General features: G+C 45.8%; 3 protein-coding genes across 4 annotated transcripts; 2 read left to right on the forward strand and 1 right to left on the reverse strand.

The window, feature by feature from the left end:
- Positions 1-211: 211 nt before the first annotated feature.
- CEP95 (centrosomal protein 95) lies at positions 212-37,542 on the reverse strand. Its single transcript, XM_058676173.1, has 20 exons — positions 37,384-37,542; positions 36,033-36,161; positions 34,870-34,977; positions 31,661-31,771; positions 27,802-27,907; positions 25,272-25,384; positions 20,538-20,666; positions 18,214-18,407; positions 12,497-12,609; positions 12,253-12,382; positions 11,308-11,458; positions 6,330-6,466; positions 4,823-4,918; positions 4,027-4,156; positions 3,298-3,467; positions 3,119-3,193; positions 2,185-2,337; positions 1,113-1,259; positions 761-832; positions 212-502 (listed from the first exon to the last, which is right to left on the reverse strand). Exons 1-20 carry the CDS (start codon positions 37,400-37,402, stop codon positions 326-328), a joined length of 2,460 nt encoding a protein of 819 aa, XP_058532156.1. The 5' UTR covers positions 37,403-37,542; the 3' UTR covers positions 212-325.
- Positions 37,543-38,120: 578 nt separating this feature from the next.
- DDX5 (DEAD-box helicase 5) lies at positions 38,121-44,343 on the forward strand. Its single transcript, XM_004592978.4, has 13 exons — positions 38,121-38,388; positions 39,381-39,546; positions 39,734-39,830; positions 39,928-40,061; positions 40,180-40,245; positions 40,447-40,588; positions 40,670-40,830; positions 40,916-41,088; positions 41,424-41,534; positions 41,734-41,795; positions 41,883-41,942; positions 43,196-43,420; positions 43,633-44,343. Exons 1-13 carry the CDS (start codon positions 38,345-38,347, stop codon positions 44,037-44,039), a joined length of 1,848 nt encoding a protein of 615 aa, XP_004593035.1. The 5' UTR covers positions 38,121-38,344; the 3' UTR covers positions 44,040-44,343.
- Positions 44,344-46,011: 1,668 nt separating this feature from the next.
- Positions 46,012-59,486, forward strand: POLG2 (DNA polymerase gamma 2, accessory subunit). 2 transcript variants are annotated; one of them, XM_004592979.3, is made up of 8 exons: positions 46,012-46,575; positions 48,730-48,856; positions 49,319-49,424; positions 50,135-50,308; positions 53,429-53,569; positions 55,101-55,181; positions 56,556-56,656; positions 59,275-59,482. In XM_004592979.3, the coding sequence occupies exons 1-8, from the start codon at positions 46,035-46,037 to the stop codon at positions 59,438-59,440; spliced, it is 1,437 nt and encodes a 478-aa protein (XP_004593036.2). In that variant the 5' UTR covers positions 46,012-46,034; the 3' UTR covers positions 59,441-59,482. The 2 variants fall into 2 exon arrangements, with proteins under 2 accessions (XP_004593036.2, XP_058532153.1); XM_058676170.1 differs by lacking the exon at positions 50,135-50,308 and having other exon boundaries at positions 59,275-59,486.
- The last annotated feature ends 3,919 nt before the right edge of the window (positions 59,487-63,405 follow it).

A 63,405-nucleotide genomic window follows, 5' to 3' on the forward strand; every position in this document is an offset into this window, starting at 1 on the left:
TAACGGCCAGCCTATACAGTGCTAGTTCTTTGGAATGAAGGAGAATTCTTGACCACAGACAGGGTTTTCTCTACTCTGTTGCTCTTACTAGTAGGCTCTGGGAACTGGCTCTTTGTCAACTACTCTGGCACAAACCTCATTAATAAAAACTGGGTACCATGAGTCTCGGTTTAGGTCAGGAATTCAAATCCAGTAGGCTTTAAGAAAAGAATTTTTATTTTAAAAAGGTCATTTTTAAAAAGTAATTGAATACATAAAACTTTTAAAAATGATTCTTCGGGTAGAGACTGTTGAACTTGGTTCTAGCTCTGTCCTGGTGAAGGTCTCAAGGGAAGGGACTCTTACTGTACTGAAAGGAAGCCAGCTGCAGCCGCGATCGGAAGCGCTCAGCTTCCAGTTCCCGGAAGAAGGCGTCATCGTCATCCTGTGTTATCCTGTGCTGCAGTTGCTGGATCTCCCGCTCCATCTTCGCTCTCAGCTCCCTCTTTGCATTATGCAGCATCTGCAAGACAGTGCCCGTGGGCCTGTGGCTCTGAGCCGACGTGCGGGCCCTCGCCTCCGCTGCCCGCTCCACCCTCCAGCACGGGCAGGCTCCTGTACGTTTCCTAACTGAACAGCACCTCTTACAGAGACCTCAACAGGTGACTACAGTGTCTTGAATCACAGGTGCAATTTTTCATTAATAATCTCTTAAAAGGCATAACACATCATTTCTATACCCTAAAACCAAATGAATTATTTCCATCTGATTCAATGTTACCTGGGCCTGGGATTTCTCTCTGGCTTTAAGTTCCTGACGTTCCTGCGATATGGCTTCTGCCAGTAATGAAAACTGTTCATAAAGAAAAAAAATACAGCAGTTTGTAGCTCAAACTTAACAAATCTTACAGCAAATATTCACAGGTTTAAAATCTTTACTTCAGCGAAAATGAGACAATATCCACAATGTGCTATGGCCAAGCACTAGCTTGATTTCAAACCTGAAAAAGGGATCGGTCTAACTTGTCAGTGCCAAGTTGTAAGTTGGTATGTTGGTATGTGGGGGTGAGCTGTGGCACTGGTGTGTCCGGGAACACGCACACGCTGGCAGCAGCACGCAGCACTGAGCCCACCTGGTCCCTGTAGTAGTTCTCCAGCGAGTCCAGTTCATTCTGGTGCTCTCTCTTCTCTTCATCCCGCTTTTCTTTAGCATAGTTTCTTAGGTCTCGTAATCTTTGCTTCTGAATTTGTAAACCTTCTTCAAACAGTTTCTTAAAGATCTGTTATTTAATCACAAAAATAAAATGCTGAATTTTCATTGAGTAATATAGTAATACAGCTAGAGCTGTATATTTCATAGATGCTTTAAAAAACTTCCGTGAGATATTATTCCCATTATAAAACTAGCCCTTTCAAAATGCACACATTTAGTAGGCTATGCCTAGAGTTGTGCGACTATCATTTCTGAATGTCTTAATTACCCCAAAATTACCTCCTTTTGTAGTCACACCTTCTCCCCTCCCTTCCTTTTAGCCCCAGCCCACTAATCCACTTTCTGCCTATTCTGTGCATTTCTATAAACAGGATCACATGGTATGTGGCCCAATGCATCTGGCTTCTTAATACTTTCATTTTTTACTGCCACATAGTGTTTGGATGTATGCAACTATGCAATACCTTATGCAGTAGCTTTTTAAGGGTCTGCCCAAAGCAGTTGGGCCATTTCCTGTGTCCATTTGCCCTCCCTTAGTAAGAATTCTTGATCAAGAACTGGACCCAATTTGTATTACCTTAGCTCTTTCTAAAGATACTACTGAGTACTTAATCCAGGCAGCTAGTATTACTGCTTCACCCTGGAGCTGAGATGTACCATTAGTTTGGGATTACAGAGATTTCATTTCCGCTTCATTTGCAGGGAAGAGCTCGCAGTCCAGCTGCCTCACCCACTGCCTTCAGGTGGATTCTGCTCTTCACCAAGCCCCAAGCCCTGGGGCAGTTGTACTGCAGAGGTCCCTATGCGTGCAAGGACAGGCGGGAATGAGCTCACACGTAGACGACTGCCGTGGAGGCCGAGCACAGACGGGAACGCACATGGACACGTGTGCACTCAGGGCCTGCCTCAGGGTTTACAGGTGCTCTGCATTCCAACTGCGACACAAGTTAGACACATCTCTCGTTAGACCTGAATACAAAAGCTCTGTTTACCATTTCTTCCCGGGTCCTCATTCTCATCATTTTTGCACGCAACTGAACTCTGTAATCATCATAATATTTCCGGGCACGAACAATTTGCTGGCGGTTTTCTTTAATCTTTGATTGTGTCAACCTTTGTCTGTGAATGCGGTCCTTGAACTCTTGCTTAAAAGACAAAGGGATAAAGTTAGGAGGAAAGCAAACCCATGCTTTAATTCCTATGACATCCCCTTCCTGTCTGCAGCCTACTAATGGGTAGAGGGGCTGCTGACCCCCCCAAACTCCGAGGCCTTTGGATGCTCCATCATGCCAACGGCAGCAGTGACAGGCCTTGTGCGGCAGAGGGCAGCCGTGAGCCTGAGCACGCCTGTGGTTAACGGGGAGGTCTCCTTCCACCAAGGGGCTGCTAAGCTAAACTCAGATGCTACTTTAAAAATGCAGTGGGGGGGCCCAGCGGCATGGCCTAGCGCCTAGCAGCTACAGTCCTCGCCTAGAACGCGCCGGGATCCCATATGGGCACCGATTCTAATCCTGGCAGCTCCACTTCCCATCCAGTTCCCTGCTTGTGGCCTGGGAAAGCAGTCGAGGACGGCCCAATGCATTGGGACACTGCACCCACATGGGAGACCTGGAAGAGGTTCCTGGTTCCCGGCTTCGGTTCAGCGTGCAGTGGCCCGTTGCGGCTCACTTGGGGAGTGAATCATCGGACGGAAGATCTTCCTGTCTCTCCTCCTCTCTATATATCCGACTTTGTAATAAAATAAATCTTAAAAAAAAAAAATGCAGGACAGTGGCATACTGTGACTTCAAGCTTAAGCCAAGAATATTTACGTAGGCTCAAACTAAGAAAATGAGACAATATCTAACAAAGTGGTGAGTATGAAATGAAATCACGTGCATAAAGCCTTCAACTTCGGTTCACATCAATTCAAACTTCTAGACATACCAGTCTCTTGTTGTGTTCATATTCTTTCTTGACAAGCGCAGTGAGGAGGTCATGCCTTCTCAGGGCTGCTTCTATCTTAAGGGGACACAAAGGCAAGGAGACTATAAATGTTTGCAGGATTCTCAGAAGAGCTCTTTTTCTGGTTTATATTCCTCCCTTTAATAATGACGGTGACTTACCTCATCCTGGAGTTTCTTCTTCGATCGGTTTTCTCTGCATACATCTTTTCTGAGCTGTTCAACCTGTGTGATTTGTTGCTTCCACATTTTGCTTAGTGTAGGGCCAGACACACAGAGGAATGGGAACTGCTCCAGCATAAGGGGCAGGAGACTGCACTCATTCACCTTCACTGCAAGGCAGAATGAGACGCTTCTTATCTGAGGATCTGCCAACAGGACTCACCCCACTGTCCCAGCAGTCAACACTTGTTTAAGTGATACGGTTCGGATTCGGCAAAGAGCATATCTCAATATGTAGCCCTCGCGGTAGAAGTCTGTTGAACGGGATGTGGCAAGAAGGCCCAAAGGCCTTTGGGGAATGATCACAGTCTGTCATTCTTGACTTGCTTCCTACAGCAAGGTTCTGAGTGCTCATTGGCCCAACTGTCAACACACAGAAGCTAGACAAGCCTTCTGCCTACGCTACAGCATCTCCCCCAGAAACACAAGGCCACTGGGGGAGTGACCACCGAGCAGAGCGCAGGCTGCTGCAAGCAAGTAGTAGCCCAATGTTGCGCTGCTGACCATCAGCAAGTCTCCAAGGGTCCTTTATACATGTAGCTCTCCACACAGAACCAGCCATACGGCAGTGAGCAAAGGAACGCTCTGAAGCTACCTAGGACACATTTTCAGTGTGTGTCCTTTCAAAGGCCATTAGTTTTCCCTAAAGTACAGGTTTGTGGTTCTTACTTGGAACAACTTTATTTGGCTTTGGGAAGCCACCTCTTGGACTTGGAGCTGTGGTTTTTCCGGAGTAAGTCTTCCAGGGCTGAGTATGTTTTAGAGTTCCTTTATGAACAGCTTCTCTGGGTGTTTCTTCCTTAGAAGCAGATGAAAACAGAACAGAAACGAGAGGTCTAACAGCTCTTTCATGTATCATTTTATAGCTTACATATTGACAAAAACAGCTAGCTAATTCCTATCCACATCCCCTGACCTGGATTTCTACATCCTGGTGGTAGTCACGTATTCCACAAGGCATCTTTTGCCTTCTGTCATCTCCTGGAATTTAAAAAAGACCTAAAGGAAAATTTTTTCTCAAGTTTCAGTCACCACAGTGCTAGACCCTAAGCACAACATCATGAACAACCTGATCCACCTGTGACACCTTCATCCAGATGAATATTCTCCAGCAGCGCTGCAGTACATCTAGCAGAAACCCCTCATCTTTCCTAATGTCTTAACCCAGGGCAGCAGGGTTCTTGGTCTTCTCGCTCTCTGTAACTCTGTCAGCTAGGGGATTTTCTTAAACCCTGACTAGGTGAGCTACTCAATAAAAACCCTGAAAACGTGATTTTTTTTTTTTTTTGGTACCTATCTCTTGCCATATTTTAGTAACTTGTAAGATAAGGCCTTACAACATGAAATGAACTCTTGTCTAACGATTAAGTTCCTATTAGTCCTGTTTTCTTTTAAAAAAAACCAACATTGTATTTACTGCTGATCTGATCAAGTGGCATTTAATACAGTAGAGACTTTTACCCACTGTTTCCTCCTCCTCCTCCTCATTTATCCTTAGAGATCCAACATTCTCTTGAACTTTATTTCTTCTCAGTTCCCTTTCAAATGCTTCACTTAGTGCCTACAAGGGAAAAGAATATATTAAACACATGTACAAATGAAAATGAGAAAAAAATTCACTGAGGATACTGCTTCCCTCCTAAAATAAGAAACTAATTCATTTAAAAATCCATTCAGACTGTAATTCATATACATTGCTCTAACACAATTGTAACTGGCACACTAAAAATACATTATGTAAAATTTCATTTAAGTTTTGATAATTATCCTAATACTCAGACTCTTAGTCCTTTTCCAGCTTCCTTCTAATGTGCCCAGGAAAACAATGGAGTGCTTGGGTCCCTGGACTCACATGGGACATGGCAGAAGCTCCTGACTTCAGCCTGGCCACAGACAATGCAACCATTCAGGACATAACTAGTGGATGAAGATTTGTCTTTCCTCTTCTGTGTAACTATGCCTTTTAAAGAAATTTTTAAAAAAATTCTAAGAAAAAAATATGAAATTGTTGTCACCATTATAAATCCTATGTTATAAAGCATAGAGCAAGCAATTTAAAAAAAAAAAAAAAAAGGTTTATGTAATTTGAAAGGCAGAGAGATTAATCCTCCATCCAGTAGTTCACTCTCGAAACGGCTGCAACAGCCAGCACTGACCTAGGCTGGAACCAGGATCCTGGGAACTCCCGTACTCATGGGCCTTCTGCCGTTCTAGGCGCATTAGTAGGAAGCTGGATCAGAAGGAGAACAGCTGGGGACAGCAGCCACACCTCTGAGATGGGTTTCCACAGTGCACGTGGCAGCTTAACCCCAGCAAGTAAGGTGTTCCAAACCGGTATTTTAAATTTCTGCTCCTCAGGTCAGTCTTCATAACCACACCAGCCCCTTGCTGAATCCTACCACCTCCTCTTGCTCTTAGCTTAGGCACTCTCTTCATCTTCTAACTTTAGTGGCCTGTCATGTTTAATTTTTCTTAAAATCTCTTCATCTTTGAAGCTACTGGAAATACCAACTCACTGGAACCTGACCAGGTAATTTTCTTACGCATTTCCAGAGTATAACTTTGTGCTCCCTAACAGGAACATAAGCTGTAGCACACAGTTATCACCCACTCAGCTCAAGGGTATTAAATGCATCTTAAGCCTTTAAACAGCATCTTGGTTTTAATCCAACAGTGAAAATGCCTGTGTCCTACATTCGAGTAGCTGTTTGCTTCCAGCTTCCTCTACTGCAAACCCTGGGAAGTAGCAATGATGAGAAATAATTTGGTTTCTACCACCCTTGGGGAATGTATTTCTGCCCCTGAACCAGTCCTGGCCACTGTGGGCATCTGGGGATGATTCAGGGGATGGGAACTTCTGCTGTTTCTGCCCCTCAAAAATTTCAAGTAAATAAACAACATGTTCAATGTGGCATCTAGCTAAGGGAAACAGAAGTGCCTGCCACCCAACAGCACTGAAGACATGGGGATACCTTGGCTCGTGTTTGGCAGACCGCTGTTTCTTTCGGCTTGTGCTTTCTCCTCTCTAAATGGAGCTGCTTGTGCTTATTCACTGGGGACGGAGAGAGTGAGTGGGATCTGTGAGGAGGCTTCCTGTGCGCAGATGGCCCTGTAATGCAGAGGTGCACCATTAGCTCCTGATGGCTAGAAAGGTTAAAATGGAAGCCAGATAGTCGGTCTGAAACAAATTCAAGGATCCTGATGAGAGTGTGGCAGCTATGCTTACTTTTATAACCATTTGTATTCGTTTAGTCATACTCCCTGCGAAAATACAGGGAAGTGTGTGCAGTCTCAAGTGCAGCCCAACTCCTTGGAGTCTGTGTCCGTCTTGAGACTGACACAGGCAGCGCCTGTTGTCCACCACACCTTGTGGGAAATGCACTGGTGATGGGGAGACTGCAGAGCCTCAAGTCATGCAGCAACCACCTAGGTTCCGAGGAACAGCAGCCATCTAGCCCTCTCAATTCACACTGCCAAAGACTGCAGTCATTTCTCTGACTAATCTTTCCATGTTCCGTCCTTATAGACACGCATGGGTGCCTGCTAGCTGTGAGCAGAGGGAGCCCATGCCTCCGCGGGTAACTCAGTGCCACCGCAGGGGTAGGAAGCTGGATTGATAGCTTCATAAATACAACTTCTCAGACAGTGCAGATCTCTCTGAGCTTCCCTTCTTGTTCCGTTCTCTTTTAATTCAAATCTTTCTTCATTTAAATTGTAAGAAAATATTTTACAAAACTGAGTTGTGCAATGTTGCAAGTGAGAGGTGCCATAATGGGGTCTCTCGAAGTTGAAGACCCAATCAAAACAATATTTTAACTTACAATGTTTTTCTGTAACAGGATAATTCAAGTATACAATAAGCAGTTGCTTAGCAATGGGGTTGGTTTCCCATCTAACCCACTGGCAACTGATTGTCTGCTGGAGTCTCAGATATTCCTCCTTTTCATGAAAAAGGCAGATCAGATTCACAGAGAGAAGGGAAGACAGAGAAAGATACTCCATTTGCTGGTTCACTCCCTAAGTAGCTGCAGTGGCTAGAGCTGAGCCAATCCGAAGGTAGGAACCGGGAGCTTCTTCTGGGTCTTCCATGCGAGTACAGGGTCCCAAGGCTTGGGGCCATGCTCTATTGCCTTCCCAGGACTCTAGCAGGGAAAGGGAGCTGGATGGGAAGTGAGGCAGCCAGAACATGAACCAATGTCCCAATGCTTGCAAGGTGAGATTTAGCCATGGAGCCATTGCATTGGGCCCAGGATGCTTCACTTTTTTTTTTTTTTTTTTTTTTTAATATTTTATTGTTATTGGAAAGCCGGATATACAGAGAGGAGGAGAGACAGAGAGGAAGATCTTCCACCCGATGTTTCACTCCCCAAGTGAGCTGCAACGGGCCGGTACTGCGCCAATCCGATGCCGGGAACCTGGAACCTCTTCCGGGTCTCCCACGCGGGTGCAGGGTCCCAAAGCTTTGGGCCGTCCTCTCCTGCTTTTCCCAGGCCACAAGCAGGGAGCTGGATGGGAAGTGGAGCTGCCGGGATTAGAACCGGTGCCCATATGGGATCCCGGGGCTTTCAAGGCGAGGACTTTAGCCGCTAGGCCACACTGCCGGGCCTGTCACGCCGCCGGGCCCAGGATGCTTCACTTTTGACCCAGCTCCCTGCTAATGTACCTAGGAAAGCAGTGGAAGATGGCCCAAATGCTTGGGCCCCTGCCCCCACCCATGTGAGGCCGGATAGAGTTCCTAGCTCCTGGCTTTGGCCCAGCCTAGCCTTGGCTTCTTGTGGCTATCTGGGTAGTGAACCAGCAAACTGAGTATTTCTCTGCCTTTGAAATACATAAATCATGTTTTTTTTAAACTGGAAAGGCAGATATGCACAGAGAAAGGACTGCTGGTTCCCTCGCCAAATGGCCACAACAGCAGGAGCTGAGTCAATCTGAAGCCTCCTCCAGATGTTTTATGTGGATACAGGGTCCCAAGGCTTTGGACTGTCCTCCACTGCTTTCCTAGGCCATAAGCAGGGAGTTGGATGGGAAATGGAGCAGCTGGGACATGAGCTGACATTGATATGGGATGCCAGCATTTTGAGGTAGAGGATTAGCCAGCTGAAACATTTCCCTGGCCCCATAAGTAATTAAATCTTACACCACAGCACTGACCCCTAATTTTTGTAACAGGTAAAATTGCTGCCTAGAGCGCTAGCATTCCATAAAGACACCAGTTCAAGTCCTGGCTGTTCTACTTCCAATCTCGCTCCCACTAATGCTTCTGGGAAAGCAGTGACAGCCCAAGTGCTTTGGCCCCTGCCACTCACATGGAAGAGAAAGAAGTTCCTGGCCTCTGGGTGGCCCACCATCAGCCATGTGGGGAGTAACCAATGGGTTGAAGATTCTGTCTCTCCCGAACTTCGCATTTCAAATAAATCAATCTTTAGAAGTTATTACTTAAAGCTGCAGAGAGCAGTCAACTAGTTAAGGGAGAGGAGATGAAACAGGCATTTTTGAAGAAGTAAAGTTAAATTTGGATGAGAAAAAAACAGTTTATAAAGAAAAAAAAATGAGTGACCAAAGTTGATGAAACTAAATGCAAAACAGAATTGTAGTTGGTGGACAACAGGACAGCCGCTCGGATGTGAACAAAGAAAGATGTAGTACATGCAAGGACGTGGCCAGCCACGTGCTAACCGGAATACAGGGCTACAGTCACTTGGTGGCAAACAGGCAAACATGAAAAAGTCCCATGATCCACTAGTTCTACCAGATGTAAATCCTAAGGAAGCTTTTGGAAACTGGAAGCAATCTACCTGCCCAACAGTGGAAAATGGGATAACCAGTGAAAACACATTCAGAATCTTTATAGATACAAGAAAGCTACTTAATAGCTTATGTGGTATCTGTCTAAACATGCTATCAAGTATAAAATTGGTTAGGTATGGTGCCACAGTTCAGTCCTAGTTTGAGGCATGGACTCTTACTGGTTTGAGGACAGGGAAATGCCAATGGAGGAGAGGAGAACAGAGGGAACAGCTTTTTTTTTTTTTTTTTTTTTTTTTTTTTTTAGGATCTACTGACAGAGTGACAGATATCCATCCGCCAGTCCACTCCCTAAACAGGCAGGTTTGGGCCATACCCAGACCAGGAACTCTATCCCAGTTAGGCCACCTTCTGCTGCCTTCTCAAGGATGTGCATAGGATGCTGGGCAGGAAGCAGTGCAGTCAGGCCTTGAACTAATGTTCTGACATGAGTTACAGCTTAGCCTGCGGCATCAAGACTGACCCTTCTGTCCCCTCGCCGGACAGCTACTCCCACTGGAGAGCGTGGGCTGGGATAGAGACAGACCCGACTAAGCAAGGCTACAACACCTGTGCGCTGCATGTGGACTAGATCAAGGCCACAGCATCAGCTGGCAGAAGCTGGCACTGGGGACTAATTCTGTCGAGTCAAATCACAGGACCACCTAAAGAGTGCATAAACCGGGACAGAGAGACCTGGGAGGGAAAAGTGGGTTCCCTCTTCTTGGGTCACTATTCCCGTGGGAGGGCATGAAAACTAGGACGGGGGCTGGGATGGCTAGATAGAGAGGTACTTCAACAACATCTGTGAGGGCTGGATGGTTGAGTTGGTTAGATAGAACTAAGCTTTAATACCCATTGACAAGTACCAGAGCCAAATGCGATGGGGGACAGACTGGTCTTCTGCTACACATACTGGCAAACCAGGGTAGGGGGCGGGCCTGGTGGGGGTTATTGTGGGTCGCCCCGACTAGGCTGCAGCTCCCACTGGTTGATGTAAGGGCTGAGCCAGACTGGACTGCAACACCCTTTGGTTCCAGTGCAACTCGGGACCGAAAACAGAACCAACACAGCAATTGCAACCACCAGATCGGGGTGATGGACTGTGCCGGGCCCTGTGCTTGCTAGAACATATAAGAAACTAATCTGGGAATACCTCAAAGTATCTTTGGAGATCTCCCCAATCGAACTGCTGGACTCAGAATTCTAACCAAGAAAAGACAGAAGACAGAACAGGACAATCATTCATCTCAGCTATATGTTGGCAGCGAAATATGGGGCAAACGGAGACTTTATGATGGACCATATCAATCAGTGGACGACCTCATCGAGCGAAACTGGCAGCAATTCATAACTGGAGAACTATTAACACCACTTGAGCACATATCTCATTGCATGCCCCACATCCAGGACTTGGGGTGGGGCGGGAAACCGGGTGGGGCTTCTCCCTCAATACCCCCCTTTATCTCAGATACATGATGGAAACAATATTAACATAATAGCATTACCCACTTCCCTATCCCCCTGAACCTTTTTTTTTCTTTTTTTTTCTTCTTTTTCCTTTAACTGTAATTAACTATGTAAAGATTGTCAACAACAATACAATAAAATAGATTAAAAAAAAAAAAAAAGACTGACCCTTCTGTTTTAGTAAACACAAAAGGGCTAAAGCAACTATAAATGTGAACACTTATAGATGGCAAAGATAAAGGTGTCTGATACTACTTTTAATCCATCTTTTTGAAATATTTAAAGTGAGGAAGTCATTAGAAGTGGATGGAACTGGGGATAGCGTGATGGCTCAACTGGCTAACCCTCTGGCATCCTATGTGGGCATTGGTTTGTGTCCTGGCTGCTCCACTTCCCATCCAGCTCCCTGCTTGTGGCCTGGAAAAGCAGTGGAGGACGGCTCAAAGCCCTGGGACTCAGCACCTGCATGGGAGACCCAGAAGAAGCCCCTGGCTCCTGGCTTTGGATCAGCTCAGTTCTGACTGTTGTACATTTGGGAAGTAAACCAACAGAGACAGAGAGACCTTTCTGTCTCTCCTTCTCTCTGTAAATCTGCATTTCCTATAAACAAATCTTAAAAAAAAAAAAAAAGGATGGGACTGGTAGTTCCCTTGGGCCTTCCCATGGGCCCGCCCTGTGGGTCCCTGCAGCAGGTACCTGGCCTCCGCTTCCTGGGTCCATACTCCATGACGCTGTCACTGTGCCGGGACAGGGTCTCCTCTCTGCCGCTCTCTGCTGTTTCACTTCCACTGTCTTCTTCTTGAGTTGCTTTTCCTTTAATTCGATCACCCAAGGCACTTTTTAACATCTGTGGAACAAATTTTTCACATCTTTCACTGACTTAGGGTATGTAAACTGGTAGCAGACAGCATCTTTAAGGAGCTTCAGCTGACAGTTTTCAGCTACTCAGGCATATGTATCATGTGAAGGATTTATAGAGAGCTAGAGACTAAGTCACACAAACAAGGATTTAATATCCATCAGCCCATGCCCCCAAACTATAAAATTCCTTTTGAGAATAAATCATTCATACAGTATTTTACCTAGTAACAAGAAGAGAAACTACACAGAAATATTTAAAGACAGTTCTCACGTCTTCATTTATCATAAATGATTTTCACCAGAATTTACTACAATTAGGAGTATCAGTACCATCCTGGGTTCCATCATGCAAAGCAGACATCACTGCTCATGGCCTACCTGCTCGACTGAGGTGTTCTCATAGTACCTAGAGACAGTCGTTTGGAGCTGGTACTGTGGCATAGTGGGTCTGGCAGCACCGGCATTTTATGTGGGAGCCATTTTGAGTTCCAGCTGCTCCACTTCCAAGCCAGCTCCCTGCTAATGCGCCTGGGAAAGCAGTGGAAGATGGCCCAAGTGCTTGGGCCCCTGCTACCCACATGGGAAAACCCTGGTTCCTGGCTTTGACCTCATCCAGTACCAGCCATTACAGCCACCCAAGGATGATCTTTTTCGATTTCTAATAAATCAATCTTATTTTTCTCCCCCATATCGAAGTCTAGCTTTCACCTTAACTAGGAAATCACCTCAATGATTACTAATCCACAGCGATCTCAATATAAATGAAAAAACAAGGCTTACCCAGTCTAGTTCAGCGAGCCGCTGAGAGAGCTTCTTGGATACTTCATGTAATTCTTGCTCTGTTAACCTCTGTCTAGGCCTGTGGGAGAACGACGAATCCCTGGGAGAGGCTGCAGCTCTGTCTTCACTTCTGTAACAACAATGACCATGTGACAGTTAAGTAGCCAGGTACACATTACTTCAAAATAACCACAGTACCTCACTTTCCAGCTCCCTCCGGAAACAGACTACAACACTGCATTACCTTTTTCCTTTGGGAAGCTTCCTTGTCCTCGGGTCCTGGACCTGAGTCGGGTGCATTTCCTGTGTGCCATCTTCAGGCAACTGGGAAGTTATCAAAACTCTATCGTCTGGATCCTGTTTAAAATTTAAGCAAGAAAAGCTTGACTTGAAAAAGCTAGAGAAAACACACAGAACCTTTCTGGGTATGCACGCAGAAGGATCTGTGACACAAAACCAAGTCCTTTTAATCTCCACGTTTGTTTTTGAAACAAATCTATCAAAGGGCTGGAGCAATGTCTGTAGACCTTGTACTTAGAGAAAAAGTATGGTTCAGGATGCCATTCAGGTAAGATGGTAGGGGAGGTGTTCTCACACATGGAATGTCAGGGCCCAGAGCTGTGGCACAGCAGCCTGTGTTGCTATCTGCAACACCAGGATCCCAAGTCACAGTGCTGGTCCGAGTCCTAGCTGCTCTGCTTCTGATCCAGCTCCCTGAAGATACGCTTGGCAAAGCAGTGAAGAATGGACCATATACATGGGCATATGCAAACATACATGGGAGACCCATACGGAACTCCGGGTTTCTGGCTATGGTCTGCTGCGGTATCAAACAGAGGAGTGAATCAACAGATGATCTCTAATTCTGCCTTTCAAATAAAAATCTTTAAAAACCAGACAGTAGGGCAAAACGTGGTGGCCTAGTGCTTAAAGTCCTTGCCTTGCATATGCCAGGATCCCATATGGACGCCAGGTCGTATTCCGGCAGCCCTGCTTGTGGCCTGGGAAAGCAGTCAAGGACGGCCCAAAATCTTGGGACCCTGCACCCGCGTGGGAAACCTGGAGGAGGTTCCTGGCTCCTAGCTTCAGATCGGCTCAGTTGTGACCATTATGGTCACTTGGGGAGCAAATCAGCAGATGGAAGATCTTCCTTTCTCTCTCTTTCTCTGTATATCTAACTTTCTAATAAAAAAATTTTAAAAAATTTTTTAAACCCAGACAGTAAACAAAAATAAATTTCCAGAGTTCCAGCTATACCTGGACAATGAAAAAATTGATCAAGGAGTCAATATAGATACAAATGATGAAACTTCCCAAAACAAGATATTTCTTTTTTTTTTTTTAAAGATTTATTTATTTTATTACAAAGTCAGATATACAGAGAGGAGGAGAGACAGAGAGGAAGATCTTCCGTCCAATGATTCACTCCCCAAGTGAGCCGCAACAGCCAGTGATGCGCGCCGATCCGAAACCGGGAACCAGGGACCTCCTCCGGGTTTCCCACGCGGGTGCAGGGTCCCAGTGCATTGAGCCGTCCTCAACTGCCTTCCCAGGCCACAAGCAGGAGCTGGATGGGAAGTGGAGCTGCCGGGATTAGAATCGGCGCCCATATGGGATCCCGGGGCCTTCAAGGCGAGGGCTTTAGCCGCTAGGCCACGCCAGGCCCAAAACAAGATATTTCTTAAAGTGTATGTCTCCTAACTGATTTAACTTGGAGAAAATCTTAGAAAACATTTTCTCTGAAGAAACATTTGACGTTTGAAGGCACAGTATCTTCAATTTCACTTCAGTAGCTTTGCCTTCTATTAAAGTAAAACAAAATGTAATATTTTTCAATAAACAACTATAATACAATCACATTTTTTTATTTTAAAAGATTTATTTATTTATTTTTAAGATTTATTTTATTTTTATTACAAAGTCAGATATACTGAGAGGAAGAGAGATAGAGAGGAAGTGGAGCTGCCAGGATTAGAACCAGCGGCCATATGGGATCAAGGCGAGGACCTTAGCCACTAGGCCACGCTGCCGAGCCCTACAATCACATTTTAAAAACTTCATGAGTCCAGTTCATTACTTCAAAATTGTCACCCAGGCCAAAACCTTTAGACCTAGCCAGCCTGCCCGACTTCTTAAGCCTTCCTCAAAGGTAACCATTCTCCTAGGACTGTTTCTCTCTCCAGCCTTGTGTCTGAATAAATAGAACATTTAAAAGATGGTTACCTAATGGAGTGCCTTCGGAGACCAAGAACTCTGAGGTCACCCACCCCCATTTGGATCTACCACATGGGATGGAAGAAGCCCAAATCCTGCCTTGCAGGATCCAAGGTCATTGGAACAACAACCAGGATCCCTGAGCAGTCCGCAGAAACAGAACAGTCAACTTCCTTCGGGACTAGGGAGTGGAGCTTTCTCTGGTCCTTGTCTGCTTCCAATTTTGGGTCCCCACCCCCTCTCGTAATAACCATCAGGAGTGCTCCAGAAACCCCTCAAAACAAACAAAACTAGAATAGATAGACAGAGAACAAGGAAAGCTCAGAACCAGACAAGAAACGGTCAGTGGGGATGCACTTATAACTCACTGGGTGGGACACAAAGATTAGTTACTCCTCACTGGGGTATGGAAGATTTCTCTGCACACCCCTCCTAAACATGCTCACCTAAACTGTTGACATATATCCTGTTAGAATTATAGAGTTAAACCACCTGAAAAACAGCCAGGTTCAACGAAAACATGCTTCAATGCTATAAACTGCTGAAGACTAAAATTAAAATAGGCATGAGACAGCTGAATAGCAATCTATAGCCATTTTAAGGTATATACAACACGGCTGAATATAAACCAAAATTGAAATGTCTATGAAGAAGTCACAGGTTGTGGTTCAGAACCTGCATTTTCTTAGTAACATATTAGTTAATCAATACCATGTCAATTAACGTCACAATGTTGTAAATGGTTGGAAATACTATCTTGGGGCTTTTAATTGATTGGGATGATACTCTGCCGGCTCTACCTTCAGACCAGAGATGGTCTCACCAACAAACCACTGAACTTACCAGGACAATAAGATGCTGGACTTTATGCTTGGTAAATACCTCCAATGAAAGAATGTCAACTGAATTATGGAAATGCAACAAGGTGGAGCAATCCGCCGTGGGGGGAGGGTGTGAGGAGGGGCGGGGGGAATCCCAGTGCATAAAAAAATGTATCACATAATGCAACGTAATTAATTTAAAAAAATGAAATGCAATAAAAATATGTTTTAAAAAAAAGAAAAAAACAACATACCACAAAGATTAAAAAAAAAAAAAATGTTTTATTGACAGAGAAAAGGAATATCACTATCGCTTCTCGGCCTTTTGGCTAAGATCCAGTGTAGAAAAGGAATATCACCTACCAAAACTAAACGCAAATCTGGAGAATATCCAAAAGAAACAAACAAAAAAAGAAGACTAATTCAAACGATGAACAGCCCATTGCTAAAATGACAGGACCAAATTACTGCCTCTTGATTTAACCCTGAATGTAAATGACTTAAACTCGTCAATCAAACATCATAGATTAGCAGACTGGATCAAAAAATAAAACCCATCTATCTGTTGCCTACATAAGACTCGTCTCATCAAAAAAGATGTGTGGAAACTGAAAGTGAACGGATGGAAAAAGATATTCCAGTCTAATGGAGAGGAAAAACAAGCCATTTTTATATCAGATAATAGACTTTGATGTGAAACATATTAAAAGCAATGAAGATGGACACCACATAATGGTAAAGGATCCATTAAGCAGGAAGAGATCACCTTACTAGTTTTTAGGATGTTTTCTTTCTCAGCTCTAATTTTGCTTGATTTTTCTCTCTTGCTTTTCTTTGCTAGTCTGGTTGAAAGTTTGTTTTGTTCTTCCTCTTTAATGGTTCTTTCTTGTTGCAATTTGTAGTTTTTAATTTCAGTTTCATTTATTTTTGTTGTGATTTTTGTCATTTATTGCTTGCTACTCATTTTTCTTTTCTAATAAGTCCTTGAGATGCATTATTAGATCCTTTATTTGAGATATTTCTGTTTGTAAGCACCTGATATTACAATATCCGTTTTGTTTTTGCTATATCTCATAGGTTTTGATATTTTTGTTTTTATTTTCAATTTCTTCAAAGAAGTGATTTGCTTATTAACTTTCTCAGTAACACATAGGTCATGCAGTGGCACTGTTTTCTTCAGGAAGTTTTTTTATTTTTAGTTCTTCAGTGACACATTGGTCATTTAGTAGCATGTTATTTAACTTCACGTTGTTGTAAATTTTCTGTTTTTCTTCCTGTTGTTGATTTTGTTGTATGGCTTTTTAAGGGGATGTATAATAACTGTGTAATAGAGACTGTCATATACAGATGTGAAGATATAATGCAGCGTGCGCATTTACTTCCAAATCAAAGATGGATTCTCAATGAAATTGACACCTTCACAACAGGATGCTGAACCTTTTGCCATTGTCCATACCTACAATGTCAGGATACACTTAAATAGCAGAATGATGAACTTATGACTGCTTATGAAGAACTATACTATTGTAATGATATGGGTGAAATCAGTGTGGGGGAGGGGATTTGAGGAGGGGTAGAGGGAAAGCCCAGAGCCTACGGAATTATATTAAAATAAAATAAAATACTGCTTATCACCACAGGTGAGCTCACTTTTTGAACTTTCAAAAAAAAGATGGTTACCTAACAATGCTGATTTGATCTTTGTACTTATAAACTGATGAAAATTTTTGTTAAGAATACATCATTTTGCTGTTGTTTTAAATTGAGAGGCAGAGAAACGTTAAGAGACTATATTCTTTACCCACTGGCTCACACCACCCCTGCACAGTGATGGGCTACGCCCAGGCTGAAGCCATGATCCAGTTCCTCAACCAGGTCTCCCATGGGTGGCAGGCACTCAGTGTCTGAGCCATCACTACTGTGCGCCAGGGACCACACTGGGAAGCTGGAATCGGGAGCCAGAGATGGCAATCAAACCCAAACGCTCTGATATGGGATTCAGGCATCTTAGTTGAGATGAGGCGACTCCACATGCTGTACCACGATGTATCAATTCACCCTGTGCATGGGCCTGCACGTTCTTAGGAAGCGAGAACAGGATGACTGCGTAAGAAAGATTTTTTTTTTTTTTTTTCAAAGAAAAAAAGGGTCAAGATAGTAACATTGGTTCATGATGGATAAAGAGCATTGGAATGAATTTTTCTCACACTTTCTTCTTTAAAAAGGTAAATAATTAAGGAGATAAAACATGGAATCTGAAGTCAGACGATTTAAGATCAAATCCTGATGATACAATTGCTGTGCAACTTCAGACAAGTTGCTTGATCCTTCTATAGCAGTTTCTCCAAGGAAAAGAAAGATCCACTTCAGAGTTGTTTTTGAGAATATATTAATACCTGTAAAGCACCCAGAACTATAACTTGCACAAAATAAAAATTTCGCATGTGTTGGCCTTTATAGCTCTTAAAGCTCTTGTGCCGCCTTCAAAGAATAAGAACACGCAAGCACACACAAAAGTACATTTAAGAGGCACAATGCATGTGGCCAAGAAGGTGGCACAGCTGGCTAATTCTCCACCCTATAGTGCCAGTATCCCTGATGGGCCTCAGTTCATGTTCTGGCTGCTCAACTTCCAATCCAATTCTCTACATGTGGCCTGGGAAAACAGCAGAGGATGGTCCAAGTTCTTGGGACACCTGCATCCATGTGGAAGACCCAGCTCAAGGCTTCAATAGACTCAGCTCCAGCCATTGTGGCCATTTGGGAAGTGAACCAGTGGATGGAAGGTTCCCCTGACCGCATAACTCTCCAAACAAATGTCTTAAACAGAGTACACTGCTTTGCTTGTGGCAATACACTTAACCAGTCTAGCAAAGACCTCTTCAAACCATATGGGTTTCCACCCACTGGCAGCTTTTCCACCTACCACAGAGGACGCCGCGTGCTCCCCTGCAGAGGTGGCAGCAGGGGAGCAGTGACTTGATCTCCAGTAGTCTCTCCCGATAGGGCAGGGTGCTCGAGGCTCTGAAGGGTGGTAGGGTGCTTGTAAGGGAATAGCTGCTCGGATTGGTTCCCCCAGCTTCCTAGCACTTGGAGCCACACTCACAGAAGGGGATTCTGCTGGAAGACAAATATTAGTGGATGTAACCGAGTTCTAAGAACAAATCACAGACCTGTATCAACACATACATACTGGAATGCCATATGGGCACTGGTTCGACTCCTGGTTGCTGGTGTGCCTCGGAAACCAGGGAAGGATGGCCCAAGTGCTTGGGCCCCGACACTCACATGGGAGGCCAGCAGAAACTCCTGGCTTCGGTTTAAAGGCCCCAGCTATTGTAGCTCTTTAGGGAGTAAAGCAGTAGGTGGAAGATCTATCTGTGTAACTCTGCCTTTCAAATAAAAATCTTTGGGGAAATAAACAATAAACTTGATTAAAACAACACACACAAAAATAATAAAACTATGGACACATCCCTAGCGCACATGTAGGAATCCAATGAAAACAAATGTAACTTTACTACTATTATCGAGGGAATGCCACTTTTATTTAAAAATAATGAAAAATTGTGAGCAATTAAAGTTACTTTGAAAAAAGCAATGTGGGGCCCGGCATGGTGGCCTAACAGGCAAAGTCCTCACCTTGCACGCACTTGGATCCCACTAGGGTGCTGGTTTTAATCCCGGCAGCCCTGCTTCCCATCCAGCTCCCTGCTTGTGGCCTGGGAAAGAAGTCCAGGACAGCCCAATGTCTTGGGACCCTGAACCCTTGTGGGAGACCCGGAAGAGGCTCTGAGCTCCTGGATTCAGATCAGCACAGCACTGGCCATTGCAGCCATCTGGGGAGTGATTCAGCAGACAGAAGATCTTCCTCTCTGTTTATCTGCCTTTTCAATAAAAATAAACCTTAAAAAAACTACTCAAGAAGATTGAAATAACAAAGTAACAAAGTAGTGGGTTGTAAAAACATAATGTCAAAGATAATTTTTTGTAATTGGAAAGGTCAGGTTTATGAAGAAAAAAAAAATCTCATCCGTTGGTTAGTTCGCAAGTGGCTCCAACAACCCAGAGCTTAGCCAATTTGAAGCCACAAGCCAGGAGCTTCTTCCAGGTCTTCCACCTGGGTGCAGGGTCCCAACATTTTGGGCCACTCTCTACTGCTTTCCCTGGAAGGGAAAGTGGAACATCCAGGAATCGAACTGGTGACCATATGGGATCCCAGCACTTGCAAGGTAAGGATTTAGCAATTGAGCTAATGCACCAGGCCGAAAAGACAATTTTTCAATCGTGGTAATTCACTTGTTCCTAACCAAGATTTCATTCCATAAAGCAGAGTAAGTGTTCCATGAGAACATCAGTACAAAAGTGATTGACTGTTGCAAAGTTACTTCCTTGCAAGGTAGGGGAAGGCTAGGAGACAAAATAGAAAAAACAAGCTAATTGCTAACTTAAGGCTGCTTCAAGTTCCCCTTTTGGGTCTCAGCATTCAGGCAGTCAGTGGGATCCAGAGCGATCCTGACATGAGCAGGGACTATGGGAAGGTTCAATGGCCTGTCTCCTGCACTGGGGTGGCAAAGGCAGAAAGACAGCAGGTTGAGGCCCTCCCCTAACGGGCAGCTGGCACGGCCGGGCAACTGTCCTGGCCCACACAACTCAAGCCCCAGGGCTTCACCATTTGCTCAGGCAACCACTCAGGCATGTGCAGCTCTGGCCTAGTTGGGGACATAACCCCCTTAGGAATCCCAGCCCACACAGCATGGCTTAAAAGCCCTAGGCCTTCTCCCTGGTGGCCCGGGCAACCACCCCAAGCTGCGCAGCACTGGCTTCAGGCCCCTTCCAAGAATCCCTGTCTCTGTGTGTGGCACGGCTCAGGACCAGGTTCTCTTCCTGGTCAGGCGACTACCCTGGCCCAAAGGGTTCTAGCCTTAAGCTCCCTCAAAGCACCCTATCTCCCATCTCCCAAACAGGCTGAGCAGCCACCTTGACAAAGGGGAGGGCAGGGCAGAACTGAGCAAGATCATTAAAAAAAAAAAGCAGAAGTATGGGCAGGGAGGAGAAAGGGAGGAAAAACAAAAATTCTAAATAAATATGTGAACTCATAATAGCAACATTTACAATAAGGTTACACAAAACCAAAGAAGAATCGCCAAGTATAAGGAAAGCGGAAAGGCTAAGAGCAGTAACAATTACCACAGAACTGCTGCCTCCAACACAGCTGCAGAGTCAAGAACTGACTCCACGGCAACTCACCGCCTGCAACAAAAGACGGCCTGTTCTTCAACAGAAAACGAGATGAGGGAGGATCCAAGATGTCATCAAGTGATTTTGAAGTTGGTGTTGAGGCCTTTTTAGACGGAATTTCATTGGGCCGTTGGTTCCCTAGGAAAGAAAATGCTAGAGGTAAAATGTTAAACTCTGAGGGGACTGATACAGCACAGCAAATTAAGCTGCGACCTGACATCCCACAGGAGCACCACTTTGAGCCCCAGCTACACCACCTGCAATCCCTGCTAACGCGCCTGGGAAAGCAGTATATAACACTCATGTGGGAGACCACTCATGTGGGAGACCATGACAAAGCTCCTAGGTACTGGCTTCAGCCTGGCCCAGCCCTTGCTGCTGCAGACAACTGGGAAATGAACCAAAATACTGAAGATCTCTCTCTTCCTCCATCACCTTCCCTAACTCTTTCACATAAATAAAATTCTTTTCTTAAAACGTAAACTATCAAGGGTCTGGCGTGATAGCCTAGCGGCTAAAGTCCCTTGCCTTGAATGTGCCAGGGTCCCATACGGGTGCCGGTTCATGTCCTGGCTGAACTACTTCCCACTCGTTCTGTGCTAGTGGCCTGGGAAAGAAGTCAAGAACGGCCCAAAGTTGTGGGACCCTGCACTTGCGTGAGAGACCCAGAAAAAGCTCCTGGTTCCTGGCTTTGGATCGGCTCATTTGCGACCACAGCGGTCATTTGGGGAGCGAATCAGCAGATGGAAGATATCCACCTCATTTTCTCTTCCTCTGTATATCTGACTTTCCAATAAAAATAAATGTTTCAAAAAAATTTAAACTATTGAAATAATTCACCCAAGTGGGGGACCTGGAAGAAGTTCCTGGTTCCTGGCTTTGGACAGGCTCAGCTTTGGCCGTTGCAGACACTTGGGGAGTGTACCAGAGGATGAAAGATCTGTCTGTCTCTCCTTCTCTCTGTAAATCTAACTTTCCAATAAAAATGTATCTATAAAAAACAAACAAACAAAAAACTGGGAGCCTGGAGCCATAGCCTAATAGCTGAAGTCCTTGCCTTGCATGTGCCGGGACCCCATATGGGCACCTGTTTGTATCCTGGTGGCCCCACTTCCCATCCAGCTCCCTGCTTGTGGCCTGGGAAAGCAGTTGAGGACGGCCCAAAGCCTTGGGACCCTGCACCCACATGGGAGACCCAGAGGAGGCTCCTGGCTCCTGGTTTTGGATCAGCGCAGCACCGGCCATTGTGGTCACTTGGGGAGTGAATCATGGGATGGAAGATCTTCCTCTCTGTCTCTCCTCTCTGTATATCTGCTTTTCCAAAAACAAAACAAAACAAACAAAAACTTCAAAAAACAATTCAAAGAAATTCGAAAAACTACAACAGAAAAATTACTTGATATATTAAATTTTTTTCAATTATCAAAGTGATAATTAAAGTTTTATTTTCTCATGAACCAAACAAAAAATAATAATAATAAAATTTAAAAAGTAGGGCCCGGCGGCGCGGCCTAGCGGCTAAAGTCCTCGCCTTGAATGCCCCGGGATCCCGTATGGTCGCCGGTTCTAATCCCAGCAGCTCCACTTCCCATCCAGCTCCCTGCTTGTAGCCTGGGAAAGCAGTTGAGGACGGCCCAAGGTTTTGGGATCCTGCACCCGCGTGGGAGACCCGGAAGAGGTTCCTGGTTCCCAGCATCGGATCGGCGCGCACCGGCCCGTTGCGGCTCACTTGGGGAGTGAATCATCGGATGGAAGATCTTTCTCTCTGTCTCTCCTCCTCTCAGTATATCCGGCTTTCCAATAATAATAAATCTTTAAAAAAAAAAAAAAAAAAAAGTAAGGGACTGGCAGGATGGTGCAGTGAAAGCACTACCTGCAATTCCACCATCCCATATGGACATAAGTTCGATTCCTGGCTGCTCCTGTTAATGAGCTTGGGAAACACCAGCAGAAAATGGCACAAGTACTTGGGCCCCCACTCCCCCCCCCACCGGCGGAGAACCTGAAGCAGTGCCTGGCTCCTGGGTTTCAGCCTGGCTGAGCACTGGCTACTGCAGGCATTTGTCCAGTACACCATGGACCTGGCCAAAGTCAAGAAACAAGAACTCCAGCTCACTTGGAGAGTGAAACATCGGATGGAAGATCTTCCTCTCCGTCTCTCCTCCTCTCTGTATATCTGGCTTTCCAATAGTAAATCTTTAAAAAAAAAAAAAAGAAAGAAAGAAACAAGAACTCAATGGGCCTGGTGCGATAGCTCAACTGACAATCCTCCACCTCCAAGTGCCAGGATCCCATTTGGGTGACAGTTTGTGTTCTGGCAGCTCCACTTCCCATCCACTTCCCTGCCTGTGGCCTGGGAAGGCAGTCAAGGATGGCCCAAAGCCTTGGGAATCTGCACCCGCGTGGGAGACCCAGAAGAAGCCCCTGGCTCCTGGCTAGAAATCAGCTCAGCTTCAGTCATTTGGGGAGTGAACCAGCAATGGACAATATCTGTTTCCTCCCTGTAAACCTTTCCAACATTTTTTTTTTTTTTTTTAGTGAACCCTATCCACATCTCCCATTTGAACTAACACTATCTCTGACTGCCTCCCACAGTCCACATCAGCAGGAAGCTATAATAGGGAACAGAACCTGGACTTGAACCCAAATGCTCGGATCTGGGATGCAGGTGCTCTGACCTGCAACCTTGACTTCTGGGATAAACACCTGCATTGATTCCCATCTTAATGTGCCTAATCCACTCTGATATGCTCATCCTTCTATTTAAAACGTATTGTTGCTTGGTGTTATAAAACACCGAATAATTTTACTACATATTTTTCTATTTGCCTCAGTTATTAGCAGCCTCTACAAGGAAGAGATCTATGTCTTACATCCCAGTAAATGACCAATTCTTAACATGGGGAAGACACTGAATAAATAACAAATAAAAGGAGAGTGTGGCGGCACATTTGGTGCTGTAGTAGAACAGAACTAACTGGACAACTACCCCAAACGATGACAACAAAAAATCTCAGAGAATGGAACCAAAGGACGTTGGGAGGGTGACATCATCCTAGGATGGGTGAAGTCAGCAGCATTTCAGAACCATCCAGGCCACTTGGACAGAACCCTCGGAATAAGTACACATTGAGACTCTGGGTTGATATGAGGTGGCGGTTCCTCATCCCTGGGTACTGGTCGTGTGGCAAGTCCATGAATGGTTTTCCCCTTTGTTTTTCTCCCAGGAACAACAAGAAGAAATAGCAAATTTGGAAGCAATGAATTCACCCAATTTTCCCTAAACCTCGATCCTTCCTATCCTGATCAACCATGTACTCATTTAAAATAAAAAAAAAAAAAGTAACAATAATAAATGAACGTCACGGCTAATATTCTTAGAACTCATAATTTACCCACTAGATAAAGTAAGCTATCACTCAGTGTGAATGGCGTTATAAAAATAACAGAGGCCACATCTCAGAAACAGCTTCAGAGTCGGAGGAAGGTGAAGAAGCCACCCCTGGAGGGTGAGTATGCCAGAACAGAGAACAGCATCACAGCACAAGAACACCATGTCAGAGAAGAGCCTGGCGAGCACATGAGGCAGGACAGGGACAGGCAGTTGGAGGGAGCAAAGTGGGAGGCTTCAAACTGGAGCTGCAAGATACGCAAGATTACTGCGTATAAGCAGTGACTGATACTGTGCAAAATGCGACCTAAACCGGAGAGAAACTGCCATGGGGAGCACACTGTTAGTTGAAATGTTGAAAAAAAATTGGTCACCACACCCACTTGGGAGACCCAGAAGGAGCTCTTGGCTCCTGGCTCCGGATAAGTTCAGCTCCAGCCATTGCAGCCACTTGGGGAGTGAACCAGCAGACAGAAGATCTTTCTCTTTGTCTCTCCTTCTCTCTGAAAATATGCCTTTCCAGTAAAAATAAATCTTTCAAAAATATTAAAAAGTCACGCCACAAATGATCTGGCAACCTTTCGGTCATCTATTTGTTTTGGACTTACTGTTATGTCAATGACTTCTATTTGCTACTTTCTATCTAATGGACAATTTCTTTTTCCTTTTTTAAGATATTTGAGGAAACAGGGGGAGATAATTTTTCATCCATTAATTCACTCTCCAAATGCCTACAACAGCCAGAACCCAGTCAGAATAAAGCCAGGAGTCTGGAACTCTGTCCGGGTCTCCCACGCAGTGGGCAGGGGACCCAAGCATTTGAGCTATCTTCCACCTCCTGGGATGAACACTGGTTAGCGGAGCAGGGGACTGCATGATGGCTCAATGGCTAAATCTAAACCCCAAGTGTTGGGATCCCACATGGGCACAACTAGTGTCCCAGCTGCTCCGCTTTCCATCCAGCTCCCTGCATTTGGCCTGGGAAAGCAGTAGATGCTGAAGCCCGGGTACCCTGCACCCGTGTGGGAGACCTGGAAGAAGCTCCTGGCTCCTAGCTTGGGACTGGCTCAGCTCCATCTCTGCTTCTCGCCTCCTTTCTGTAAATCTGCCTTTCAATAAAAAGTGGAAGCGGAGTAGCTGGAACTTAAACTAGGCACTTCAATATGGGATGTGGGTATTCCAAGTGGAAGCTTAACTGGTTGTGCCACAATGACCAGCCCTGGAATTTCAATTCCAATATGCTGGTAGCGCACTCTGGCTCTTTTGCTCAATCTTGAATATTACTGAGTTCAACGGTTCACTCTAATACTTGTGCTCTGAATTACAGTAATTGATATTTGAGGTTTACTCACCATTACTTCTTAGAGAAAAGGTGTGTGCTGTGTCTCCAAGTCTAATTATTTCACCCGTGGACTCTGCTTCATCTTCATCCCAAGAGGGGCCCCGTGCCTCAGATGACGAGCACCTGGAAGAGGAAGAGTGTCTCTCAGCATTTGGCCTGGGCACAGACGGCCGTCCTGTGAGCCAGCCTGATGTGTCCAGACCGCTCAATGCCTGCAGCAGATACTGGGAGACGCTCCCTTTCACTGCTCCTCCATTTTGTTTCCAGTGAGACAGGACTTGCGTGAGAAGCAGTGTATGACGTATTAGGGTTAAATAAGAAAATACAGAGAAGGGCAGATACTGCTGACTCCAGCAGTGTGGGAAAGGGGAGACCCCACGCTGTGCATTCATTTTGCAATATCACTAAATTGTTCCACCTCTGTATTTATTTAAATGTAATAATGAAAAAGCAAATATTTTCACCTTTTAATAATTTTTCTCTAAGGCACATTTTTCAGTGTACTAAACCTGCAAAAGGCACCATCTATCCTTTTAAACCATAAGAAACTGTAAGAAACTGAAAATTGAGGGTTCCAGTGTGGAAGCCTGGTGGCTGAAGTCCTTGCCATGCATGTGCCGGGATCCCATATTGGCACTGGTTATGTTGGCTACTCCACCTCTCATCCAGCTCCCTACTCGTGGCGTGTGAAAGCTGTCGAGGACGGCCCAAAGCCTTGGGACCCTGCACCCACGTGGGAGAGCCGAAACCAGCTTCTGGCTCCTGGTATTAGATTTGTTCAGCTCTGGCTGTTGTGACTACTTGGGGAGCAAACCAGTGCATGGAAGATCTCTCTCTGTCTCTCTCTCTCTAAATCTGCCTTTTCAATAAAAACACATAAATCTTAAAAAAAAAAAAAAAAGACATTGAAAACTGAGTATTTAAGGGAAAGTCATATCATGGCAAAATGGCAACCTTTAGCTAGCAGGTAGTACAACTAAACTGTAACTACATTCATTCTATTTCAGCACAAATTTTTAAGTGCTAATACTAGTCAGGAATATTGGTACATGATTTTTGTAATAACCTGGCTTTTTTGTGCTAATGTAAGACACAGTTGTGGCCTTTCTGGAAAACATTTTGGCAACTTTTATTAACAGCCTTAAACAATTCATCTTGTTTGAATCTAGCTTAAAAACATGAGGAAGAAAAATAGACGAATGTATCATTTCTATTTTTTTTTTTTCATTTTTAAAATCTTATTTAAAGAATAACTTCCATTTAAGGTGGTTTGGCACGTTAGTAAGCATCCGAAGGAATAAGTTATACTGGTTAAAGATCATCATGAAGGGGGAGGGCTGGCCTTGTGCTATAGCAGGTTCAGCCACCACCTGCAATTGTGACGTCCCGTAATGGGGCAGCTCCTTGCTAATGCCGCCAAGCAAGCAGAGGAAGATGACCCAAGTGCTGAAATACCAAGACCCACAAGACATGAAGCTCTTTCCTAGCCTTGGTCTGTCCAACCCTAGCTTTTGTAGCCATTTTGGAAGTAAACCAGTAGATGGAAAATCTTTCCCTCTCTCTGTAGCTCCACCTTTCAAACAAATCTTAAAAAAATGATGATGGGCGGTGGGCATGTGGCCTGAAGCCCCATTAAGAGCCCCCTCCCACACTGGCAGGTCTGACTTTGGTCCTGGCTTCACTTGCGACACTAGCCTCCAGCTCGTCCTGACCCAGCAGACAGAAATGAAAGCTCAGCTGCCTGCATTCTTGCTACACAGACAGAGCCTGGTCCAGTGCCTGGCTTCACGTCGTCCCACTCTGCTCACAGCAGGCATCTGAGGAGTGAATCAACCAGCAGATGACATGAATCTACCTCTGGATATCCACTGCCGACTCTCTCTCCCTATCAAATAAGCTAAAATACATATCATTTTTTTGGTATAAGTTTTTCTTCAAGGAAGATGAACTCTGATGATCAAAAGAAAAATAAAAAAATGAATAGGTAATTAAAAGTTGAGAATTGGGGCCCGGCGCGATGGCGTAGTGGTTAAGATCCCTGCCTTGCTAATACCCTAGTGGCTCAAGTCCTCACCTTGGTCGTGCCGGGATACCATATGGGCGCCAGTTCTAATCCCGGCAGCCCCACTTCCCATCCAGCTCCCTGCTTGTGGCCTGGGAAAGCAGTCGAGGACAGCCCAAAGCCTTGGGACCCTGCATCCGCATGGGAGACCCGGAAGAGCTCCTGGTTACTGGCTTCGGATTGGCTCAGCTCCAGCCGTTGCGGCCGCTTGGGGAGTGACCCATTGGAAGGAAGATCTTCCTCTCTGTCTCTCCTCCTCTCTGTATATCTGACTTTGCAATAAAATAAATAAATCTTTGAAAAAAAAAAAGTTGAGAATTGGTATTCATAACTCTAGGTTCCTAGAATCCCTTCAATGAAAGTCTACGAGAAGTTACTAAGGTGTTCACATCATGTTCTAAGGGTGCTGTGGTAGCAGAGGCTGTATTTTTCACTTTTAGAATACGTAAGTTGTTTAACGATACTCATAGAGAGCTACCTTTCAAAAGAGACTTTCTTTGATGATGATTTGGATTCCTTAGAACTTTCTAGATCTTCCAAAGGCTGTCCTTGATGGGATTCTTTAAAATACTGCTCAGTTTCACCTGTTAATTTAAAACAAAAAAAAGTGATACCAAAAACACCAATCCCTTACCAAGTTAATTCTATACTTATTCTATCCAAGAGGCTGCCGGAAGAAAGATAAGTGAGGCAAGGGCCAACCTGTCCTGGGGTAAACTAATGAAATTTTTAAAAAGCCAAGTCACCACCTGTACTAAGTTACTTAAAGTACACTTTAAAAGTGAGGTGTAGACCTGGCACAGTAGCCTAGTGGCTAAAGTTCTCACTTCGCTTGCACCGGAATTCCGTATGGGTGCCTGTTCTAATCCCGGCTGCTCTGCTTCCCATCCAGCACCCTGCGTGTGGCCTGGGAAAGCAGTCAAGCACGGCCCAAAACCTTCGGACCCTGTGCCCACATGGGAGACCCAGAAGAAACTCCTGGCTTCAGATCAGCGTAACTCCAGTCACAGTGGAGTAAATCAGTGGATGGAAGATCTTTCTCTGTCTCTCCTCCTCTCTGTATATCTGACTTTCCAATAAAAATAAATTTTTTCCGTCTGATGATTCACTCCCCAAGTGAGTGCAACGGCCGGTGCTGTGCCAATCCGAAGCCGGGTACCAGGAACCTCTTCCGGGTCTCCCACGCAGGTGCAGTGTCCCAATGCATTGGGCTGTCCTCAACACTTTCCCAGGCGACAAGTAGGAAGCTGGATGGGAAGTGGAGCCGCCAGGATTAGAACCGGCGCCCATATGGGATCCTGGCGTGTTCAAGGCGAGGATTTTAGCTGCTAGGCCACGGCGCTGGGCCCAAAAATAAATAAATCTTAAAAAAAAAAATTGGGGTGTCTACAGGGCCTAGTGTAATGGATCAATTGGTTAATCCTCCCCTTCCAAGCACTGAAATCTCATGTGGGGCAAAAATGTAGCACCGAACCTGGCATGCATCTCTACATCCTCACTCTTGTGTAGTAAGAATGTTAAGTCAAGTCCAAGGCAGATGCTACCCTGCGCAGGGGGGCACGATTAGTCAACCTCTATTACCCACTATTAATAACTGGCATTTTGAAGACAGAACCAGCACTAAGTGATACTGCCAAGTGATTACAATCTACCCCTGCAAAGGCTGAGAATCAAGTAAGAAATGCTGTCCAGCCAATGGCATAGCAAGCTTCAACCCGTCAAACCCACTACGCACTACTGGTCTCCCGGAGTATCCCTCAGCCTTTACTGCACAAACACATACAACCAGGAATCTCTCAGTTTCACCTTCCTCCTGCCAACCCCACTACCAGGCCATCGGCTTCACACTATTATCCCTTCTCAACTAGCACTCAAGCCTTAAATTATGAGAACTATTCATGTAGGGCCAGCACTGTGGTGCAATGGGTTATGTTTCCACCTATATGCCAGCATCTTATCTAAGCGCAGGTTTGAGCATGTGCTGCTCCACTTCGATCCGGTTCCCTGCTAATGTGCCCCAAAAGCAGCAGTAGATGGCCTAGGAGCCTGGGCCCGTTACCACATGGGAGATCCGGATGCAGTTCCAGGTTCCTGGCCTTGGCCTGAACCAGTCTTGGCTAGCACAGACATTTGAGGAACAAACTAGAAGATGCAGCATCTTTTTCACTTTCAAATTTTTTAAAAAAATCTTAAAAAGAAAACAGCTATTCTTCTTAACGGCTTTACTTGGAGGTAATTTTCTACCTCAATTATGTTGCCAAAAAAAAAAAAAATTAAAGGGGGCCAGTGCAGTTGCATATCAGGTTAACCCTTCACTTGCAGCGCTGGTATCCTAGCATCCCACACAGGGACTAGTTCATGTTCTGGCTGCACTTCCCTTCCAGCTCCCTGCTAACGGCCTGGGAAAGCAGTGAAGGCTAGTAGTCCAAGCCTTGGGGCCCTGGCTGTGGATTGGCTCGGCTGTGGCCATGTGGGAATTGAACCAGTGAATGGAGGATCTCTCTCCTCTCTTTTGGTAACTCTCTCCAATAAAAAAATAAGTAAATCTTTTTTAAAAATTAAAAGTCAGAGTATCCAAATACCTACTGAGCCATGAATTAGGAAAGTGCCACGTGTCATTAATTTTTTTTAATTGGAAAGGCAGATCAGAGTTATGGAAACAAGGAAAGACAAAGATCTTACATTTGTTCGTTAGCTCCACAAATGACCAAGACGGTCAGAGCTGAGCCAATCCTAAGCCAGGAGCTTCTCTTGGGTCTCCCATGTGGGCAAAATCCCAAGGCTTTAGGCTGTCCTCTACTGCTTTCCCAGGCCACAAGCAGGGAACTGGATGGGAAGTGAAGCAGCCGGGATATGAACTGGCGCTGACATGGGATATCAACACTTGCAAGGTGAGGATTTAGCCATTGAGCCATCATGCAAAGCCTGGCACTAAATTTCAATCTCTAAATACTATGTTTTCACTTTACAAACAGATGTCTTCCTAACTTCAGTAAAAGCTCATCTGACAACAATAAATGTTGATTTGTTTTTTGATTCCTTCCAGGGAACCTACATCGGTATTTGACATAGTAAGCACTGAAATAATTTTAAATTAAAACAAGAAATTTTCAGTTTTCAATCTTCTTGTTGATCTTCTAGGCCTTTTTAACAGCAATGACTGAGGCAGGAAACTAGCCTAAACTAAATGAAGATTTTTCTCAAATGTTCATGGTGTACATTTTTTTAAAAAATGTGCAAACTAGAAAGGGTGAGCCAACTCAAATTTTTGACATAATTCGTATTAGAGTCTGTCTGTTACTGTTGCGGCCGGAAGCTTTTTTTGGTAACTCCTCAACATCAAGACAGATAACACATTATTCCACCCATGGTCAAAAACACAATCAACCCCCAACTGTCACATGTAGGCTCCTTTGTTTTTTTCTCAACGATAAGTAAACAATATAATCAAGACTTTCCAATACTTAATTTCCTTTTGTATGATTTCCTTAGGATAAATCTTTAGAAATAGGATGTACTGAGTCAAGGAGTAGAAACAGTTCTTAGCCACTGTTCTCTGAGTTTAAATGACCACAACCTTTTTGGATAATGTGGCAATACTGATCTTTATAAAATCAAAATTTCACAAACTGAATTACAATGTGGAGAACTACACTGCTCAAAAATAAAATTTTAAAAATATTTCGACTATGGGGGTCTGGCACTGTGACAAATGTTTCAGCTGCTGCCTGCCATGCCAGCATCCCACAGGGGCAATGGTTCAAGTCCCAAGCTGCTCTACTTTTGATCCACCTCCCCGCTAAAGATTCTAGAAAGGCAGCAAAGGAAGGATGACACGGTGCTTAGGCTCATGCCACCCACAAGGGAGACCCAAATGGAGATCCGGGTTCCCAGCTCCCACCTGGCCCAGCCCTGGTGGCTGCCGCCATCTGGGGAGTAACCCAGTGCATGGAAGATCTTTCTGTCTCCATGTAACTTTGCCTTTCAAAAAAAAAAAAATCTCAGACTATAAGCAACCATAAGGATAAGCTGACAGCAATGCAGCTGTTCTTCTGGGATGTCTCTGTTAACGTCCCTGTTTGCAATACAAATGGCTGTTTTCACATGGGAAATTCTGAATAAGAAACTTCATGCAACAGGACAACAACTTAGCTTTCCTATAGTTTTGCTTTAATTTACAAACAACATCCAATTAAACAAAGGATAAGTAACCTCATGGAACTGTAATCTAATGGAACCTTACCAGGCTTAGTGCATTAGTGATTCTGCTTCCTAAGAAAAACAATCAAAGAGCATACAAGACCACGTACAGAACAAACCATGTCCCATAAACTTACTTCTCTCATGAGATGTTTCACTGATGTGCTCCGTAAGATACTCCAGCAATCCATCAAATATTTCTAGGAGATTCTTAATTGATTCTTTATCTCCTTTCACTATATTTTCTCCTGAACACAGAATAGAGTTATTAAAAAATGTAACCTGCAAGCCTCTTTTTTTTTTTTTTAGATTTATTTTTATTACAAAGTCAGATATACACAGAGGAGGAGAGACAGAGAGGAAGATCTTCCGTCTGATGATTCACTCCCCAAGTGAGCCGCAACGGGCCGATGCGCGCCGATCCGAAGCCGGGAACCTGGAACCTCTTCCAGGTCTCCCACGTGGGTGCAGGGTCCCAAAGCTTTGGGCCGTCCTCGACTGCTTTCCCAGGCCACAAGCAGGGAGCTGGATGGGAAGTGGAGCTGCCGGGATTAGAACCGGCGCCCATATGGGATCCCGGGGCGTTCAAGGCGAGGACTTTAGCCGCTAGGCCACGCCGCCGGGCCCACCTGCAAGCCTCTTAAAGTGGCTGTTAACACTGAAAAAATATTCTCTGGGATACAAGTAACATAAACTAACCCAGAAGAACTGATACATTAAAAGCATTATTTTCCTGTTTTCTTGATTATATATAAAGGAGATAGCCTTAAATATGGTGTTTACTTGCAAAATAATTGGACTTAAGATTCATACTAAAGGGCTCGGCAGCGTGGCCTAGTGGCTAAGGTCCTCGCCTTGATCCCATATGGCTGCTGGTTCTAATCCTGGCAGCTCCACTTCCTCTCTATCTCTCCTCCTCTCAGTGTATCTGACTTTGTAATAAAAATAAAATAAATCTTAAAAAAAAAAAAAAGATTCATACTAAAAAGTCACTAAGTAATTTTTTTTTTTTAAATGAGAGTAACTTTCACACTGTGAAATTCTAATCCTGGGATGGTGGTCTGCTGAGAGCAGCAGAGAAATAAGCACCTGTTGGAATACTTCAGTTAAGAAGGTCAGTGGCCCAGTGCGATGGCCTAGTGGCTAAAGTCCTCCTGGCTCCAGATCAGCTCAGCTCCAGCCATTGCAGCCACTTGGGGAGTGAGTCAGCAGACAGACATCTTCCTCTGTCTCTCCTCCTCTGTTTATGTTTGGCTCTCCAATAAAAATAAATCTTTAGGGGCCCAGCGGCGTGGCCTAGCAGCTAAAGTCCTCGCCTTGAACGCCCCAGGATCCCATAAGGGCGCCGGTTCTAATCCCGGCAGCTCCACTTCCCATCCAGCTCCCTGCTTGTGGCCTGGGAAGGCAGTCGAGGACGGCCCAATGCATTGGGACACTGCACCCGCGTGGGAGACCTGGAGGAGGTTCCTGGTTCCCGGCTTTGGATTGGTGTGCACCGGCCCGTTGCGGCTCACTTGGGGAGTGAATCATCGGACGGAAGAGCTTCCTGTCTGTCTCTCCTCCTCTCTGTATATCTGACTTTGTAATGCAAACAATAAATCTTTAAAAAAAAAATAAATCAATCTTTAGAAAAAAAAAAGTCCTGTTTTCTCCCACGTTTGTTAACTCTCGGTTTGCGTAGATCACATCATTTTTCTGATTAAAACCTCATCAATGGCTTCCTGCATTGAAATCCTTTTCCTCTCACAACATCTCCAGACTTATCCATGGAACCCTCCACAGTTCATCCTGACAAAGCCTCTAGCTCTAGTAAATGTCCAGTTGAAATGCTGAATAGAAATGGATTGGCCGAAGCATGAAAACCTGACATGATTGTTTCTGCTGATAGAACCACTTGCAGGTATTGCTGGAGCCCAACCACTGGCTGGCCTTTGAGAGCGTGCCTGGCACTCTCAGGACTTCCCACCAGCACAGGAGAGAGAGTAAGAATTGAGATCCAATCTAAATCAGCAATCTGATGCTTTCGGCTACCACTAGTTAGAAGACAACGTCTGACAACTCTTCTGCCTAGGATAGCTAACCTGAAATCTTGTTTCCAAGCCCTGTTTTCCTGGATTAACATAGGTCAGTATACCCCAGGGGCACACTGCCGACGTCTTAGTCTCCAGGATGGGGAGCACGCTCTGCCAACCCAGCAACCATCAAGAGCTTCCTGGAGCAGGAGACACCCAAGGCGCCAGCAGCTGCCTGCAGGAAGGTAAGTGGTTTCCTAATTTTTCATGGGCATGCATCAGATTTGTCAGGGCAGCTCTGCATGAGAAAGTTCTATATATACATATATGTTTATCCTGGCACACTACATTTATAAAACTCAAATACCAGAAATGCCCTTCTCGGGTGATAAAGCTAGTCCAAACCACGAGACAGGGAGACTCCAGAATTACCCCATAAAGTGAATTCTCTAAACTGCTTTACCACATTTATTTACAAAGACACACTGTCAAAGACCATACTTTTTGTTTGGAGTATAAGATACAAATGATTTGTGCTAATATTTGTCTTCTTTAACTGTCGAAGAATGAATCAAAAGTTTAAACTGTGTTTTTCTGAATGTGGCATACTTTCAAGTTTCCAAGATTCCCTTTGTCCATTGGCTTGAAATAATTAACTAGAATAATCCTAATTTCTCACTACCTGCCATGATAAAAAATACTTAAGTATATTTGGTGCATCTGGTTTTAGGGTACAGCATGGTACTTTTATCAGGAAAAAACTTAATGGCTCAAAACTCAAAAGCACACAGTGAAAATTCCTGTCCTTTTGTCCTACAGCCCCGAATGTTCCCCTTGCTGGAGGCAATGCGTACTACAACTTCCCCGTACGTTACCAGCGATAAGAGACTAGCACGTAATGTATATTATCACTGTAACTGCAGGACATTTTTCTCATGCATATATATATCAAAAATTATTCCCTTAAATGCAGCACTGTACATAAAAAACATTATCAGCTTTTGTAACTGCACAGTTAACTCATCATGTGGAACAGTTGTAATTTAACCAGTTCTTATTAACAGATACTTAGTTGTTTGAAACTTTTGGCTAGCACAAATAAACAGGACTGGTACTCTTTAAAATCCAAACAAAACACATACCACAAATTATCAGCGTGGATACTTAATATCTCACACTCGGCTCCATCACAAACTACAATGCTTGGTCCCCTCGAAAAAAGTTTTCATGTGCCCTTGCCTTAAATATACCACTGGATTGTCTTGGCTGTTTCCAAAAACCCTACTGAACTAATTATCTTACCGAAGTGCCTAATTGGTTAAGTATATACCAACCTGTTATGTGAGACAGGCTGACCTGCAGGTAATCCAAGGCCAGAGAATCGATCACAGCCTGCACATTGTGGGCGTCATCCTCCTGACTCCTGGGGATGGCTATGAGGTCTGGGGGGTGAAAAGTCCCATCATTTTGCATCTGTGAGAATCTACGGCTTTCAAGTAAACTGAACAGTTAGAAAAGTTCTGCCAAAATACAACGTGTAAGAAGGCACAGATAAAGTTAACAGGGCCAAAATGCGGCACAGTAGATTCTCTAACGTTTATGCATTTACAGATCAAACTTAATATATGCCATATAAAGCAGGACAACTTGGTTCCTAAATTCAAGGTGCTAATACTCTGATAAGGGTATTAGCAGACCTCAGGCAGGACCTTAATCCATCAGTACCGGCTGCTGCCCAGGACAAAGTGACCATAGCAAAGTCAGTTAGATTTCACATATGTCCTTTAAACGGTCTGTGGGAATTACTGGCACAAAGATCACAGTGTGGGAAGACTTAATATCAAGTCAAATATCTCCTCTGCTAATGAAGATGATGTTATCTGGGGAGGGTGGGCTAGCACCAAAGAGCAGCGAAGAAGCATTCCCCTCTTCCAGGAAGTGGTAAGGGCACTGCTGGAAAGTGTACAAACCTTACAGCTCTTAATGGTTATAAACTACATAAAGAAACAGGAAGAACAGCAATGTACCAATGAGGTAGATTTTGAGCTGCTCTAACAAGACACACAGACAAAAGATTGTGACACCTCTGAAAGAAACAAGCGAAACACAACATACAGATGATTAGAAATGCAAGCTTATTAACAATCTTCTCATAAATCACTCATACAATACAAACACCAATTCTTATCTTCAATACAGGTTAAGTAATCGGACCTAACTCAGTTGCAGAACCTCTAAAGGTACACTTGAATAGTACGACTTTCACAAGTCATTACGTGTGAGTAAGCTGTGCTTATTAAAATGCCTCTATTGGGTTAGTCAGGGTGCTGGTTAGCAGAGGGCACCCCAGGTGGTGTTTATTAAGGTAATGAAGGCAGTAAGCCGACAGAAATGATGTGCACAAAAAGAAACCTAATGATAAATACCAAAAGCTACACCTGAAGCCATTGGCTTTTCCAGCCAAGGACACCCACTGTCACAGTTTTCGTGACCTTACCTGGTACCTTTTCTCCCAGAATGGATTGATAAAGAGCAATAAAAACATTGGCATCGCAATCTTCAAGCTCATGTATCCTCAGGTGTATGTGACACTTAGAGAGGAGGTTATTGGCAATGGTTATCCACTCTGCACGGGAAGCAAGAGGAAGGTTGGGTCAGAGCCGGCAAGGGTCCGCAGACACCCAACCGTGCAGACGATGAGGGATTTGGGTCACTGTGGAGTTTCAAAGATCCTTCGAGGTAGGACTGTTGGACGCGTTCATCTTCTGGGGACTCTAATTCCAACCTGCTAACGCAGTGGTCACTGTAACAACCTAAAACCTTCAGTCCTTTCCCGGTTTTCCGTATAGAAGCCCTTTCACAGGTGTTTTTCATGGAAAGTAGTTACAAGTAGAGGAGGTATGGGCCATAACGAGACAGCTTAATGACCATCTGCAGTTACTGGTAACTAATGAGAGTTGCTTCAAATTCCCAGTAGTGCGTCTCACCTTGGCACCAAAGTATCTCGTGCAGGTCAGGAGCTCTCTGGTGCCCACAGGTGGTGATGAACTTAAATTTTTCAGAACTGTACTAACAACAACAGCAGTGTTGCGCTTGGTTACATCTGACACAGATGCAAAAACGTACCTGAAACTACAGCACCCTCTAAACTCTAGCTCGCCACCACTACCACCCTCCCCTCTGCCACACATTGCTGGGCTGAGCCAAATGGAAGGGTTTCTTGGCCAAAAGTAACTCGGAAGCTTGGAGCGCCTGTTCCCTGCAATGAAGCGTTTTCATTTAGTGGTAAATACATCTTCAGCACGGGTTCGACACGTTTGTTCTAGAAACGAAACGGGGCACATGGGGGAGGGGGCCTGCGCCAGTCCCTATCCCCCACGCCCGTTTCCTACAACCGACCACGCCATGGCGACGACCTGTTTGTACACTTAACGAAAAGGACGAGGCGTCCCAGAGACGACGCCATCCGCGTCACGCCTCCAAACACCGTGCCACACAGAGCGGGGGCTGGGGGTGGGCTCGAGGGCTCCGAGAGAGGGGAAAAACAAAAAGCGGCTCCAGGCCACCTGGGCAGGGGCACAAACACAACTGAAGGGTTATTTTCCTGCAAAGACCCGCACAAACAGCGTGCGGTCTCGGGGCCCACCGGCAGCCCAGGGATGGCCCTCTGACCGCTGCTTTCCAGTCAGCGTGCCTGCGTCCCCGCCACCCCGGCCGCGCCATGGGCTCCTCTCCACCCCCATCCCACCCCACCAGGCTGGCTGCCCCACAAAACCCAACGGCCACCGAGTCGCTTGGCCGTCCCACGCCTCGCCCAAGGCCTCCGGAGGCTCCGGGCCGACACTCACCGGCCTCGGACGCGGCCATTGCGCGAACGGAAGGCGCCGCCGGACTCCCAGGCGTCCGCGCGAGGGCGGGGTGCTGGTGGACGGCGTCCCGGAAGGGTCGCACCGCGAAGTCCCGGCGCCGCCGCCCACCCTAGCGCAGGGAAGGAGGGACGTTACAACAACGGCTTCTCGCCGCTGATTGGCCACCGAGGAGCACCGAAGAGCACTTCCCGTCGCCGCACGCGCCTCGGCAGCGGCAGTTTGCGGAGGGCAGATATCATTCTCCGCGGGCCAGATCCTGCTACAAGAGCCTCAGGTCGGTCAAATGGACAGTTTAGGTCACCCAGCTGCCCAGGCCGGCCTCAGAGGCGGCAGAACTGCACTTCCGGGGGACTATTTTCTTGTGTATCCTTCCGCACTCCACCACTAAGGGAAGTAGGCCGGGTGGCCACGTGAGAAGGTCTGGCTCCGCCTTTCCGTCTTGCTAGGGGTGGAGGGCGAAGGGGGTGTTTTCCGAACTTAAACGTGAAGTGGGCAGAGTGGGCCGACCTGTGCCGGGCCCGGCTGGAGGTGCGGGAGGATGAGGTGTCTGCGCGCACAGTGGTCCCGGCCCCGCGGCGCTCCGTGAACGCCTGGTGCGGGAGCGGCCGCGGGAGGCGGAGCGAGAACCGGGCGGATGCCCGAACGCCGGGGGGCGGGGCCTGGCCGGCCGATTCGGCCGCAGATTGGCTGCCAGCGTCCTCCGCGGCGGCGGAGGAGGCGGTGCGGCCTATAAAAGGGGCCGCCGGGCGGCTGCCGGCACCTCATTCATTGCCACCGGGTTCGGGTTGGGCAGATCCGGCTCTCGTCATCGCCGTCCATCCGCCGCCGCCGACGCCCCCGCAGGGAAGGCTTCGTCTCTCCGTCGTCGAAGCCGCAAGCCGCGACTCGTCGCGCCCGTTTCTCTTCGCTGCGTTCTCCGCTAACCGCAACCATTGACGCCATGTCGGGATACTCGAGTGACCGGGATCGCGGTCGGGATCGAGGGTGAGTGAGTGAGGGGGAAACGGACCTGTCAGGCCCGGAGGGGTGGGGGGGCGGGGAGGGGATGGACGGGCGAGCGGCGGCCACTCGGCCTCTGCCGGGACCTCCGCCCACGGTCTGCGCGATGTCGGTGTGAGCGCACGAGCGCTGCCGCCTGGCTGGCTTTTGGCTCCGGAGTGGGAAGCGGCCATTTGGCGGCCGTAAGGGCACTTGAAGGAGGAGCTCCCGAAGAGGCGAGCGAAAGAGCGCCGCCTTGGGCTGCCTTCGTTTCGGAGCGTGTTTAGTTAGAGACTCTAGAAATGTGGTGGGCGAGGGACCCTCTCCCGAAGCCGATGTGAGTGTTGAGAGAAAGAGGGTGGCCGGCGCCGCCCGGAATCGGCCATGTGGCTGCCAAGCGGCGGGCACAAAATGCCGGCTGCGGACATGGCGGCTGCGCCTTTGTTACCCCGCCCGGCGGAGGAGCTCAAAATGGCAGCGTCGAGAAAATGTGGCGCAGAGAGAAATGCGAGACAAAGGGGGAAGCGCCGCCCCAGCGGGAACGCCGCCCGGCCGGCTCCGCCCGGGCCCGGACTCCTCCCCCGGCAGGCGCCGGCTCCTCCTTCTAGTTCCTGGCGTTATATAATTTTGCTACCTTGTTCGGGAGCGCTCCCGCCCGTTTCCCGCAGCACGATTCTTCGGCCCGAGTGCGTTGGCGAAACGCCCTGCTGGTGACGCTCGGGAGCCGGCCGTTCTGCGCCCTCCCTTGCCGTAGAGTCCCTCTCGGCTCGCGGGAAGGACGGCCAGCCGCAAACTGTTGTTGGTCCGACCAGCTCGATCCCTGGCCCTATATGGGCCTTCCTAGTTGGTGCTTGGGACTGGGAAGTCATGCTTGGGGCTCTAGAGTGAGTGACTTGAGCAGGCCGCTCTCTGTGATCGAGACCCGAGAGGAGGGGGTGAGGAATCTGCCCAACGCCAAGTAGACAGGTGTGAAAATGCAGCTTTCTTCCCGATTTCAGGTTCGGTGCACCTCGATTTGGAGGAAGTAGAGCAGGACCTTTATCTGGAAAAAAATTTGGAAATCCTGGGGAGAAACTAGTTAAAAAGAAGTGGAATCTGGATGAACTGCCCAAATTTGAGAAGAATTTTTACCAAGAACACCCTGATTTGGCCAGGCGCACAGCTGTGAGTAACTGGATGTGGCTTCGAGCAGGCTGTATCCGAGTAGTACTTGTCTAGGAACCTGCCGAGTGCCTTGGCAGATATTTCCGTCTGGGAGGTTCTGCGTTCTGCCCTGAGTAAGGGGTGGCTGTTCTGAGCGGGTGTTAGGGGAAGTTGTCCAGTTATTCAGGTGGTTCCGATTTGTTTGCAGCAAGAAGTGGAGACCTACAGAAGAAGCAAGGAGGTCACAGTTAGAGGTCACAATTGTCCAAAGCCAGTTCTCAATTTCTACGAAGCGAACTTTCCCGGTAAGTGCTGCTCGCAGTCAGCCTGCCGATCTTCCCTGTTTTTGTTGCCTCCTTTCTCTTGGCCTTATAAATTTGTACTAAAACGCTATAATTACAGCAAACGTCATGGACGTGATTGCAAGGCAGAACTTTACTGAACCCACTGCCATTCAAGCTCAGGGATGGCCAGTTGCCCTAAGTGGATTAGATATGGTTGGAGTAGCTCAGACCGGATCTGGGAAAACGTTATCTGTAAGTTTGGGAGCACGCTTGAGTTGCTGGGTGATATGTGCTAGACAAAGTGGAATGGGAACGAAGAAGGGAAAATAACTGAAGTATCTTAATAGCAGCTCTGTCTGCCCTCTTGTAGTATTTGCTGCCTGCCATCGTCCACATCAATCATCAGCCGTTCCTAGAGAGAGGCGACGGGCCTATTGTAAGTATTCTGACTATAAATACCATGTGGAACATTGTAGATGCGATTTGCGATGCTGTTACAGAGATGGGTATTCCCACCAGGTGTAGCTGAAGCTGCTGTGGGTGTTCAGTAGCAGAGTTGGAGTACGAACCTAGCAGTTTCGCACTAACATCCAGGTCTATTCTAAAAGTGGGGTTTTTTGTTTGTTTTCTACTTTAGTGCTTGGTGCTGGCACCGACTCGGGAACTGGCGCAGCAGGTGCAGCAGGTGGCTGCTGAATATTGTAGAGCCTGCCGCTTGAAGTCCACTTGCATCTATGGTGGTGCCCCCAAAGGACCACAGATCCGTGACTTGGAGAGAGGTGTGAAGGGAGAAGATTGATCCTGACCAGGGCTGAGTGTTCTTGGCCCTAAGGTGTTAATGTTTATCTGTTTAACTTAAGGTGTGGAGATCTGTATTGCAACACCTGGGAGACTGATTGACTTTTTGGAGTGTGGGAAAACCAATTTAAGAAGAACCACGTACCTTGTCCTTGATGAAGCAGATAGAATGCTTGATATGGGTTTTGAACCCCAGATAAGGAAAATTGTGGATCAAATCAGAGTGAGTATTATGAATAATGTCACCCTTCACACTCAAGTCAGAATTTTACTTGAAAGTTCAATGTAATCCCTTTGCTGTCTTTTAGCCTGATAGGCAGACCCTAATGTGGAGTGCAACATGGCCAAAAGAAGTTAGACAGCTGGCTGAAGATTTTCTGAAAGACTACATTCATATAAACATCGGTGCACTGGAACTGAGTGCAAACCACAACATTCTGCAGATTGTGGATGTATGTCATGATGTAGAAAAGGATGAAAAGTGAGTAATCTAGACGTGTATTAACCTTGTGGGATTAGGTAACTTCACAGGTTATCTCATTTGACTTTGAGCTGATGTAATTTGAACAGTTGATATTTCTAAAAGCGGCTGTGTCCTTGATCATTGGTTGTTGCTGTTTAGCAGTCTTAGAGGAAAAAGGTCATATGTGTCCTGTGGTTCACTTAGGGCTGGGTGTGGAACCGAAAACCTCTTGCAGGTGTTTCCTCTTTGACTTGGAGCCATGTAAAATTAGGCTTAGTCTTTCAAGGTTTAAATGTGCAGCCACAACTGCACCGCACCCGTTTTAATACTCAAAATTTCTCTTTTCTGTCTAGACTTATTCGTCTAATGGAGGAGATCATGAGTGAGAAGGAGAATAAAACCATTGTTTTTGTGGAAACCAAAAGACGGTGTGATGAGCTTACCAGGAAAATGAGGAGAGATGGGTACGTGCGCTTCTGTCGACACTGGCCTTGGGCTCTTGAGGCCACGATAGACTGGGAGCAGGAGTTAGTTGAGGATTATCTGATAGTGTGGATACAGCTGTCTCAACTTCAGGTGTACTGAGATTGGAGGGAAATGGTTAAGCAGTAGAATCTTACCAAATTGGAAATGTGAGCCATCAACATAAGTTTTCTATTCTAGGTGGCCTGCCATGGGTATTCATGGTGACAAGAGTCAACAGGAACGTGACTGGGTTCTAAATGGTAGGTAGTATAAATGAAGACATTTTTCTTCCTTAACATTGTGTTTTTGCTGCTCAGATTAATGATATTTTTTGCCTTCGTTTGCAGAATTCAAACATGGAAAAGCTCCTATTCTGATTGCTACAGATGTGGCCTCCAGAGGGCTAGGTTAGTACAAACTCGCATTCGTGGCTTGATTTCCCAGAAGATCTCCATAAAATTTTTTTTTATTTAAAGAAAGTTTATTGCTTTCTTTAACCTGCATTTTTTTCTTAAGTTTTTTTTTTTTCACATAAAGGTGCAGTCTTTGTGGCAAGGCCTAGGCATGACAATCGGAGGACTCGAGGGGGATGGAGGACTAGTGACCGGCTGGCTGCTTCCAGTCGATTAGAGAGAAGTGAAAGCTGAAAGTGTGCCAGTAATCTTCAAAGGGCAGAACATACCACCTCTGCCCCATAAACTGTTCTCTCCGAGGGAAAAAATGGGAGTTACCCTCACAGTTCACTGCCGTGGTTTCTTCGGTCCCATGCTTTGCATGACTGCCATGGTATAGCATTGTTTCAAACTGTTGACTGTGATCTGTGGGTCTTTGAGTTTCAGTGAGTTTGCTGAAATGTCGAAGAAATAGTTCCAAACTTCAATGTTCAGTGAAATTTTTGTTCAAGTTTGAAATGGAGAGAGCACCTTTAAAAGGTACTAAAGCCTTTTACCAATTGGTGAGTACTGGCACATGAGACCTAGAGCAGGCGCAACTTCTCACTTAGAGTCAGTGGGAAAAGAAACGAGTGCTTTGAAAGTTCCTCCCTCACCTTGTGACACAGTAGTCGTCATGTCGAGACCTGCCAGAGAGAGACACATTCTCAAGTGAATCCTGGCTTCTTGGGAGCGCTTGCCTAGACGAGACACAGTGCATAAAAACAACTTTTGGGGGACAGGTATGTTTTTCTTGCAGCTGCGGTTTTAAGGTCTTGGCAAGACGAGCAGTGTGGCCTGAGTTTTGAACTTCTGATGAGTGTGTGTGAAGGACCTTGTACATTTTTGTTTAAAGGTCCTCAAAGTGAGCACATGAAGAGGTTGCTGTGAAACTTTAAAGTGGCCCTACTGCGCAGAAGCACTCAGATGTCACTTGATGATCTGTAAGGGGACTTGCTGATGGGAATGTGCTAGGGGTACACCATCCTCTCGACAAGCGTTGTCACGGGTGGGCAGTGACTCGTACAGCCAACATGTGCTTTTACAACTTTTTTTTTTTTTAAACCTAAATGGTATTCCTACAGGGAAAGGATAACCATTTTAACTGTATTTTTTGCAGCCCGTACCTTCTTGGGAGTACAATTGTCTAACTTTTTATTTTTGGTCTGGCTGTTGTGGTGTGCAAAACTCCGTACATTACTATTTTGCCACACTGCAACACCTTACAGATGTGGAAGATGTGAAATTTGTCATCAATTATGACTACCCTAACTCCTCAGAGGATTATATTCATCGAATTGGAAGAACTGCTCGCAGTACCAAAACAGGCACAGCATACACTTTCTTTACACCCAATAACATAAAGCAAGTGAGCGACCTTATCTCTGTGCTTCGGGAGGCTAATCAAGCCATTAACCCCAAGTTGCTTCAGCTGGTCGAAGACAGAGGTGCAGGTAAGATGAGCCTCGGATCAGAAACGTTGGTAGTTTCAGGTCACACACCGTGTGCAGTTCCGTTTAGATGGGATTAGAGGGTGAGTAAAGTCTTGTGAAATTAGAGGAATTGTAAGACCCTTCGTGTGTAGTTAAGACTAGAATCGCCCAATTCCTCTGCATTAGTAAGTGCCACAGACATAACTAAGTTTGCAAATTTTCTCTTTTGACAGGTCGTTCCAGGGGTAGAGGAGGCATGAAGGATGACCGCCGGGACAGATACTCTGCGGGCAAGAGGGGTGGATTTAATACCTTTAGAGACAGGGAGAATTATGACAGAGGTTACTCTAGTCTGCTTAAGAGAGATTTTGGGGCAAAAACTCAAAACGGTGTTTACAGTGCTGCTAGTTACGCCAATGGTAGCTTTGGAAGTAATTTTGTGTCTGCTGGCATACAGACCAGCTTTAGGACTGGTAACCCAACAGGGACTTACCAGAATGGATATGATAGCACTCAGCAATACGGAAGTAATGTCGCCAGTATGCACAATGGCATAAACCAACAGGCATATGCATACCCTGCTACCGCAGCTGCTGCACCTATGATTGGCTATCCAATGCCAACAGGATATTCGCAATAAGACTTTAGAAGTATATGTAAATGTCTTTTTCATAATTGCTCTTTATATTGTGTGTTATCAGACAAGATAGTTATTTAAGAAACCTGGGAAATGCAGAAATGACTGCAGTGCAGCAGTGACTATGGTGCACTTTTTCGCTATTTAAGTTGGATATTTCTCTACATTCCTGAAACAATTTTTAGGTTTTTTTTGTACTAGAAAATGCAGGCAGTGTTTTCACAAAAGTAAACTGTACAGTGATTTGAAATACGATAAATGAAGGCAATGCATGGCCTTCCAATAAAAAAAATATTTGAAGACTGAATTGAAAATTGTACTTTGTTTTACTTAGTGTCATGTAAACTTTTTTTTCAAGTAACTGATTTCAGTTTGGGAGGCTGGGGGAGTAAAGCCCTTCATTGCAGTGATTGGTCATGTTGGAAGAATTAAAATGAGGCTGATCTAGGTAAATTTATAGGAGAAGTTGAATAAAAGCTTTTGTGCTTTTATGACACCCAACATCAAGGGTGTCGTTTAACAGCCTATTTTCCTTGTTAGAATGTTAATGAAATAGTAGTTAGAGTAGCCAGTTATATAGTTAAGAACATGTATGACTGTTCTTTTAAAAACCTTAGATTTTAAACACTTGAAGTAACTTGATTTTTAAAGATATTTCTCTTGGCCATATATTCTAAACTAAAATGTTGAACAAATCTAGAAAGCCCTTCAGCTAGGCCAGGAGCTCCATTTGAGTCCTGACAGTATTTGTGCCAAGTTTTTGGTGCAAGTTGCTTTGTAGAATCTAGTCTTCCAGATTCCTGGAGCTCCTAACTCAAGTCACACTGGAAATCATGAATGTCTTTCCAATAATTCAGGGAATTCTAAAGCTCTTTACATACTCAAACTGAGAAAAACCTCCTCAGAACTAATGGTTAGCCAGGAGATGACATCACCAAAAAGCACAGTCGTGTCTTCTCCCCTGGAAGCTTAGGGGCGCACTAGCCACAGCTTTGGCTCAGTCGGGCTGTCTGGCCAGGATCTGCTGTGCTGGTTTTTTGGGGTTTTTATTTTGTTTTTCCGTTAAGTGTACAGCAGAGGAGACTGGGTGGGGCTGCGACATGGGGAGTCATTTCAAGGAGAAGTGATTCAGCCACTTCGAAAATCCCGAGTGGTTTTCCACGGCATGGTCCTTCAAGTTCCTGCTCTTCACCTTAGAAACTTTACATATGGGTTGAAGCATTTGATTATCTGACTGTTTAATGTCTTCATGTGGGCCTTTTCATTTGTAAACACCTATGGAAATGATTGTGCAACTCGGGGCGGGAAAGTTGGCTTATGTTTGCAGTTTTAAAGGACAGTCCACTTTTTTAGCATGTATGTTGTGCCCAGCCTGTGGTTGTCGATTAACTAATAAATGTGACTTTTTTTCTCCCCGTTCTCTCTCATTTGTTCATAGTCCTTCCCTGGTGTATTTTTCTACACACACCAGGTGGGAGTTAGTTCGTTTCTGCTTCACTGTGCCTTACCTGTGATGCAAGACTTTAGCTGATAATCGTTCAGTTGAATCAATGGCTAAATTCCAGACATGGGCTTTTTAAGGTGCCTTCCTGTTCAGAAGGGACCTTGGGCCAGATGTCCCGCAGGCTGACATGCCACCCCGAGCTCCGGTGATGGGGTGTCGCTGCAGGTGGGAGGGCACCTCGCTCCTGGCAAGGTTGTGCTTCCGGGGTAGGCGGAGTTTTCCACGTGCTGACCGGGGCTAAAGCTCAAGTGTGTTTATGGTTTCTTCTGGGATACCAACAACATGGCGAACGAAGGTTCAAGTTATCAGTGAGGACGGAGCAACCTTCACCGGAACTCACTAGCGGAAGAACACCCGCCGGCTGGGGGACGAAAGGGGAGGGGGAAGGTCCGGCCCGGGCGGTGACGCGCTTCCGGTAGGGGAGCAGGGCGCATCGCGCAGGCGCGATCGGCCTCCGCTGACTAAAGGGGGCTGGCACTGCTGGGCTGGGGGAGATGCGCTCTCGGGCGACCGCCAGGACCTGCAGTACAGTCTGCAGGTGCCTGCTGTCTGGGTTTGGGGGTCGTGTGGAAGGGACGCAGCCAGAGCGGGTGACGGGAAGGGCGAGCGCACACGTGGAGCTCCCCGGGGCCGGCGGGCCGGCGGCAGCCCCCGAGCACCAAGAGGGGAGCGAGGCGCTGGTGGACATCTGTCGGAGAAGGCATTTCCTCAGCGGCACCCGGCTGCAGCTCAGCCCAGACTGTCTCCTGAACGGGCGCCACCCGGGCTTGGGGCCCTGGGGCGTGGAACTGCGCAGGAATCTGGCGGCAGAATGGTGGTCCTCGGTGGTGGTGTTCCGGGAGCAGGTGTTCCCGGTGGACGGCCGCCATGGGGAGCCGGGGTCGGCGCCTCGTGGGGACGGGGCCTTCAGGTTAGTCTCTACTGAAACCCTGCGCCAAATCTTGCAAGACAAGGAGCTGAGTAAGGAAGAGCTAGTAGCATGTCTTGAGAACTTGCTAGACACTGCGGGGAAGCTGCGGGAGAGCCTCCTTCACGGTACGCTTCCGACTTGGTACTTCCCGGCAGGGTTGGGGTGGAAAGGCAGCCTCGCTCCGTCCGGGGGGTGCAGCCGGCTCTGCGTTCCCACGCAGGGGAGGTGGTGTCTGGCCCTCCATGTTCCGAAGCGGCCGGGGGCGTTGACCCGGGAGAAAACTGCCCCATCCACGGAATCCCTGCTGTTCAGCACCTGGCGACGGCGGGGCCACAGGGCATCAGAGTTCCGTTGAGCCTGCATGTCACCTGTTTGAACTGAATCATTGGCTAATTGTTAAACCACAAATGTTTACTCCCACAGTTATTCTTTAAGTGTAATTACAGTCAAGAGCTCAGTTTCCTACAGCAAGAAGAAAAAGTGCCTCCCCCCAACACACACGCCCTTTCCTTTACAACCTGGTTGGGCCGTTGCACCCACGTGGGAGACCTGGAAGAAGTTCCTGGCCTCGTACCCTATCAATGATGGATGTCGCTTCCTCTCTGTGACTCTGCCTTTCCAATGAAAATATTCTTCTAAACTAATGTATTCATATATACTTGAAAGAGCAGCAGAATGCCCTGTTCACTTGATAATTACAGCAGTTAGGACTGGGCCAACCAATGCAGGCATCTGGGACTGCCTTTGTAGGGGTTCACCCACGTGGGTGCCAGGCACCCAAGCTATGTGCTGCCTCCCAGGATTTGCATTAGCAAGAAACGGAAGCACAAGCAAAGAGCCAGAAGCTGGTGTTGTGACACAGCAAGTTAAGCTGAGGGCAACACTGGTATCCCATGTGAGTGCTAGCTCATATGATAACATACTTGGAAAGGCAATAGAGGATGCCCCTTGTCGCCCACGTGGGAGGCCCACGTGAAGCTCCTGGCTTCAACCTTGCCCCCCCTGCCATCACAGCCATCTGCAGAATGAAGCAGCAACTTGAAGGATATTTATCTCTTCTTCACTAACTTCAGCTTTCAAATAAATTAAGTTTTAAAAAGAAGAATGGCCAAAAAAAAAAACTATGCACACACACACTGCAGGGTCCCAAAGCTTTGGGCCGTCCTTGACTGCTCTCCCAGGCCACAAGCAGAGAGCTGGATGGGAAGTGGAGCAGCTGGGACATGAACCGGCACCCATATGATATGCCAGTGCTTGAGTGATTTGCTAGTTGAGCCACCATGCAGCCCCTGAAACAATTTTAATTGTAATGTAATACTTTCTGTCATAAAGAGACGGAAGAGCAAGAGGCTGTACCCAGTGCTTGGGGTTCCGCACTTTATTGCTTGAGGATGTTGAGTTCTGACAGATGGCACCTGCGAGATTACAGCTAACCAGCCTGGGACTCAGATCACAAACTGGTGGCTTAAAAGCAAAGCTAAGGGGAGAGGAGTCAGGGGAAAGGTTCTAGATTGAGAGACTAGAGAGACCTCATGAAAATGCAGTGCATGAAGTTTTGGATCTCGGAACACAGAATCAACTGCATGTTAGATGATGTCATGGTATTATGTTCACATTTTTATGTTCTAGTTATGATACACAGAAAACGTTTATTCTGAAGACATGTATGCAAAATATGTGAGAGTAAACAAGACAGAGGCAGAATAGTGGCAATTCATGAGTACATGAAAAGTAGACATGTTTATTATACTTTTTTTTTACAAGATTGATTTTTATTGGAAAGGCAGATTTGCAGAGAGGAGGAGAGACAGAGAGAAAGATCTTCCATCCACTAGTTCATTCCCCACATGGCTGCAACAGCCAGATCTGAGCCAATTGGAAGCCAGGAGCCAGGTCTCCCATGCAAGTTCAGGGTCCCAAGGCCTCAGGCCATCCTCCACTGCTTCCCAGGCCACAAGCAGGGAGCTGAGTGAAGTGGAGTAGCCAGGACACAAATCGGTGCCTGTATGGGACCCTGTGTTCACAGGCAGAGGATCAGACATGTTGAACCACTGTGCTGGCCCCTATGCTGTCCATTAAACCTTTGTAGATTTGGAAATATTCAAACAAAAAGTTGGGGCGGAAACTCTCCCCCAAGTAAGTGGTAATTAATGCCTGTCATAGCTGCATGCTTGTCGTACTGCTGTGTTAACCTCCTTATAAGTTTGTCTGAATTGGCAGCAGAAGCGATTGGCATTTGCTGAATGGGTTTACGCAGTGATGGACTTATCTTCTGACAGGTGCTTTGGAACATTATGTTAATTACCTGGATCTGGTCAATAAGCGGCTGCCTTTCGGGCTTGCTCAGATCGGAGCGTGCTTTCTTCCCGTTTCTGACACTCAGCAGACACCCGATGGCGTGAAAAGGTACACTGCATGGCCAAAACCTTGGCCTTGTGTTTCAGTAGAAAACAACCAGCTATGGTTCTATTTTGGGGTAGATTCTGTGATTGCTTTTTTTTTTTTTTAAAGATTTATTCATTTTATTACAGCCAGATATACAGAGAGGAGGAGAGACAGAGAGGAAGATCTTCCATCCGATGATTCACTCCCCAAGTGAGCCGCAACGGGCCAATGCGCGCCGATCCGAAGCTGGGAACCAGGAACCTCTTCTGGGTCTCCCACGCGGGTGCAGTGTCCCATTGGGCCGTCCTCAACTGCTGGCCCAGGCCACAAGCAGGGATCTGGATGGGAAGTGGAGCTGCCGGGATTAGAACCGGCGTCCATATGGGATCCCGGGGCGTTCAAGGCGAGGACTTTAGCTGCCAGGCCATGCCGCCAGGCCCTGTGATTGCTTTTCAAATAAGCTAACCTGACGCTCTCCAACAGAATTGGTGAGAAGACAGAAGCTTCCCTGGTCTGGTTTGCCTCTCCAAGAACTTCAAGCCAGTGGCTTGATTTCTGGTTACGCCAGCGACTCCTGTGGTGGAGAAAGGTACTGCAATAATCACCTTTGAGTGGTTTCATAGGCACATTGTCTTGCGGGTCAGGGGGTAGTGCTCATGTATCATGAATGAAATGCAGATTGCTGTGGTTCCCTTTCATTTGTAACAAGACAGCTATCATAAACCAACAGACCCAAATTTTTAAAAATAAAAAAAAAAACATTGTGATGTTTATTACTCCAGAACACAGTGCTGAACTTGGGTGAAGACATTTCTTGTTGAGCCTTTTTGTTCAAAGTAGGTTTCAAGTCCATCTTGCAGCTTCTCTGGCTTCAACTTGTATTACTCTCCTTCATGAACTCCCTGTGAATCGAAAGTGTAGCTGAAGAGTCAGGTGTTAGCCTGTGCTTTTACTCAACTCCCCGAAGGTGGGACGGTTGCAAGTAACCGAACAGTTCCCAGAAAGGCGAGGATGGTGACTGGGTGAGACAGTCTTCTTTATCCCTTTCAGTTCACAGTGAGCTTCCTTTCTTCAAGGGCCACCAAAAGGCCAGGCAGCATCCCACAGGTCTCCAGGGTCTCCCGAGACTTCTTCAGCAGCGTCCTCAAACTTAATTAAATGTCATAATTTTTACCAGCAACTGGATCAATGCTAGTTATTTGATATGTGAAAGGGGCTTAAAGAACTTTAACGTGGAGGGACCCGAGGGAAATTGCCAGTCTCTTTTAACGAGTTAACAGGACAGACTTTGTCTTCCAGTTTGCCGTGAGCCCATCGAACTTCAGTAGTAGTGACTGTGAGGATGAGGAGGGTCGCAAAGGAAGCAAACTGTACTACAGTTTTCCCTGGGGCAAGGAGCCCATAGAAACCCTGTGGAATCTGGGAGAGGAAGAACTTCTACACAGCTTTCCTGGAGATGCCACCAGATTACATGTGCGTTGAGTCTTGAGCTCCTTCGTGTCCTTTATGCTGATTCTCTGTGAACATGTCTTTTTTTTGTTGTTTTGTTTTTACAAGAATGATAATTTTGTTTACTAACATGCCGTGATTAACACTTCAAAAGCATTTTAAATAAATGCAGTGCAAATCTGTGCTGGAATCCCAGGGCAGTGATCTGTAACAACCAAACAAAGCTGGGGTTGGCATTGTGGTAAAGGGGCCAGTGTTGTGGAGCAGTGGGTTAAACCACCCCCTGTGCTGCCAGCATGGCATCCCATAAGGGCACTGGCTCAAGTCCCAGCTGTTCCACTTCCAATCCGGCTGCCCGCCAAGGCTCCCAGGAAAGCAGCTGAGGATGAACTAAGCACCCACATAGGAGACCCAGATGGAATTCCTGACTCTGTCCCAGCCCAGTCCTGGCCTCACTGAGCATTTATGAGCCAGTAAATTGCAGCCATCATACTCTTCGATCCTGTAATCTTTCAATGAGTATTTTTCAGAAATAAAGATAACATGGCCTGTGCAGTGCAGAACAGTCAGGAAATTAAGAGTAATCTGCCACTTCCATTCATGTCAAGGCCCCTTCAAATTAAAGTGATTATTCCAGATCTGCCCTTGACAGGTCCATGAGCCAGCCAGGATTATGTATTATGTGTATTCCTTGTCTTTTAGGATGCTGAGTTTGTTTTTGTTTTTTTTTTAATGTACTTATGTATTTATCTGAAAGGAATGAAGATTGAGATAGAGGGAGAGCTTGAGAGATAGATACATTCACTTGCTAGTTCACTCCCCCAATGGTTGCAGTAGGAGTTGGCCCAGATCAGAACAACAGCCAAGAATACTGTCTGGGTCTCCTATGTGAGTGGCAGGGGCCCACGTATGTGGGCTTTCTTCCACTTCCTTCCCTGAAGCTGCTCTTTAATGGCTTTTAGGAAGCTTGGCCCCTTTTCTACCTGTAACGCTTGCCACAAGTTTGGCCCTGTGTCCCCCTTAGTTGGATAAACCAGCCACTGACCCAAACTCAGCCCCAGCAAGAAAGAGAAAAAGGGGGTTGCAGGAAGGAGGGTTGCTGCATCAACTTTACAGTGTAGAACGAGCTCTTCAAAAATCTTCGCAGATGTTGTAATCCCTTCAGAGAAGCCCGCCTCCTTAAGCTTCCTGCAGGCGTGGGACTGGGCAAAAGGTGCTACACCACTCTGGAGAGATTCCAGATTGGTAGCCGTAGGTTTTCTGGCTAACACTGAAGGTCTGTTGGGTAGCCAGTACATTTTAATAGTGGGAAAAGGGAACTGAAACTTGAAAATACTATGACTTTGAAGATGGAATACAGATTAAGTATCTCTTACATGAAATGTTTGAATCAGAAGTTTTTCAGATTTTTTTTAATAGAATATTTAAAATATTCTATATGGTGCCTAGTGAAGCATTCTGGAATGGGACTAAAATCTAATTTAAAAACATGTGTTTATGTTTCATGCATGTCTTAAAAAGCCTGAAAATAATTTTTGGATGTTTTTAGTACCCCTGCATTCACAATCCCATCACATGAGGTTAGGTGTGGAATTTTCCACGTGTGGTGCAATCAATAAGTTTCACATTTTTTAACATTTCAGCTTTTCAAATTAGGGATGTTCAAGCTTTAACTCATACATCATGAGTGGAAAGCAGATTAATTCTTAAATGTAAATAAGTTAACTAATGAAAAATTAAACTTACTTGGTTAATGATTGTAGTTAGAAGCCTGCTCAACCTTGGGACTAGGAGTTTAAATGCAATTTTTGCATCATGATTGAGAATTTTCCTTTTGTGAAAGTGTTGCTTTTCTGTTTCCGTAGTTCACTGAATTTACTCATCATTAGCTGAACATGTTATAAAATACTAACGAGAATATTGGTCATTTGCTATTCTTTTTCAAAAGTTCCCTAGGCCATTTTGTATTTATTTGTTTTAAAGATTTATTCTTACTTAAAAGACAAATTTACAGAGAGAAGAGACAGGGAAATCTTCCTCTACTACACTCCCAACATGGTCACAATGGCTGGATCTGGGTTGGTCTAGAGCAAGGAGCCAGGAGCTTTCTCAGTTTGCCACATGGGTGCAGGTTCCCAGAGACTTGGGGCCATCCTCTGTGGCTTTCCCAGCCTTAAGCAGAGAGCTGGATGGGAAGTGGAGCAGCCTCTGAACCTTTCTTAATGTTTACATACAATAATCCTTTGAGTCATGTGGCAATTCCGTAAGTGTGCAGAAAACTTCAGCAGAGTTAGGATAGAATCCTAGATATCAGAATTAACTGCCTTTTGAGAGCAAACCTCACTAACCCCTCAGGCGCCCTGTGCAATTCAGATAGGCTAAATGTTTGTCCTTACATGGGTGAGGGAAGACGGCTTGATTGTGGACAACTTACAGAAGTGGAGGGTTGAAGTTTTTTAAGATATTAAAATATTACATCAACTAATTCGAAGTTCTTTTTAAAATTACATCAATGTCCAGGTGAACACTGATTATATGCAAAATGAGGATAAATGTGGAATGTTTAGAATTCTAAAATGTTAAGCGTTTTTATACTTGAAAATTTTTAAGCATTGAAAAAATTCTTTCCTCATTGGTTGAAAAGAGAATTAAGTCGGGCTCAGCAACGTGCCCTAGTGGCTAAGGTCCTCGCCTTGATCCCATATGGCCGCTGGTTCTAATCCCGGCAGCTCCACTTCCTCTCTATCTCTCCTCCTCTCAGTATATCTGACTTCGTAATAAAAATAAAATAAATCTTTAAAAAAAAGAGAGAGAGAATTAAGTCTGTTTAACAATACTTGATTTATGTCATGTTTTATAGTGTCTTCGTAATTGTGGCTATAAGTAACCCCAAAAGCAAACTTTTGAAAAGGTTTCATTTACTATGAAGATAATTTTGTATTTCACAAAATTGCCCTTCTGTGTGACCCCTTTCCCTATCCCATATGTGTGTAAGCCTCTAGGACTGGCAGAAAGTGGATGCTTTATAAAATAAAGCATGAGATAAATAAATACATTGTGAATTCTGGTTGTGTAAGTCTAAACTGCATAGTTTTAAGAAAGAGAGTTGTGCTAAATTTATTTGTGTTGTCATTTTCTATGAAGGGCCGAGATGGACGCAAGAATGTGGTTCCTTGTGTCGTGTCTGTGAGCGGGGACCTGGACCGCGGCGTGCTGGCCTACCTCCACGATTCTTTCCAGCTGACAGAGAACTCCTTCGCCAGAAAGAAACACCTGCACAGAAAGGTGCCTGTGATGTTTCAGAAGCAGACTTGGGAAGCAAAAACAGTGCCCCTCCCCTTTTGTTCCTGTGCTTGATTTCTCACATACACTGAATCATACATTCTGTTTGGGGCACTGGGTTCAACAGGAATAACACTCAGGGCCTCACCCAGTGGAACAAAGCATCGCCTGTCCCTGTTAGGTAATTGCTGAGATGCAGTTGGCTGCGCCTCACGGTAAGCAACTGTAAGACAGGACGGGGAGACCTGCGGAGCCAACTTCCCTGTTCCGGGGTCTCGGGTCTGGTCTGGCCCCAGGTGTGTCGTCACTAGCTGGAGGAGCTCAGTAGGGGCCCCAGTCCAGAGAAAAGGCTGAAGACATACACTTGTGCAGGTCAAGGGGTGTGGCTAGCCTCCCCCCTTCATGATGAAGTTGCAAAAGAGAAGTGACCACTGGAAAGGATTAAGGTGGGGACAGGAACAATGCCGTGGGAGGCACCTTGAAAAGGAAGTGGCTGGAACAGCAGTTGTGGGAAGAGTCAAGAGAATGAGTCCTTAATGGGACCACTTCTGGCCCCTCTACTGTTTCACCCTGATGGAGGTCCCCGCTGCCCCGGAAAGCAGCCATGTTGAAGGAAAGTGCCAAGCTGTTCCTCTGCTCTAAACACTCCAGGAAGCTCCCGTCTCACCCTTCCCTTTTTGGCCCACTGCTGCTCTCCACATGACTCCGTCTACTCCAGCAGTACTCCAGGAGTCCTGTTTCTAGAATATTCCGGGTGTGTGCCAGCTCAGAGCCTTGTCCTAGTTCTCCCCTCCAGTGGGAGTGCTCTCCCTCCCACCTCCACATGTCTCGCTCCCCAGGCCCTTTCAAATTGTTGTCCAATGACATTCCGGAGAAGACCTTTGCAGTCACGGCTTCTCCACCAGCCTGCCCCTGGACAGCTCTTGCTATCATTTCTCCTTTATTTTTAGCGCTGTCCTTTTCACATGCTACTAACTCATGGCTTATCTGTTTCTCGACCCCGGGAGGGACAGATTTTTGTTCTCCACACCCAGATCTGATGCTGGTATCGCGTGCTAGGCCATCAGTGTGTCTGTTGGATGAACAAATGGGAAGAGCAGTAGGTTCCAGCAAGAGCAGGGTGGTTGGAGCTGGGCTCCACAATGGTTAGAGCCGAGCTGATCAAGCCAGGAGCCTCTTCTGGGTCTCCCATGCTGGTGCAGGGTCCCAAGGCTTTGGGCCACAAGCAGGGAGCTGGAAGAGAAGTGGAGCAGCCAGGACATGAACCAGTGCCCATACAGGATCCTGGTGCATGCAAGAAGAGGATTTGCTAGGCTGCTGCACCAGGCCCAAGTGCTGTTATCTCTAAGTAGAGAAATTAGTGGGCAACTGGCTCTAAGCAGCCAAATACACACTTATGTGGTGGATTCTTAGGGCCTCAGGTAACTTCGATTTTCAGGCAGAAAAGTTTAACAACTTAAGAAACCCTGTGTTTGTTAGCATTTGCATTATATTTAAACAAGACTGCTTTTTCCTCCCTCTTGAATTGCCTTAGGTACTTAAGCTCCACCCTTGTTTGGCCCCTATCAAGGTTGCTCTGGATGTAGGAAGAGGCCCAACAGTGGAACTCAGGCAGGTGGGTGAAATGATTTTAAATGCAAGGTTAAACAGTTACCATCATCCCAGGTAAACTTGGTAGTTTACCATTTAAATCCCTTATTTTGGTTCATTTGCTTTTAAAAAAAAAGTTGTAAATAATAAACTGTGTGTAAAACTGAGGATAGTTATAGATAATTTGAAGTATAGAATATGAAGGAAGCTGACTGTATGGCAGTGAGTATTGCCATGTAAGGTCATGGCTGTGGTTTTCATTTGTTTACTAACAAGACAGAAGAGAGCTCCTGCTACTGGTTTGCTCCTCCAGTGCTTGCCACCCCTGGGGCTGGGCAGGACAAAGCTGTGAGCTCATTGCTTGTCTCTTTAACGGGTGGCAGGAAGCCAGTCACTTCAGACATCGCCAGGCCCTGCCATTAGCGGAAAGCTGGAGAGCTAGATGCTACAGCCAGAGCTGGGAATTGAAGTCAGGCAGCCTGGGGTGGAAGGCAGGCGTCCTCACTGCTCAGTTCAATGCCTACCTCAGTAGTTCAGCTTTTTAATGTGTACCCAGTTTTAGTAATTAAAATATTTGTACAGGTGTCCAGTGAATTTTGCTTATCAGTATAAACAAAGATTCTAGCATTGATACAGCCCACTGTTAGGTTATTTGAAGGGCAGAGTGACAGAGAGGGAGAGACAGCCTGAGATTTTCCACCCGCTAGTTCACCCCTCAGTTGGCTGCAAACATCAGGTCTAGGCCAAATGGGAAGCCAGATGGCTGGGACCATTTGCGGAGTGAACCAGCAGATGGAAGATCTCTCTCTCTCTCTCTGTCTCTTTTCTCTGTCACTCTGCTTTTCAAGTAAAAATAAATAAATATTTTTTAAAAGAGACATTTATTTTAATTGAAAGAGTTTACAGAGTGAGAAAAAGAGAGAGATCTTCATCTTCCATCTGCTAATGCACTCCCCAAATGGTCACAACAGCTGAAAGTGTGGGTCAGTCCGAAAGTCAGGCACCAGGAGTTTCTTGTGGGTTTTCCCACATGAGTATAGGATCCCAATGCTTTGGGCCTGCTTCTTCTGCTTTTCCAGGCCATTAGCAGGAAGCTGGATCAGAAGTGGAACAGCAGGGTCTAGAACCAGTACCCAAATGGGATGTCAGCACCTAAGACAGAAGATTAGCCTGATACACCACCACTGTCCTTAGTACTCAGCTTTACAAGGACTCAATTTACTCATTTTCAGGGGAAGTATGTGGTCAAAACTCAAAATACAAAGTCCCTCATATCAACATTAATTTTGTAACATTGAAGGGCTGTGTGTTTTAGAGACTAAGGAGGGCTATTAATGGTTTCTCGACAGTTTGATAATTGTGGCTTATTTCACATTTGAAGTTTTGCCTTTTTCTCTAGGTCTGTCAAGGACTATTTAAGGAGTTACTAGAAAGTGGCATTTCTGTATGGCCTGGTTATTTGGAAACTGTGCCATCTTCACTGGAACAGCTCTATTCAAAGTAAGGACTGTCTCCCTTGTTAAAGAATGTTTATCAGAGTTTTTGATTATATGTTCCTTTATGATAACAGATATGAAGATACAAAAAAAGTACCATTTAAAATGATTCCTCACTTTTCTTTCACCCACGTGCTCCTAGGTAATTGCATCAACGGGCGCAGAACTTAGCATCCAAATGGGTGTGTGTTTGCACAATTCCAAGAATCATGAAGTGCCTTCCTCATGTTACCAGTGTTGTGTGGAAAACAGCAGGGTTGGCTCGGGACTGAAGGAGCGTGTGCGGGACACACTCCTGGCTGCCAGGGCTTCCTCCCAGAACCAAAGGAGTTCTCAGTAACTGGCACTTCTGCTCCCCCCTCCTGCTCCCTTTGCTCAAGACTGAAGCTGGCTACAGGTTGCACATCCCTAATCTGAAAATTGAGAAACTTTTTGAGCCACCAACAGGCCCTACAAGTGAAAAGTTCCACACCTGCCTTTTTTTTTTTTTAAGATTTTTTTTTTTTTTATCGCTAAGTCAGATATACAGAGAAGAGGAGAGACAGAGAGGAAGATCTTGTGTCCAATGATTCACTCCCCCAGTGGCCACAGTGGCTGGAGCTGAGCCAATCCGAAGCCAGAAGCCTAGAGCCTCTTCCAGGTGTCCCATGCAGGTGCAGGGTCCCAAGACTTTGGGCTGTCCTCGACTGTCTTCTCAGGCTACAAGCAGCAAGCTGGATGGGAGGCAGGGCCACCTGGATTAGAACCAGTGCCCATATGGTATCCTGGTGCGTACAAGGCGAGGACTTTAGCCACTAGGCCACCACGCTGGCCTCACACCTGCCTTTTGCAATTGGGTTATAGTTAAAACACAAGAGCAGTAAAGTATGACATAGAACTACTTTGGGGTATAAGGTACCTAGGGATAATAATTTTAAGTTTAGACGTGTGTCCCATCCTCAGGATGTTTCATGTGCAAATACTACCAACCCAGAACATCCCGGATAGGAATGGCGTCCTGCGTCATGCTGCGCTTGTTCCTCGTGCTGACTTTCCATGTCCATTCTGTACCAATGTTGCCAGCAGACTCTTCAGTTACACCTCAGGTCTCTTTGCTGTCCTTACCCAAGTTAAGGTCACACATATCTCTTGCCCAGGTTATTGAAAAAAATTTTTTGTTGAGCTCCCTTTTTTAAATATTAGCCTTTCGCTTTTTAAAAGATGTACTTATTTTTATTGGAAAGGCAGATTTCCAGAGAGGAGAAACAGAGAAAGATCTTCTATCCACTAGTTCACTCCCCAAGTGGCCACAATGGCTGTAGCTGAACCGATCTGAAGCCAGGAGCCAGGAGCCTCCTCCGGGCCTCCCATTCAGGTGCAGGGTCCTAAGGCTTTGAGTCATCCTTGACTGCTTTCCCAGGCCACAGGCAGGAAACTGGACGGGAAGCAGAGCACCTGGGCACATTACAGCACCCATATGGGATCCTGGAGCTTGGAAGACGATATTTAGCCATTGAGCCATCACGCTGGGCCCAGCTTTTTGGTCTTTGGTTTTCTGTTTGTTTGTTTGTTTGTTTAATGTATCTTGTGAGAAGTTGTTACACTTTGTGTTTATTTTATTGATTCGTTCTCTGATAACTTGTTAAAATGGTCTTCTAGTAGATATCACAGAAAAATAGTTTTCTACGAAGAGGAAGGGAACTTGTGGATATTTTCAGGTTACAGATGTTCTCCACATGCTGAATACTTTGGTGTGCCAGAATGTTATTTGCATATTTATGGATCACCTGTTATGCTGCAGTAGTGAACAGGACAGAAAAATTTCCTGGTTCTAGAAGCTTAATATTCTAGCGGAACAACATAGTGAATGGATAAATAGCTTGTGATAGAGATCTACCCAAAAAATAGAGTGAGGATGTGGCTTGGAGAGCAGAATGAAGGCCACCACGGGTGTGCAGTCACTGCTGAACTAGAAAGTATAAATCAGCACGCCAGGTTATAAATTATTTGCTGTCCGGCAGCGATGGACTGGGTGCACAGAGCCGATAGTATCAATAGCCGAAGTTTGTTAGTGGCATCAGGCTTTTATAGACTGGGGATCACAGAGGATAAGGGATGAGGTATTGAGGAGCTTACATAGTTCCCATAAGTCTGTCTACGGAACCCATGAATTGTTTCCACACCCTTGTCTGAAAGTGTCTCTGTTTTGTATATCCAATCAGTTGTTTGCATACAAATGATATTCAATCAATCATCCTCATAAAATAAGTGAAGCGTGATTTAGGTATAAGTTATTATATATCATCTCTGTATTGTAATATTGTTTATTTTAGGAGAATTCAGTCTAAAATAACTCTTCCTATATGGCATCGAATAACAAAAAACTGAGATAATTATGCAGTTCATCTATACATAACTGACCCAAATGATGTGTTAAGGGTACAGTGTTTGTTTTTACTTTATGACTTATCAGCTAAACCAGTAAGTTAGCAACTCTGAAAAATTTAATTTGACTGTGACCTAGAAACCTGAAAGCTGTTGTTTGGTCCAGTCCAAGTCCTGTCTTGGAGCTTGTGGCTCTTGAGAGTGGCATGGACTACAAAGTATCTGAAGTCTGCTGACGTTGAACAACTCTTCTCCTAGGTATGATGAAATGAGCATCCTTTTCACTGTTCTGGTTACCGAAGGAACTTTGGAGAACGGCTTAGTCCACCTGAGGAGCAGAGACACCACAATGAAGGAAATGATGCATATTTCCAAATTAAAGGACTTTCTGATCAAGTATATAGCATCAGCTCAGAATGTGTAGATATTTATACAATAAATATTTTTCTCTGCTGATTGGTTGTTTTATGTCTACTTTTTTTCCTTAGCCCCCCCCCCCCAGCACATATGAAGTGGACATTTTTGGTACTGCCTTTGATTTCAGTTTTTATGCCTTTGTTTGATACAATGACGATTAGAAAGCTGCCATCACTTCCGTATCGCCTCGTGCACCTTTAGAGCTGCCTCAGTGGTAACCAAGGCTGCATTTACCCAAGAGCTGCATTCCCTTACTGGATTATTTGAACACAACTTCCCAATGACTTCTTATTTTAAACCCTTGCCACTGGCCTTGGGAGACTACTTGACATTCCTTATTAGAGCACCACTTGAAGCATGGCTACTCTATTTGTGATTCAGCGCCCTGCTAATGTTCCTGGGAGAGCAGGTGTGACCCAAATACTCGAGTCCCTGCCTCTCTTGTGGGGGACCTGGATGGAGCTCCTGGCTCCTGTCTGTCTGCTATTACATAGATATACTGCAAAGTCACACAAGGGAATACTGTTCAGTTATGAAACTAAGTAATCCACCACCACCGACAGCCACAAGAACACATCTCCAGACCTGCTCTTGAGCAAAAACAGCCAGGTCCAGGAATAAATGCAACTGGCTCTACTTAATATTCAATTCAAAAGCAGGCAGAACTGAAGATGGTGTTTAGGATTGCATGTTTAGGTGGCAAATTTTCAAAGAAACCCAAAAGTAAACCCCATGCAAGTGGAGTGAGGCTGAGGAATTAGGGCTGCGAGGTTGGGGAAAGACTGGTGGAGAATTTCTGGCAACAGTCTACCCACCACTGCCTGGGATACCCCATTTTTTTAAAATTTATGTTAGTTTATTTATTTATTTATTTATTTATTTATTTATTTATTTATTTATTTATCTTTGTTGGAAAGTCAGATATACAGAGAGAAGGAGAAACAGAAAGGAAAATCTTTCACCCACTGATTCACTCCCCAAGTGGCTGCAACAGCCAGAGCTATGCCGATCCGAAGCCAGGAACCAGGAGCCTTCTCCAGGTGTCCCATGTGGGTACAGGGTCCCAAGGCTTGGGCTGTGCTCTTCTGTTCTCCCAGGCCACAGGCAGGGAGCTGGATGGGAAGTGGGGTTGCAAGGATGAGGACCGGCACAATCTATCTATTTAATAGGCCCACCTTCCTGGGATACACCTGTCCATCCTGGACCAGGGTGCATGCTCAGGCTCCCATCTGGTTTGTATGTCCAATTGAGACACCACCCTCTTGTTTATAAAAGGAGGTGGATCACTGGAGAGAGCTCCCAGTTGTAGCTTTCTGATATTCATTTAGACATACTATTGTGCATTTTTTTTCTCCTTTGTGGAGTTCTTTGGCCCACTTAGATTGGGTATTTCTGTGTGGGGCAGTTAATGCTTGCATGTAAATGTGTGTTTATTTCTTCACTGTTGGATAAATATTTGCATACAGTCATGGCCTCTGCTTAGTGTTTCTATCCTGATGGGAGACCAGAACATGGGTTGGAGATTGGTAGTTTCATGTCCCTATCAGCGGAGACTGAGCCTCTGAAGGAGTGAGGTGAGTGGGGGGGTAGAAACCCCAGGGTCCTCGGTTGGCCATCCTCGGGAGGACATTGTCAGGGTCACTGCTTGAGGAGGAAGTCACCCTGGGCTTGGTGGCCTAGTGCTGGGTGTTGGGGCTCTACCTGCTGCAGGCTCAGTCTAGGCTGTGGTGTTGCAGTCGGCATGGGGTGAGGCATTTTGTGTGGGTGCTCTAGTGGAGTTTGAGAATCCAAGTGAGTAGGGTGTGAGGATGAGGGCAGCCTTGAGTGTTATGGGCAGAGTTTGAGCAGGGTGGGGCGAATGCCTGTTGTCTAAACTGAAAAAAATATATACTATATTCACATGATTGTAGAGCACTTATGAAACAAAATGTTAATGGCAAAATTCAGGAACAGATGCTTGTGATGATTAAGTTGCTGCTTGAGAGACCTGTATCCCTAGTTCAAGTTCAGGTATGGTATTATGGGGTCTAAATTGCTACACCCAGCCCTTGTCTTTTATAAACCCCAGAAACTGATGCACAAAAAGGTCCCAATGACCTTAACTTCCTAATATGCATACTTGGATTCAGAACAAAGCTGTTGGAAGCTGGGTACCAAGAACAGCCCAGGTGAGGAAAGCTGCAGGGCCCCTGCGGCCACATCCCAGCCCACTGAGGGTGAGAGGGTGAAGGATAAGCCCTGTAGCATAGGAATGGAAGAGAAGGCCCACTGAGTGGGCAGCTCTAGGTATCTGGAAATGGATTGCTGGGATGGAAGGACCACAGGGCAGACAGTCACAGATATGGAAGTGGCTTCAGTGGGTACCTCGACAGTGTGGTGGGGGCAGAGCAGCACACCTTGAGAGTGAGGGTGAAGAATAGTACTTCATCATTTCAAAATTCTTTATTGGCAACTCTTCTGACACCAATGTGAGGGGTTTTTTTCCCCCTCCACGTCAACAACTTATTCTCCAATTCACTGGACACCCACTGATTCACTGAGCTGATGCTGTCTGCCTGGAGTTAATGTCAGATCACACAGGTTAAGCGCTCAAACCAACAAGGATGCCCTACCCAGCTCCCCACTTCAGATGCTGTGAGAGGAGTCAAACTGGGTAGTAGGCTGTTGGGTATTCTGGGTCCCCGAGTCATTTTTTTCTCAGATATAAAATGTATTTTCTCCACCATGTCTTAGATTCACCAGAGCATATTTATCCCAAAAGACAAGTGCATGTTTAACATATCAAGAACACGCTTCCCCAAGAGGCAAGGGTGGCATTAACCTATCAGTTCCCCACCTAAAACACCAGCCCAATTCATCTCTGGCCATTGCCAAGGGGGTAGTGTCAAGACTGGTTTCTTTTATCATCAAAAAGGGACTGAGGAAGTTACTGGTGACACCTTTTGGGGGGCCTTTTGTTCCCAGGCCAGGTACCATAAAAACCAGGGATTCTCCTTTGTTTATGGAGAAACTCCTTTGAACTTTTAAAAGCCACTAACCCACCATTAATTGGGGTTTTCTTCTTTCCTCCTGCCACTATGGCAGGAGGTATGGGTTCTTTTCGCTCTTGAAGCACCCTCCCATCACTAGGATAGGAGCCTCTCAGTTTTTCTAATAAATCTTGCTTTAAAATTAAACTATGCCCACATGAAAATTCTTTCCTGCGAGACAAGAATTCAGTTGCTGCCGGTATTCTGGGTTGAAAACCTTACAACAATGCCACCAGCAAGCCCAGGCCCCTTGTGCTTCTAGAAGGCCCTCTGGCTGTTAAGTTGGAAGTTGCTGTTAGCTCCTCCTCAGGCTCCATAGTTTGCAAAAAGACTCAGAGAACTCAGGGAAACACTGGCTTGCTATTGCTGGGATAAGAGATGACAGATGGTACAAGTGAGGAGGTATATAAGGAGAGGCATTGAGGGTCCTGAATGTGAGCCCTTCTGTGCTCACGATATTGGGGTGTACCTCCCTCTTGACCCCTGGGTATAATTAACCAACCTGGATGCTCTCCAAATCCTGTCAGTTTAGGGGGTCATATGAAGACTACTGATAGCTACCACGGTAACCAGAGGGCAGAGTTTGCTGGAAAGCCACCTTTGCACCAACGAAAGGGACAAACCCATATCACCCCACCAGTAAGGGCCAAGGCAACCCCCGGTTGGACTTCCATGTCAAGGAGAGTTTAGAAAGCCCTTTCCTCATCTCTTCCACGCTCTTCTTCCTCTGCAGCCCACTCCTTAACAATTGCCTTTCTGCATCACAGGGAAGGGAAGCCCGTGACCGTGGTTCCCTGAAATAAGGGCCATCTAAAGTCTGCTCATATATTTGGCCAAGTTGCTCTTTCCCTGGTGGTCGGCGAATGTAACATTTTGGCAAGCAGCGAATCTAAAAGCTACATCATGCAGGAACAATTGACCTTTTTTTTTTTTTTTAAAGATT

This window comes from Ochotona princeps, chromosome 17 (genome assembly GCF_030435755.1).
Source record: "Ochotona princeps isolate mOchPri1 chromosome 17, mOchPri1.hap1, whole genome shotgun sequence".
Taxonomy (NCBI): Eukaryota; Metazoa; Chordata; class Mammalia; order Lagomorpha; family Ochotonidae; genus Ochotona; species Ochotona princeps.

Excerpts from the sequence above, each read along its gene's own strand:
- CEP95 (XM_058676173.1), bottom strand. Across the intron at positions 34,978-36,032 it reads TCTGGGAGAAAAGGTACCAG|ACCTCATAGCCATCCCCAGG; the intron begins GTAAGGTCACGA and ends TTCACCCCCCAG. Across the intron at positions 833-1,112 it reads AGAACTACTACAGGGACCAG|TTTTCATTACTGGCAGAAGC; the intron begins GTGGGCTCAGTG and ends CTTTATGAACAG.
- DDX5 (XM_004592978.4), top strand. The coding sequence starts at position 38,345 with ATGTCGGGATACTCGAGTGACCGGGATCGCGGTCGGGATCGAGG. Across the intron at positions 39,831-39,927 it reads CTACGAAGCGAACTTTCCCG|CAAACGTCATGGACGTGATT; the intron begins GTAAGTGCTGCT and ends CTATAATTACAG. Across the intron at positions 41,535-41,733 it reads AGGAAAATGAGGAGAGATGG|GTGGCCTGCCATGGGTATTC; the intron begins GTACGTGCGCTT and ends TTTCTATTCTAG.
- POLG2 (XM_004592979.3), top strand. The coding sequence starts at position 46,035 with ATGCGCTCTCGGGCGACCGCCAGGACCTGCAGTACAGTCTGCAGGTGC. Across the intron at positions 46,576-48,729 it reads GCGGGAGAGCCTCCTTCACG|GTGCTTTGGAACATTATGTT; the intron begins GTACGCTTCCGA and ends ATCTTCTGACAG. Across the intron at positions 53,570-55,100 it reads AGAAACACCTGCACAGAAAG|GTACTTAAGCTCCACCCTTG; the intron begins GTGCCTGTGATG and ends GAATTGCCTTAG.